This window comes from Hibiscus syriacus, unplaced genomic scaffold, assembly GCF_006381635.1.
Source record: "Hibiscus syriacus cultivar Baekdansim isolate YM2019G1 unplaced genomic scaffold, ASM638163v2 tig00110450_pilon, whole genome shotgun sequence".
NCBI lineage: Eukaryota > Viridiplantae > Streptophyta > Magnoliopsida > Malvales > Malvaceae > Hibiscus > Hibiscus syriacus.
Genome location: NW_024062743.1, coordinates 10,541,299 through 10,613,387, shown reverse-complemented (window position 1 = coordinate 10,613,387; position 72,089 = coordinate 10,541,299). Strand labels below are relative to the sequence as shown.

General features: G+C 33.2%; 2 protein-coding genes and 2 pseudogenes across 2 annotated transcripts; 2 read left to right on the top strand and 2 right to left on the bottom strand.

The window, feature by feature from the left end:
• Window positions 1–11,057: 11,057 nt before the first annotated feature.
• On the bottom strand, window positions 11,058–13,058 carry LOC120126078 (probable L-type lectin-domain containing receptor kinase S.5). Its single transcript, XM_039144379.1, has one exon. The coding sequence runs from the start codon at window positions 13,041–13,043 to the stop codon at window positions 11,103–11,105; it is 1,941 nt and encodes a 646-aa protein (XP_039000310.1). The 5' UTR covers window positions 13,044–13,058; the 3' UTR covers window positions 11,058–11,102.
• Window positions 13,059–20,338: 7,280 nt separating this feature from the next.
• LOC120126224 lies at window positions 20,339–21,659 on the top strand (annotated as a pseudogene).
• Window positions 21,660–34,466: 12,807 nt separating this feature from the next.
• On the top strand, window positions 34,467–35,601 carry LOC120125951 (homeobox-leucine zipper protein HOX11-like). Its single transcript, XM_039144266.1, has 3 exons — window positions 34,467–34,750; window positions 34,861–34,940; window positions 35,074–35,601. Exons 1-3 carry the CDS (start codon window positions 34,499–34,501, stop codon window positions 35,387–35,389), a joined length of 648 nt encoding a protein of 215 aa, XP_039000197.1. The 5' UTR covers window positions 34,467–34,498; the 3' UTR covers window positions 35,390–35,601.
• A 7,710-nt stretch (window positions 35,602–43,311) lies between these two features.
• Window positions 43,312–47,207, bottom strand: LOC120126095 (annotated as a pseudogene).
• Window positions 47,208–72,089: the final 24,882 nt, after the last annotated feature.

The window sequence follows — 72,089 nt, the reverse complement described above, 5'->3', positions numbered from 1 at the left end:
TCATTATGCTTCTTCAATCTTTACGGGAAGGGTGGTGGAGTTCTAGGTTCCTTAACTGCAGTAGTAGGAATTTATTTTGCCTTGGCATCAAAATTTGGTGCCTTAGCAGAATCAGTAGTAGAACCCTCCTCCTTGTCCTTCTCAGAAATGATATCATGATGTAATTTAGCTTCGCCATTGTCAGTAGTGGGAGCAGAGTCATCATGTTGTGCCCTACTAGCCTTGACTTATTGATTGATTTGTGTTCCACTCCTAAGAGTTAACACATTGCAATGCTCTTTTCCATGCCCTTTAGTGACTTCAATATCACTTGGCAAACGTTCTTGCTGACGATCTTGCAATGCCGTAGCCATCTGACTAACTTGACTTTCTTTGAAGTAAGGCGCCTTGACTATGAAGTAAAGCTCATTGATTCTTAATTGAAGTAGAATGGTCTTGCAGCATTGTCTTCGTAGTAGATATGAACTCTTGAATTGTAGCTTCCAAGGAACTCATGCTTGCTGAAGATGAAGCACCTTTGTTGGCATTATGCCATGGCATAGCATTCTGGTAACCTTGAGGCTCATTGTGATTCTGTTTCCTAATGGGTTGATTCGAATTGTAGGCTCATTGATTTCCCCATGAGAAATTCGAATGTTGACGCTATCCAGTATTATAATTGTTAGAGCAATGATTGTTGTTGCCTCGATTGAAATTACCTAAAAAGTTGATGGACTCATGGTTGGTCGGACATTCGCTCTCGTGATGATTGCCTTGGCATAACAGACATGCCAAGCTAGTTACTTTCACTTCTTTCACCTCAGTGGAACATTGTAAATTTTTCAGCATATTGGTGATAGTTGAGAGTTGAGAGGACACTGAATCCTTGGTATCTAACTCAAATGCTCCAGGTGCTGTCCTCTCACTCCCAAGCCTTGAGGAAGGAAACTGATAATCATTATTAGCAATTCTGTCCAAGATAGCAAACGAGGTGATTTATCCAGCAATGTCCCATTTGCCGAGGCATCCAGTAACATCCTCGTGGGTGCATTGACTCCATTATAGAACATAACTACTTGAGTCCAATCGTGAAAACCATGATTTGAACACTTTCAAAGCAAACTCTTGTAACGATCCCAATACTTATACATGCATTCGTCGTCGCCCTGGCGAAAAGATGTTATATCATTCCTTAAATGTGTATTCATGTTCGGTGGGATGTACCTCAATAAGAAACTCTTGCAAAGATCAACCCATGATTCCATCGAACCAGATGGTACACCACTCAACCAAGCCCTTGCTCGGTCACGCAATGAATATGGAAACAACTTTAATTTCAGAAAATCCTCATGCACTCCTTCTTGGCGGAAAGAATCACAAACTTCCAGAAAATTTCGAATATGCTACCTGGCATCTTCATTTGGCATACCCCCAAACTGCCCTATAGAATTCAACATGTTGAACATGACTGGTTTCAGCTCGAAATGTGTAGCTTGAATTTTGGGTGCCATAATTCTAGGATTCAAATCATCCAGCATCGAATTTAAGTGATCACAAATAACACGTGGCCTACCAGCAGGATCAACATTGTCTAATGCTGCGGCATTCTGATTTCCGTCATCTTGACCAATGCCTTGATTTCCAATCTAATACATATTTCCTCGACCACGTTGAGCATGTCTCCTTTGTCTAAAGAGTCTTTCAATCTCAGGTTTAATAGGTTTCAATGGCTCTTCAGAATGTCTTCTAGCCATACACTAAATAAACCTAAAAAATTAATAAAACAAAAATAAAAAGTAAACTATACACAAATAAAAATGCCAAAATAAAATGCTCTGCAAAACTAAATAACTTCAGGCTGCCAATCCCCAACAACGGCGCCAAAAACTTGTTGCGTGTTGTGAGTACTATAAAATTATACGCAAATAATGTGCAAGTATACACAATCACTCAAGTAATAAAGTGATGAGTGAGTATCGTCTCCACAGGGATTTGGTGAAATTACAAAAGTCTAACCAAAGCAATGCACTATTCTATCTAAGTATAGTTAGTCTTGATATATACAAATGTCACGGCAAATGAAAAGTGTATGAAGGTGGATGTATATGAATGGTCTAATGGTGTAGCAAATAGAAATACAGTGGCAAGAACATATGTTTAGTATAGAAAATGTTGAAATGTCAAGGCAATGAAAGATGGTAAAAACAGTAAATAAATAGCAAATAAAATGATAAGTAGATAATCCTCACACGACAAGCTTCCACTGGAATGAATGGTAGGGATTGATTTAAGGATGATAAACTTATCTCTCAGGTAGATTTAAGCTATCTAATCTTTACTTGCTCGACAGGGTTTCCTAAAGTGTTCCCGCTATCTCTAGTCAAATGAACCTAACAGAATAGGATGTCAAGGTATCTGCTCTCACTCAATGATGTTGACAGCCCACACTATTGATAAAAACACCCTTGTTAGTCATTGAAATCCTATCCTAGTCTCTCTCGAGTACTAAAGGATTAGGATATAGTATTCCTAGGTCAGTTCAAAGCCTCTAGAAAACACTATAGCCCATTGCTTATGAGGATTTTGTCTTGTGTTTCTCTCGAATACTACAAGTATTTTTAGCTTAGGTTTCTCTCGAACACCTAACTTCATCTAAGAAATAGACACTCGCATGTCTCTTACAAGCTTAGATGGTGAAGTATTCATAAGAAAACAAGCAAATAACCAAGATAAACATAAATATACCATTAAAATAAAGTTTAAACAACCATTAAAACAACCACCACCAAATAAGTTAGTTCATGGTGGGGTTAAAAATATCCATAGAACAAGCCATAAAATATTCGTTCCAACAACCCAAAAATAAATAGAAAAATAGCAGTAAAGGGAAAGTGAGAAGAAGCCTTTGACGCGTACCACCGGAGGTCTCCTCGGCCACCACGAACCACCTTAGCTCGCTAGCTCCTCTCGGATGCCTAGCTCGCCACTCCTTGAAGCTTTATCAATGGAAGAAAACCCAAGGAAGAATAAGGGAAAAGGAAAATAAAAATGGGATTTTTCTGCTCGACGTATGCCTCTCCCTAGTGAGGTGTCATATATAATAAAAATATCTAGGGGTAATAATGAGGTTGTTGGGTGATATTGGGTGCAAAATACCACTCATGCCCCTAAAATCACACCATATGCGTGAACCTTATCCTCAAGGTGGCAATGGTACTCTAGCAGGCGGTTACAGCCATCATTTCACGTGCAGAGCCAGCTGTTCTCGTATAGCTATATATTTTTGTGATTTTCTGCTCCAGAAATGCCAAGGCATTTAAATCTACTTCAGCAATGTGTGATGCCACGACATTACTTCCCAAAGAATCCTTTTGCTTTCTATTCCCTGCACACCACAGACAACTGCACCTTTCTCTCATACAACACCTTTAATAGATAAAATAGCAATACCACCACAAATGCAACTATATGCAACTACATGATCCTAAAATGGCTAGAATGAGCTTTTAAACAAACAATAACTTAAGTGAAAAAGGCCTTCAAAGTAGCCTTTTTAGGAAGTTAACACCGTTCATCATTTCATACACAGAATTCCTTTTAGAAGAGGTATCCCAAGGGGGATAGATATTCAAGATTAATTTTATTTTCTTGAAAATAATGTAATCAATGCAAGATAGAATTATTTCAAATTAATTTTATCTTTTTCTGCTTCTTGCTCCTAGCATGTCTCAATTGTACTAGCTTAACTTCAGAAAATTGATGCGAGATGCCCCACGTTGTCTTCTTAGAAGAAGGTTCACGTTCAAGTGAATATCTTCTACTCAATGCCTTCAGGTTGTATTGGTAGAAAAATATTGATTTTGCGTCTAAGAAGACGATGGTGTGACTTTATTGGCTCAACGAAAGGTAAGGGTATGACCTTTTTGTGTCTCAAAAAAGATAAAGGCTATTTTCAAAGTCTCAAAGAAAGGTAATGTCAAAATTTGGTCTTTTGGTAGTGACCATGAATTATTTCGGGTAAAGAATCGAAAGATTTTATTTTGGATTTGGATGGTATAAGAAAGATTTAATCTTGCATATGTCAAAAAATCTATAATTCTTGATAACTAAAAGAATCTGTAATTCTTGATGAACTAAAAGAATCTGTAATTCATGTGATATTTGAATAACTACAATATTAAAACTTGTTCAATTATTCAACCTTAGAATGTAGCATAAGACCGATCATTAAAAGGTTAAAAATATATAAGCAAATATTAAAGATTGAACAAAAACGAGTTCAAACAAAACAATGCTCTCAAGGCAAGTGGTAGATGCAATGATTCATCCTTCAATTGCTCATACCCTTGAATCCATTAGGTTCTCAATCTTGCGCTTTAGTGCCTTACAATTCTCAGTGGAATGTCTGGAGCTTTCTATATGGTAAATGCACACGACTTCAACATCATAAACCTCAAGATATGGGGACTCTTTTTTTTTAGATCATCCTTGGAAGGCTCAGTCCTACAACCAGCAAAATAGCTCACATCGTACTGATTTCAACTTCTTCTTTTAATTTGTTCGAATCTTGCTTCTATTCTCAATGTCGTCACGTGAACATAATCATTATCATCAAATCCTGCACGAAATAATTCCATGTTTTCATGAATGATGCATGTGAAAATGTTTAAATAAATGCAATGCATAATGTAAATGCAAAAGATATCGATTTCCAAAAGTAACCATTCTTAGAAAGAGTTCCATTAATCCAAAAGAGTTTTCATCTTTACAAGAGAGATCAATCTATGAATACAGTTTGGCCCTTGTATTTAGCTCCATGATATCAGTCATGATCCCAATAACTTTCTCTTCTTTCTAGAAATGAATTTGAATTCAGACGGTGAGTAGTTGAGCGCAGCCTATTAATCGACTTCCCTCCAATCTACAATAATTATTTAAGGATTGGAAGGTCTCCGCCAAGATATCCGATGAATGATTTATATCTCTCTCCAATCTGTCAAAAAAATATGCAACAGCAGCCTCCACATGGAATAAAGTCCTTAGAAATATTACCAGACCATATATAGCCAGAGAAAATGTGTCTAATCCCTTATTTTCATATATGTGTTCGAGTATCACCTTATTGAGACAATGCCACGAAAAATATTCATTTTCTCCCTTTTGTTGGATGTGCTCTATTATCCAATTTTCACCTCTAATAGTAATTTTCACAAGTTTACTTTTGAAGGAATTGACTTTCGGAGATCTGGGATAAATTTTATCCACCTGGAGGCTCTCGAAGTTGAATAGAGTTATATACTCTTATATTTTTGGTGTCAAATCTTGTCAGTTGAAAGTGAAGCAGTTGTATGTAGGATTCCAAAATCAAACTAGAACTTTAAGCAAATGCTCTTCTATCTTTACATAAGGGAGGTAGGCTATGTCGCCCTGTTTCTTGTGAAACTTCTCCTTGGTAGCTACTTTTCAACTCTCCCAAATCTCTATCAACTCTTGTAGATCATTCTAATTGACATTAACATCTGTGGACATCTGTGATACGTAATTCTTAAGCAAACTATCTCCTTTTGCCCTTTGTGTTTCTTGAAACCAAGCCCGGACCGCTGGATTGGGTTCTTCCTTGTTATGAAAACTCTTTTCCATCTTAATGATCTCTCTCTTCTACTCTGATGATTACTTGGTTAATCAACACTTTTCTTTTATTTATAATGATCATGCAAATGCCAAATAATAAGCAATGAAACATAGAAAATGTGTCAGTATAAAAGAATTCAAATATCAAGTAAATATTATTAAAAGGTAATTGCAACACCTTATCACATGTTTTTCTACTCTTATTAGGTTAAATCCTACCCAAAGCATGTTTTCTACCCCCCATGTTTTGTTCGAAAGTAAAACCTAATCACATGTTTTTCTAGTTCACGTGCTTTATTCGGAAAATAAAATAATGCAAGTAAAGAAAAGAGGTTTAGTGTCTTTTCTCCTTTGTGTACACTTAATTGGGTACCTACCAACGGACAGAATTTCGGCATGAATTTTATTGAGGTAGGTTACTAGGGCTCACTATATGCGGTATCGGGTTCTAAGAAAAAGGTACTCGAATTGTCCATATTGGTGCCTCTTTAGGCTGTCAAACCCTCAATCCTGACCCATTACAGGCTCGTGCGGATCAAGTTAAATTCGAGATGATACATTCCCTTGTGTCCATATGGAGAAACAATTTATCTCACGTAAACATAAGGTATATAAACCCCAAATATTACTTACTAAAACCCATGCAGAGAAACAAATTATCTCACGTATGCTAAGCTTTCACCTCAACTTAAAAGGGACAAAGCTCGTAAGTGAGCTTATGATATGTAAATACACATGTTGTGTGTACGGAGAAACTCACAAACTTTTAAAAACACGACAAAAAAACAACACTTTCACAAGTTCCTAAAATTTGTTCAAATCTAAAAAACACTAAAATCAAAAATCAGTTGGTTAAAAATAGAATAATGCATGATATGTTAAAGCTTGAAATAAACAAAATGATCATAAATTAAATACAATTTAAGTTTGTAGTTCTCAAGAATAAAAACAACGTATAATCATTTATGGTCTAACTCTTAAAGTCCCAACGGAGTCGCCAAGCTATCATAACGTCTCCCTCGGAGATTCATTAGACTTAAAAAAATAATTCGGGAAAAGGCGATTAAATTTAGGTTTGAAACAATTTGATTTTGGAGTCGCCACTAACCTTTAAGTTAAGTAGGTTGGAAACCTTAAACGTCATTTTAATGAGTTCATAAAAATCATTAAATGACGACGAAATGGTCTGCTTTTTACTAAAAATTTATTTCTAAGAGTCGAGAGTCGATTACATGTGGGGAAGGATAAGCACTCCCACAACTCCCAAGTTTGGTACCTAAATGATTATATGATGTTTAAAAGTTGGGAAATTACAAACTCGAAAACATATTTAAATTATGATCCTTCTATTTATTCGAATTTATCTAAAAATATATAAATTTTCTTAAACTACAACAACATTGTTTTTCCGAATAAGAATATGATGACAAATAATAAATGCAATAGGTACAAAAATTAAAGAGCACAAATATATTTTTATGAAATAAAACCGTTTATTTACCCAAAAATTTAAATTATTTTTATAAAAAAAATCACATCATTTTTGTACGAACAATCCTTGAAAATGCACTTCTTTTATAGTTAGGAGACTTTGTCTGGGGTTCCCTTCACAAAATGGTGTTTCTTAAATTTTATGGATGATATAGTTTAAAAGTGTATAATATTATATTATTTTTTTAGAAATGCTCGGATTAAAGAATGATTTTCTTTTTTTTTTTTGCGAACAATCCTTGGAAATGCACTTCCTTTATAATTAGGAGACTTTTCTATAGATTCCCCTCACAAAAATACATTGCCTTTCATTTTAAAATATCGAGATAAAATAAGGATAGAACAAGATAAAAAATAAAATAAGATAAAAAATAATAAAGGATTAAAAACAAGATAATAAAAGGAAAAGAAACATCATAAAGAAAAAAATTGAATATAAAAATGTTTTTTGTGCGCAAAATCCTCAAACACATACTTTCCTTATAGTTAGGAGATGTCTTCATAGATTTTCCTCATGAATGGTTATCTCCTTGATAAATTACATATATTTAATATATTTACATGATACTTAAAAATAATAATAATAAAAATGCGTTAGATAAATAATAAGGTACACATGCATACGATATATATCTGTTTATAGTACAAAACGTGCTTAACATATATAACAGATTGCAAAATTGAAGAAAATGTATACTATACATTCGCAGGTAATATATATAATATATGAATGGATGTTTGTAAGGGATATGTACTATGTACATATGTCTAAATATAAAAGTTATGCAATGCTTTCATTGTATACATTTAATGAACTATAACGTGGCCATATAAATGGGGGTGGTTTAAAAAAAAAGGCACATCACATCAAATAAGTTATAATAGAAAGTAAGATGGATCATGACATGAATTAAGGAAACAAATATTTAACAGGAGGGCAAAAACCATGCATAACTTTAAACAAATATGTACCGTGAAGAAATGGCATAAATTAAAGGACTGAAATTAAGTGCTGCAAAGTTAAAGGGCAGAAAAAATAAAATGCTGAAATTTAAAGTGTTTAAAAAAACAAAAATAAATTACATAAATTTAAAAGTTAGGAGGTTGCTTTTAAGCGTTTAACTCGGACCATAAATAATGCGGATCGTCCATCCGGGCAAGTCACCACAAGGATGTTGAATATTTGAATGTTAAAAGTTAGTGGTTTAGTTTGTGCAATAAAATAAAATGTTAAGAACAATAAAAATAAAAAGTCAATATGTTAGTATGAACAATAAAATAAAAGTTGGAATGTTAGTAAGTTAGAAAATTAGCCGGTTAACAGGATCCGAACTATAACAATGTGGGTCTTACCCTGGATCCGGTCATCACAAGATCGAATAGAATAATGCAAACAAATATATAAAAATAAATAAAAAAATAAAAAAATTAGTGGTTAACAGAGTCAGAACCATAATAATGTAGGTCTTACCCCGGATCGGGTCACTACAAGGTTGAATCGAATAAGAGAAACAATACATAAATAAATAAACAATGGTTAGAATATAATAAAATAAAAGTCAGTGATTAATGTGCGATAAAATAAAAGTTAGCAGTTAATTTAAAATAATAAAAATGCATAGGTCAGTGACCAAAAAAGATAACATACCAAGACTGAGGACTTGATGCGTGATTTTCCCCTGATAGTGATAAAAGCGTGAAACACGCTGAAACTGAAAGGATTTATGCGCGATTAACCCATAAAATAGGTAGCAAATGTCAGTGATTAATGTGCGATAAAATAAAAGTTAGCAGTTAATTTAAAATAATAAAAATGCATAGGTCAGTGACCAAAAAAGATAACATACCAAGACTGGGGACTTGATACGTGATTTTCCCCTGATAGTGATAAAAGCGTGAAACACGCTGAAACTGAAAGGATTTATGCGCGATTAACCCATAAAATAGGTAGCAAAAGTAAGAGACATGATGAAACTAGGGGCCTGTCATGCGATTAAACTAAAACTATTTTAAAACAAACCCCCTCACTTCCAGAACACGTGAAGCCCCTCTTGCCAGCCCACTCTCGAAGACCAACACTAACGCCGGCCACCACTCACCACTCACCACCGTTTGACCACCGTATTTCGGTGTAACTCGCCTCTCCGACCGCCATATAAGGAGTTAAACCAACCTCGAGTTCTTAACCTTCTCTTATCTCAACATAACCTCAATCGAGAGTCACCCCGAATACCCACCAACGCCGTAGATCGACGAGAACCAACCCCCGACCACCATCATTAATGGTCGGACCTTAGACCTAAGCAAACACGAAAAGAAAAGAAGCCCAAAACAGTCCCCAACACAAACCGACCCCCTAAACCGACGAACAAAACCTCAATCTCACCGTTTGAATCACCCTAAACCGACAACCAACTACCGACCAAGCTAACATCCTCCATATTTCACATATAAATGCTAAAGAAAAGAAAGAAAGAAAATAAGCATAAAAAGGGGAAAAAGAAAAAACGCGCAGGAGAAAGCTCCCCATGTATCTATTTGCTCTTTCAAAGCTCCCTGTTATACTGCTTTGTTTTGGCTTTTAAAGTCCCCTCAAAATTAACAAGGTAAAATTACACGGTTGGTCCCTATATTTTGTTCTTTATTTTATTTTAGGATAAAATTAGGTTATTACAGTAGTAATTAAACTTTTCATTCTTATATCATATCGATCAAAATTTTTAGCCTTATATCATATCGATCAAATTTTTTAGCCTTATATCATAGTGATTAAACGTAAAATTTTCAGCCTTATATCATATGAATTAATTTTTTTTATCAAAGTCGATTACTTCATGGTTTTAGATACAAGTTTCCTTAGTTTAATAGTTCCTTTGATATAGAGTTACGGTAATATTCCCAGATTAATGTTCTGCTTTGGTGCATTGGGGCTGTGAACTCATCGTATGCAATAGCAAGTTGTTGTGGGTGTTGCGAAGCATGTGATTTTATGGCAAATTCGAGTGGGACAAATTGCATAAGAGCTTGCCCCAGACCTTTTCCCCTTTTCAATGTGTTCCATGAGTTTAAAACCACAAAAAAGGAACGACATTCATACAGTATTGTGAAAAGAAAACCCAATTGCTCTACCTGCATTTAATATTGGATGAGTTGGACACGGGCAAAAACTTTTCTGCAAAATTTTAATGAAAGGAGAGGGAGTTAAGAGGTTGAAGAAGATATGGAGATTTAATGTTAATATGGAAATATATAATTAATTAAAAATTAAGTCTAAATTTAATTATGAATAAGAAAAGAAGGCTGACATGTTTTAATTTTTTAATTTTAGTGGTTGAGTTCATATCCCACATGGTGAGAAGGGTTCATAAAATCATTTAAAATATTATATTTAGACATCTGAAAAAAATCAATAAATAAAAAATACAACTTACATAAATACCAATTTAAAATGAGTATTAATCCTTAAAATAATATTTGTTAGGGTGATAATTCAATTAAAAAAAAGCGTACATTGAACTTTCATAAGCGACCAAGTGGGGAGCAAGTAGTGTTTTTCCTTCTCAAGGTAAAGCCGTCAAGGTCAACTATTTTAAAGTTAAATTTGATGCCCATAGTACCATTGTGCCCAACACCTAAAGATCAGATTTGTGACCTTAAATGCCAAAACTCCTATTGGCAATCATGTGGGAATTAAGTTGTTTTGGATAAGCAAGGAAGTTGGCCTTAAAAGAGGGACCCTGAATTATTTGCCTTCGCTATAAACCTATATCAATTGCTTGAAAAAAGTATATCAAGGGCGGATGGCCTCCAAACGAAGGAACATCGTCCTCTTTCTTGAGAAATCTATGTTACAACCTAATTTCTTTGGAGTACATGTATATATGCATTAATGATCAAAGCAAATTCTTCAGTAAATATTTCCAAAGAGATAACTAGACAATAAATCTTAATACAAATGTTAAACTAGCCTGTGAAAACCTGCTCGCCATTGACTTTAGACTCTACCGACCGGTGAGGTCCGTAAATGGAGTGAGTTGGCTGCCTCTAAGAGAATAATCCATTTGACTGAAAGATGGGGGCATGGCTGGCCACACAAATGAAGGCCTCTCTTGGGGCACGTCAGGTGGATCAGCTTCCCCTGAAAGAACTTGCAAAACGCTACTCATACAAGGCCTGTAATGCGGGTTAGGATGGCAGCATGCCAATCCCAGAATTAGCACACGCTCGGCTTCGTTCTTGACAAAGTTCGCATCCATCCTGGAATCAACAGCGGCAGTGATCTTCCCGTTCTTATAGAATTCCCACAGCCAGTTGACAATGCTATTGTTGTAATTATTCTGCTCACTTTGGTTACCAGGCTTTCTCCCGCAAACAACTTCGAGGACGAGAACGCCGAACGAATAAACATCGGTTTCCACGGTGGCTCGGCTTATAAGAAAGGTCTCAGGAGCCATATAACCAGGTGTACCTGCTATCTCTATGGTGGAATGATGTGTCTTCTCTTTTCCTTCAACAGTTCGAGCCAATCCGAAATCCCCTAGCTTGGCAATGTACTCCGAATCCAACATTATGTTGCTGGCTTTTATGTCGCGGTGAAGCACCCTCTTTTGACAACCGTTGTGAAGATACTCGAGTGCTTGAGCCACTCCTCGTATGATGGTTAGCCTTTGCTCCCAGTTGAGTGTCCAACATTCCTCGGTACTTGCCTTGTGATTGCAGAATATGAACTTGTCAAGGCTTCCGTTCGGCATGTATTCATACACAAGGAGGAGCTCGCTTCTCTCGTAACACCATCCGATTAACTTGACGAGATTTTTGTGATTGAGGTTGCCGATTGTTGTTACTTCCGCTATGAATTCTTGCTTGCCTTGATTCGATTTCTTGGATACTTTTTTTATAGCGACATCCTTGTTCATCCATGATCCTTTATAGACAGTTCCAAATCCACCTTTCCCCAGCTTGTTCTTGCGGCTGAAGTTTGCAGTTGCTTGTTTCAATTCTTTCAATCGGAACTTCTTAGGACCAAAACCGGATCGATTGATCTCATCTTCTATATTTCCACGTGCTGCCCCTTCCATATCGTCTTCGATGCGGCCTCTTCTCCAATACAAGTAAATAACAAAAACGATGATCAACATCGTCAAGACCACCGTCGGAATCAAGATCCAAACCCACGAAAAGTTATCGTCTCCGTCAATATCGGTTCCCGAAAACGACCACGATTTGACACAGTTTAACTGCGTCTCATTGCTTGTTGATGCAGAGAATCCGACGAACACCTTGTTTGGAAGTGAGATCGAGAGATCAACAAGTTGGGAAAGCACAAGAACATCGTTTACCCTCACAGTCAAGTTTTCTCCATCATATTGAAGATGAACCAACAAATCCAAACCTCCTGAAATATTAAAACCAAAGCCAGTTAAAGAAACTGGAGAGATGGAGTTTATGCTATTTATGTTCAAGCCAACATGGTTGCCGTCCAAGTCTCCGTCGTCGCTCTTCCTCGTGTCGAACTCCACCGCCACTACGCCGGCTTCACGACTACCATTCGTACGGGAGTCTACAATCCCAAGCCATCTCCCTTCGCTGTTATCGGGAACACTGGAATCCCCAGTTATTATAAACGCCAAGCCTTCACCTCCAGCAGATGTTTGGTTTAGGATATTGAGGACGAAAGTTGTATCAAAAGAAGCAATGGCGCCATTGCTTTTCCAGAGACTAAAACGTTTATTGTACAAGGCTCGTCCCGCTCTGTTTTGCATGGAAGCTCCATTAACGTCGAGGGTAACTTGGATGGCATCCAAGGCTATGGAAGAATTTTTGCTCAAGATAAGCTGGTTTGCAGCATCGCCCTGGAAGTTCGGAAAATTGAAGTGAAAGCAGCTTACTTGAACCAGGAGCACTGCTAGGATTAAAAAGTAGGGCAATGGTGAAGGACACATTTTGGTAGAGAGAGAGTGAAATAGCTTCATTTGTTATCTTCAAGGTTTTATGATGAATGATATCGAAATGAAATTGGAAGGGATAATGATTTTATAAGCAAAATGAAATTAGATGAAATGTATAATCCTGCAACTTCCAAGTATTTTCTCCTTCTTTCCCCTCCGTACACTTCTTTATATCTTTCAACTCTTATGAGCAAAATTCAATTTTTATCATTCAACCCTTTGGATTAATGAACTTTCCCCAAAACTTCCATAATTTTAATAACCACTGACTTTTTAATTAAAAAAAAGTTTTGACTTTTACATGAGGGTAAACTACACTTATGATCATTTAATATTGGTGAATTTTATTTTGATCATCAATCTTTTAATTGTATCTGTCAAACCATTTATCACTAATATTTAATGTAGGAGTTGATGTGACAGTTAAAACATTAGTATAACTACACATTTTATTCTCATTAAATGTGTAAGTAATTAAGTAATGATTAAATGTTATACCAATTGATTAAATTAAGTAATTAATCAATGAATAAATTAAGTAATGATTAAATGCGACAATTAACATTTTGTCACTAAATTAATTAAAATGGTAATGAAAATTAAATATGTAATTATACCAATTTTCAAATGTCACGTCAAATGTTAACGGCATGTGACTTGATTGATAAATTTTAAATAGTTGAATGATCTAATTGAAAAAAATTAAAAAAATATTGATGATTAAAATGAAATTCACCCATAATTAGTGATCATGATTGTAATTTATCCCGTAAATAAATAGTGTACTTTGTTTGGTGTGTTACCGGTGTCCCCTATTTAACAAATCTCTAATAATCAGAGGTAGAATCAAAAAACAAATCTGGTGTTATATGTTTTTGAGTATAAATAATGGTTTTATAATTTGTTTGGTTAAAGGATTATTGTTATTGTTATAGGTTTTGAGTTTAAGTATTTGTAACAATAAGGTATTTAGGGATAGGCATGAGATTCGAACTCGATGGATTTCGATCCGACCTGACCTGATCCGATTAGGTCAGGTTTAAAAAAATAGTCGGGTTTGGGTTGGGTTTTTTAGAGGTTGTGTTCGGATCGAGTCCGATTCGGGTTTAGGGTGAAAAATACCCGACCCGACCTGATTCGACTCGAAAAAAATATAATTTTACCTTATATATTTAGGGATAATTATAATAATACCCCTCTATATAATATTTTTAATTAAATCCCTATTTTTCTTGAATTAAAAGAATATTTTTAATAAATATATTATTTCGGGTCGGGTTCGGATTTTATCTCAAAAACTCAGGTCGGGTGGAGGATGTAAAATTTTCGGATCGAGTCGGATAAAGATATTTGAGTGTTCATTGTTAAATGATTGAGAGCTTTTAAAACATATATTATCACTCGTAATTACTATAGATTAAAAAATTATGAAAGATTTATATTTTACAGAAAATTGGGTGTCAATTGTCACCCATGTTGCCCGAACGACTCCGCTCATGATTATATTAAATCGAATAAAACTATTAAAATTACAAAACTCCCTTAAGTTAATTTTTAAGATTTCAGAAAGAATATATAAGTATTAATTTAAAACTTTTTAACCGAAAATCTTATAGAAAAAGTATTAATTGAAAACCTTTTTAGGGTAACTCAAATAATTTTCTAGAGTTTCTATCGTCCTTATAAACTATAATTATCTTTATTATCTTTAGATTGACATTTCTTTGACGATGTCATATAATAATATTTGAGTTTAAGCAAGTAACATATTACTCTGTATTTACCTCAAATTAATCAAAAAAGAAAAATTTAAGTAAGTATATTTAATCGGTTAGCAAAGTTATTCATTTTTATTCACTTATAATCTCTTAGGTTATGAGTTCTAAATTTATTAGGAGCATTCCCCTCTCTTTTTCCTAGAGTTTCCTCTCCCTCTTCTAAATAGGATGAAAATTGGATTTAAAATTTAAAGTTGGAGAACGTAATAATATTTAGGTCTTACATGATACATAGTAAAATGTTATTATTACGATAGAGCGGACGATTGTTTTTCTAAAATTATCAAATTTTATATATTTTAGATATTTTTTAATATTTTTATTGAAATTATATTTGTATTTTTGAAAATTTTATAAATTCTTCTCTCTTAAAATTTTATAAATATATCCTTATAACATAAAACTTCTACGTCTGCTATTATCCTCCAGCTCCAGCTCTGGCTCTTATGGCTTGTGGATTTTATTGAGTCTATTTAATTGAATTTAGGTTGGGTATTTAATGTGGCACGATATAAACTCATTTTTCTTACTATGCTAGTATATTTATAGGCTGAAAATTGTATAATAATACTTCAATGATCAGCATATATATTATATGTATATATAAATATTGTTGCGTGCTAATTTTGTTTCTTATTAGTGGATGAGACAATGCTTAGTATATAGAAACAATGGTTGATTTGTATTGCATAAATAAATTTTCTTTTCTTTTATTTATATTTTAATTTTAATTTTAATTTTTAATGATTTGATAATTATCAACTAATTTAAACAATGTCGAGTAGAATTAGACTAACATAAATATCAATAAAAAAATTCTATGTTGATTGGTACTGAATAAATTAATAATAATGAAGAGGTAGAATAAAAGAAACTCGGTAAAGATAAGCATGCTTGGACTTATTCAATTCGTTGAATTTTGGAATATTTTAAATTTTATATTTTATTATGATAGAAAAATATTCCATCCCTATGGGGACGGTGATAGAGGCATAGAGCCATTCATAGAGCTCAAGTGAAAAATATTTTAAATTGGTAAAAATATATTAGAGGTTTTTGTATTTTTTAAAAAAATTAATATGATCATCATATTATTTTTTTCTCAATGTTGCCCTCTAACTCATGAAATAAATTTAATGTGATCTTTTGACTAACGTTTTTCATCTGTAACTGTTACGTCCTGACATGGTAGTTTAATGTACTAACGTGGCAGTCAAGGACGGACGTAGAATTTTAAGTTGAGGGGTGAACTTGAATTTTATAAAATTTTAGGGGACAAACTTGAAATTATAAAATTTTAGGGGCGAAAATATATTTTCAATAGAAAATACATAGAAAAAATATAAAATATATGGTAATTTTAGAATTTTTAAGGGGCGACCACCCCTACTTGCTCCCCTAGGTCCATCTCTGGGGCAGTCCACAGTGCTAACATGACAGTCCACAATGGTCGATGACATGCAAGATGAGTTAAATTGGTTTTTTTAGTTTTGTTCGAGGATTAAATTGGTTTTTTAAAAGTTCAAGGGATTATTTAATTTTAAAAAAAAAGTTATTTTAAATTTTTAAATATAAAATTATTTAAAAATTTAAAAATTAAATATTAAAAATATTAAAAATGAAAATTAAATTACTAAAAATTGAATATACGTATTAAAGATTCTAAAGATATTATAATTTTTTTTAAAAATTGAATATATATATATATATATAATAGGGTTTAAAATAATTACTTATAAATTATTTAAAAATTAAAAAATATTTCTAAAATGATATATTATACGTAACATATATATATAACATATAGGAGTATCATCAATACTTATACAAAGTATTCTTACTGGATTAATCAAGAATTATAAACTTTAAATTAGTCGAGACTTATAATTATTGGATTAGTCGAAACTTATTACATTTTTTAATTATCTTTTTGCAAGTCTCGACTAATTTAAAAGATAATTATATAATAAGTTTCGACATAAAAGATAATTAGGAAACATAATAATTTTCGACTTAAAATATAATTAGGAAACATAATAAGTTACGACTAATTCAAAATTTGTAAGTATCGACAAATTTAAATTTTTAAGTCTCGATTAATCCATTAACAATACTTTATATAAGTACTGATGATAAACCTATATATTACATGTATATATTATTTTTAAAATATTTTTATTTTTTAATAAGTTATCTTTTTTATAACCTACGATATATATTCAATTTTTTTTAAAAAAAATATAATAGTTTTAGTATTTTTAATATGTATATTTAACATTTTAGTAATTTCCTTTTTATTTTATTTTTTATATTTTATTTTTTGAATATTTGCATAATTTTATATTTAAAATTTAAAATATTTTTTTAAAAAAAATTAATTAGTTCTTAAACTTTTAAAAACAACTAAATTGACCATCGAAAAAAACCAAAAAATCAATTTAGTTCATCTGTCATGTCATCCGTCACCATAGACTGGCACGTCAGTACTGTAACGGTCAACGAAGGAAAACATTGGTCAAAGAGACATATTGAGTTTGTTTTCTGAGTTGGACGGCCACATTAAGAGAAAAAATAATACGAAAACTATATTAATTTTTTTAAAATATAATGCTTTAATGTCTTTTTGTCTTTACATTTTATATTTTACTATAAAAGATTTTATAAAACGATATACCTAATGCACTTGTCACGCCTATTTGATTATTTTTATTTCATTAACTTAATTTGGGGACTAAATTGCTAAACTTTAGGAGTTTGGGGATTTCGTTAATTTTTTCCATTAGTTCATAGATAACCTTGAACTTACCCATCCTTTCTAGCCATAAAAAATGAGCAAAAAAAAGGTTCATAAGATTTAAACCCTCGACCTTTGGAGTAAGGTTGTCCATGCATCTACCATTTAAGTTAGGACACTGTTAAGTTTTAAAATATTAAAACTAACTTTTATATCGGATCAGCTCTAACACTCCAAAATCAGTTTCTTCCATGAAAACCAGTACTTAGAAAATCCCCTGCTGCCCCCTCGTCGTTGTAGCTTCGATCGCCCTTTCCCGTCGTTCGTGGTGTGCACCACTACCACCAATATGTTCACTGTCGACCCGCAACCAAAACCTAATTTCCCCATATCCAAGACACCTCGTCGTTCGTCGTAGAAACCCCAGCAAAGTGGCATCAAAAACCCAAGTTTTACTTCATTGTTTTTTTGTAAATTTCAGTCTTCTTCGCTTTCCGTGCTTCACATTGCCCTAATCATCAGAAGTGTTACCCCGTTCCGATCTTAGCCTTGTCCTCCACTCAGCAAGACACCCTGCCAATCGATCTGAGTTAACTCAAGCCGGTCTAACCTATTGACTTTGATCGAACCATTGACTTTGATCGAAAAGTTAATTTTGACTTGACTTGTTGAATTTGACCAAAGCTGACTTTGACCAAAATTTGACTTTTTTTAAAAAGTCATATTTTGGGTTTTTGACGTTACGAGTTTGATTTTGTGGTCTATTTTAACAAATTTTAGATAGAAAGCCCCCAAATTTGACCTTGAACCCCGAACATGCATATGTATTTAAATATTTTATTTAAGCGCATTTAAATTAAACAAAAATCGATTTGTGATGTTCTTTATTAAAGTACTCGTGATTCTCCTGACCAATCGTCAGCTCGACTCAGTTTTTTCGATCTGTTCAACCACACGAGCTCGTGATTGCTCGTATGATTTTGTAAACCATTTGAATACTTATATTTAGATTTAACTTCAGTAGTAACCTTGTTTCATTATGGCTTAAGTTTGAGCATTGATGTAGAGTGTGGCAAGGTTGGTGCTTAGTAGACATTCCAGACTGATCCATTTTAAGAGGCGTGTTCCTTGTGTGCTATATAAATGTTTTAAATACTTGTTTGGATTATCATGTGCAGATAACTATTCATTCTATTTTGTAATATGATTGTTTTTTTATTTAACTTGTGAATGATTTATCTGATTGAAATCCTGATTCTGATTTAATATTTATAAACTATGTTTGTTTGGTATATGTTATCTTATTATCGATTTTACTGAAAAATAAATGTCTGATTTATATTTTCTTGATTCTTCTAGTCATATCTTAAATTGTTTTATTGGGGCACTCTCTGGGATATACAACCTCTACAAGTTCAACACCAATCAAACTGGTAATTCTTTATGGACTTAAGGTGACCCTTGAGCAGGCTCTTAGGTCCAATAGGCCTAGGATAAAACCTTATGGATCTAAGGCACCCCCTTAGGATGGCTCCTATGCCTAATGGACATAGGGTAAGTCATTTTGGACTTAAGGCACCACCTCAAGTGTGCTCCTACACTTCGACTATGGTAAATCCTTATGGCCCAAGATACTCTCTTAGGTTAGCTCATATACCGAATGAGTATAGGGCAAGTACTTATGGATATAGTTCTGAGGAACTTTATATCAGTATATGATTTGAGGGTAGCTAAGTGATTTTACTGAAAATCTCATTGCCTTTTCTACTATGTTACTGAATAAATTTTTAAACTTGCTCGTATGTTTTATATTGCACTTACTGGAACACACTGAGCTCCCTAGCTCACTCCCCCAACTTTCTCATTTTTAATATACTTTTGGTTATGCATCCCAGACTTGGTACTTGGAGCATCGACACATTTCACACTATACATTTTGTTGTAATGTTTTCATCCTCCAAACTGCCTTTATTTTGGTGGCATGTGTTTATATTTTGATATACTTATTTTATGATGTATTTTATTACTGATGTATAAGTTATTACGATACTGATATTATTTTATAAAATGTTTTACTTGCGACCTTTCATGTGTTTACTATTTTTTTTTGTCATAATATGATTTTAAAGTATTGAAGAATGTTTTGGAGTATTTTATATAATCCGTTAGATCTAATCGTAACGTATAGTCTGAGTCTATAGGATTACAACGCTAACTCAATTTTTCTCGTTAAATCCCTTACTTATGACGTAATTAAAGGTTTTGCAAGGAAAATATTACGAGAATTTAAAAATTTTAAGTTTAAATTTTATTTTTTATTAATTTAAGTTAAATTATTCAAAGTATACAATAATTAACTGGATAAATTACACCAATGGTCACTAAAGTTTGAGTAAGTTTTCATTTGGCATAATACAAAGAAATACCCCTAACGTTTGATAGTATATGCAAATTTGCCCCTATTATTTTTTTTGTAACGTTTCACCCCACAACGTTTTATTTTGATTCAAAAGTCACCCTGTTGGATGGAAACTGTTAGTCAACTATCTGTCAACGCCTCCAGCTGACTAAGCAAGCACATGTGGACACAAATGATGACTTGGTGTGTCCACGTCATTAATGTATGCTGACATGGAATTGACACGTCAGATTTTTTTGTTAAAAAATTAATATTTTTTTGAGAATTTTGTACCAATGAGAGAGCGACATGTATCACTGTCCCTCTTTAACTTTAATGTCGTACATGAAAATGGTCTCTTCTTCTTCCTCCTCTTTGCATGATACTCGACAAGCTTCGATTCTGGGCAACGTTCAACAATGGGGTCGATGACAACGCTACAAAGAGTAGAGCTATTGGGTCGAACATGATAGCCTGCCACCACTCATATGGCTAACCGGATCTTCTGGTTTACTGTTGCCCACTGGGATTCGAGAAATCGGTACCCTTTGTCAATTTCAAGTTCCCCGATCCTCGATCGCTGGTTAGAGTTCACCGTCCGACACATCTTTTGAACGAAAGCTACATTGCCAAATACAATAAAGCGTTATCGATAATGAAGTCGTTGCCCTACAATGACCCTCAAAGCTTTGCCCGTCAAGCTGAGTTACACTTCTAGTTCTACACCAGTGCGTACGAGCAACTAAACCACTTCAACTCCTCGGTGAACATCCACCGTATGTGGATGTTCTTCCCCTGGCACCGCATGATAATATACTTCCACGAACGAATCCTCAGTAGCCTCATCGATGATGACTCATTCACGTTGCCATTTTGGGCTTGGGATATCCCCGAATGAATGTCAATATCGGATTATTATGTCAACAATAAGTTAGCTTTTTTCATATGGAGCACGATTTCCCTCATTTTCCACCACTGGTTGTCGATTTATCTTACAGCACTGATCAAAACCATCCCCATGTGAGCAACGATGAACAAACTGATGTGAACTTGAAGTTTATATATATACTCAAATGGTCTCCGACGCGAGAAAAATGGGTTTGTTCAGGGGATGTGCATATAAAGCACACGACGGCTACTGTAATTCACCCGACACCACTGAGAGTACATGGGTCGGAAGTAGCTTAAACCCTAGAAGAGAATACATGGGCAAGTTTTACTCGGCGGCGAAAGACCCGATTTTCTATGCTCATCATTCGAACATCGATCGGCTCTGGGAAGTTTGGAGAGAAATTAATGATCAACTATTAGATATCACCGATCCCGATTGGCTCGACTCTTTCTTTTTCTTCTACGAAGAAAATTTAAAGTTAGTAAAGATTAAAGTTTGTGATGTTCTCGATATCACAAAACTTGGTTATTCATACGAGGAAGTCGACCATCCATGGCTGAGTCATCGTCCCCCATCGTTGGTTCCGCCGAAACAAGCTCATCCAATGTTAAAACTTAAAGAAAACAAAAACCCAGTTTTAGAATCCGATTTCAGGCCCAATGGGCGAGTGTTGGACGGTATCATCAGAGTGAAAGTTCCTAGGTCGATGAAGAGGGAGAGCAAAGAGGAGGAGGAAGAAGAAGATACCATTTTCGTGTACGACATTAAAGTTAAAGATGGAGAGCGACACGTGTTGCTCTCTCATTGATACAAAATTTTGAGAAAAATATTAATTTTTTAACAAAAAAAAAATCTGACGTGTCAATTCCACGTCATCATTTGTGTCCACATGTGCTTGCTTAGTTAGCTGGAGGCATTGACCGTCAGTTGATTAACGATTTTCATCCAACTGGGGTGACTTTTGAATCAAAATAAAACGTTGTGGGGTCAAATGTTCCATAAAAGCAATATGGACAAATTTGCATATACTGTCAAACATTAGGGGTATTTATATGAATTATGTCTTTTCATTTTCTCTATTGAACTTTCAAAAGTTACAAATTGGTCACTAATGTAACACCCCAACCCGTACCCGACCCGGATACGAGTCCAAGGTATCACATCGACCAGTCAAAGCATATACCTTTATAAAAACCATAAAAAATTTAAAACTTCTATTCTATAAAGTAGTTCATTTACATAAATATATTTAAAACCTAAACTGACTCTATCAGAGCGTACATATTTAATGACTTAGTTACATGCCAACTTACTTAATTATATGACAAGACATACTTTACAAAATATTTATGATCTGAACTTTGCGCGGAGATATGCTGCTTTACGGATCCGAAGCTTGATCTTCTGGCTTAACCACACTAACGTGTAAGACACTTACACGTTAAGTCATTGACTTAGTGAGACATGTAAATACATAAAGTAAACTAACAAATGCATGAACACCTTATGTAATACATATTATACTTATATACCTATTGAACCCATCACTTATATGTTTATCCTTACTTATTTCCTTGTCATTAATTCAATTTCATCATATGAGGATATTTTGAACATAAACATATAATATAACTTCAAAACACAACAAGACATGAATAATTACTATTATCATATCATACATAACCATATAATATCTCATATCACTATTACACATATGCACTTGTTACCCTTATTATCATGTGATCCTAACTTATCACTTATACATATCATGTATCACATGTACCATTTCACGAGAAACACACGTATCATTATATCAAATTATGTTTTCTTTTCAAAGCCCATGCAGACTATTGATAACTTAAGGTATGTGAGTACATAGAGGTTGTGCACAATGCTGTCACCACAGCTCGTATAAATCCCACTAGGGGTGCGTAGAATTTGTTCCGTAGGACCACTATGTCCCGAAGGACCACTACGTCTCGAAGGACCACTGATAATCCCTCGACTCTTGGCATGCTAACTATACCTATAGCTCTAATAACACATGACATGGGCATTACATTTTATATTTTTTCACATATTCACGTAGGCACATAGTTCACTTTCACATAGAATATTTCCATGTAATTCACATTCACTTATCACATAGCTTTTCACCTTTGTATTCTTTTTTACATAGCTCATAGTCATGATTCTTATCTCATAACACATGTTCGTATATACATATTCTCATACAATCCCTTCATTCAGTTATAACATTTAACCTAGCTTATTACACTAACATGTATTCACATCACTTATTTAGCATACATAGCATATCATGTATCATTCTAGTATAACACATATAAGTTATATCACTTTCACGTAAATTTCATCTTATGGAATCACATAACATATTCTCACACATACATACATTTGCATAGTTCACATATAATTATGCGTTTAATCAATTAAACATATGCATTTACTCATATACAATACATTTAGTACCATATTGCTACATGTTTATGCTTCAGTACCCCTAATCACATAATAGCAGAATTAGACTCGTCGCAAGTCTTAATTCCCTATACATAACATACATTTAATATCATGTACTCACCTGGTTTCCAATAACACTACCAAGCTCTTGCTCTTCTTTGCTATTCTTACTCTGACCACCTATCCGAACTTTACTTCCGATCGATGTCTACACAATCATATATTTATACTATCAGTATCCAATTGATATACTATAATCTATCACTTCTTAGACTGAAAGAAAGATTTATTCCATTTCCCATTGAAGTGCATCGGTACATTCTATAGTGTATCAATGCATCCCTTAACATGTGCATTGATGCACTATCCATGCATCGATACACAAATCACCTTGGATGTATTAATCTTAAGGGGGTGCATCGATGCACTCCTTATGCATCGATGCACTAATTACATTCGATGTTTATTTATTTGAGAGTGCATCGATAGACATTGAAGATGCATCGATGCACACAACCCAGAAATTACATTTTGAGCCCGAAAATTCTTACTTTGTCCTCAAATTCTACTTATTAACCCCTCCTTATGCCTTAAAACTTATCTATACATATGTAAACCTTCTTATAACACTATAACACTTCACCATCTCTCATAAATCACCATAATTCTTGAATCAAAGAATTTCATCAAATTTTTCATGTGTTCTTAATTCAATTCTATCACCTCTAACTTCTTAATTAACCCTTTGACTAGTCAAATCTATCCTTAGAACTTCAAAAACCTTTCTATAACAAAAGTTCATTTCTAAACTCTTAATAGAAATTCCTTTCTAATTCTCTCCTCTTGGTGTTTTAAGCTTATATAAGCTTTACTTCAGTTTATATAACACCCAAATAATCAAAACCTACTTAATATTCAAGAAATCAACAACTAAAATCAAACTTACCCTTAACAATGAAAGCCAACGTGAAGAAGGAAGAAGAAGAAATAAGCTTTCCAAAAAACTCTCCCCATCCCCACGTGTTATCTTCCTAAATAAGGGAGATAAAAATATCCTCCAAGCCAAATTACCATAATAACCTTATAATCCTTTCATATTTACCCTTTATCCAATATTGAAATATTCTTATTAAAATCCTTAAACCTTTTAATTTTTTCTAAATTGATCCCTAAATTTCAAAAATTCTTATTTTAATCACTGACCCGGATTTCAGGATGTTACAAATCTCCCCATCTTTTAAAGAAAATTCATCCTCGAATTTTCACTTTACCCCAAATAAAGCAATCCTTTATAATACTCAACAATTCTTATTTTACCCTTACTATTAACCTTATACTCATATACAGTTCTCCTTCGATACTCAATATATATATATATATATATATATATATATATATCTTTCTTACTCATTCCATAAACAACCTTCATATAACTTATTTACTTGGAAACCATATACTATTAATTCTTAACAATTCATTATTTCTTGCTTCTAATCAAATCTTCCAATTATCTTTCTAATTACCACTTACTGAATACTATGATGATTCTCAAATCTATTAAAACCAAACTATTTTACCACGATATCGAAATTTACCTGCCAAAATCTCTGGGTCATCACAATCTTCATCAGTCCTTAAATTATAAACTTGGGCAGGTGGTTGTATATCATGTTGAGTGAATGACTCTGATCGATTTCTTCTACGACCTCTACCTCTATTTCGTTGAGATACCACAGTAGATCTTTCTCTCTGTATCGTCTCTTCAGTCATAAATGGACAATCTCGAATAAAATTTCCAACATCCCCACATCTAAAACAAGCTCCTGAGATCACTCTACAAACTCTTGTATGATTCTTTCCTCGATATGAACATTGTCTGAATTGACTGAAATTTGATATTCTATCAGGAAAAACATATGATTCTAACATCTCCGGAGTTGGAGAATCTCCTTCTATATTTTTCTTTGATAGAGAGGAACTTGACGAAGCACCCATTCTTTTGGACTTCTGAACTTTCTGTTCTTTAAATCTTTCATTCTGAGCTCTCTCTAGAGCTTTAGCTCGATTAACCACTTCTTGAAATGATGAAAAATTCAAGGTTATCAACAACTCTCTTAGCCTAGGACGCAAACCCTCCACAAACCAGTCACACACATTTTTCTCAGTCAGAATAAATTCAACAGCAAAATGACTTAACTTATTAAACTCACATTCGTATTCATACACTGTATAATTCCCTTGCTTCAAATTCAGAAATTCTTGCTTCATCTGTATAATATATTGGTCACCAATATACTTACGATTGAATTCTTCCAAGAAGAATAACCAAGTCACTTGATCACTTCTTAATCTCATGGTTACATTTGTCCACCATATTCTAGCTTGTCCCCTTAACAAAGATACTATTCCATCTAATTTCTCCACGTCAGAACAGTAAAGTCCATCCAACATAATCTTGACATCGTTCAACCAAAGATCCGCAGCAACCGAATATTCCTCAGCTTCACCCTTAAACTTAGGTGTTCCTAAACATTTTAATTCTTTAGCTATATTCATTCAAGGAGCTGAGGGCGCAGAGGGTTAAAAACGTGACAAAACAACATTTAACGTCCAGAAAAGTATCCATTGATCTCTCTCTGGTACTACTGGAGGGGTTCGCTCTTCACCATGCCTGGCCAGGGTTGGTGAATGGCTACTACCCTCAGATCTATTACTTCTCTTTTCACTACAAGAACTCTCACTATCAGACATCTATTACATAACCATATAACTTTATTAGAAGACATCATACTTATGTCTCTATCAGATCAGAAACTTTCACTTTATATTGGTATGTATACCTTTTCAAAATACTTTGACTTCAATTTAAGCCTAGAATCGGCTAAACCTTAGCTATGATACCATTAAATATAACACCCCCAACTCGTACCCGACCCGGATACGAGTCCGAGGTATCACATTAACCAGTCAAAGCATATACCTTTATAAAAAACCATAGAAAATTTAAAAACTTCTATTCTATAAAGTAGTTCATTTACATAAATATATTTAAAACCTTAACAGACTCCATCAGAGTGTACATATTTAATGACTTAGTTACATGCCAACATACTTAATTATATGACAAGACATACTTTACAAAATATTTCTAATCTGAACTTTGTGCGGAGATATGCTGCTTTACGGATCCAAAGCTTGATCTTCTGGCTTAACCACACCTATGTGTAAGACACTTACATGCTAAGTCATAGACTTAGTGAGACATGTAAATACATAAAGTAAACTAACAAATGCATGAACATCTTATGTAATACACATTATACTTATATACCTATTGAACCCATCACTTATATGTTTATCCTTAATTATTTCCTTGTCATTAATTCAATTTCATCATATGAGTATATATTGAACATAAACATATAATATAACTTTAAAACACAACAATAAATGAATAATTACTATGAGCATATCATATATAACCGTATAACATCTTATATCACCATTACACATATGCACTTGTTACCCTTATTATCATGTGATCCTAACTTATCACTTATACATATCATGTATCACATGTACCATTTCACAAGAAACACGCGTATCATTATATCAAATTATGTTTTCTTTTCAAAGCCCATGCACACTATTGAGAACTTAAGGTATGTGAGTGCATAGAGGTTGTGCACAATGTTGTCACCACAGCTCGTATAAATCTCACTAGAAGCGCGTAAAATTTGTCCCGTATGACCACTATGTCCCGAAGGACCACTGTGTCCCAAAGGACCACTATGTCCCGAAGGACCACTGATAATCCCTCGACTCTTGGCATGCCAACTATACCTATAGCTCTCATAACACATGACATAGGCATTACCTTTTATATCTTTTCACATATTCACGTAGGCACATAGTTCACTTTCATATAGAATATTTCCATGTAATTCACATTCACTTATCACATAGCTTTTCACCTTTACTTGTATTATTTTTCACATAGCTCATAGTCATGATTCTTATCTCATAACACATGTTCGCATATAAATATTCTCATACAATCCCTTCATTCAGTTATAACATTTAACCTAGCTTATTACACTAACATGTATTCACATCACTTATTTAGCATACATAGCATATCATGTAACATTCTAGTATAACACATATAAGTCATATCACTCACGTATATTTCATCTTATGGAATCACATAACATATTCTCACACATACATACATTTACATAGTTCACATATAAAGATGCGTTTAATCAATTAAACATATGCATTTACTCATATACAATACATTTAGTACCATATCGCTACATGTTTATGCTTCAGTACCCCTAATCATATAATAGCGGAATTAGACTCGTCGCAAGTCTTAATTCCCTATACATAACGTATATTTAATATCTTGTATTCACCTGGTTTCCAATAACACTACCAAGCTCTTTCTCTTCTTTGCGTATCTTACTCTGACCACCTATCCAAACTTTACTTCCGATCGATGTCTACACAATCATATATTTATACTATCAGTATCCAATTGATATATTATAATCTATCACTTCTTATACTGAAAGAAAGATTTATTCCATTTCCCATTGAAGTGCATCGGTACATTCTATAGTGTATCGATGCATCCCTTAACATATGCATCGATGCACTATTCATGCATCGATACACATATCACCTTCGATGTTTTAATCTTAAGGGGGTGCATCGATGCACTCCTTATGCATCGATGCACTAATTACATTCGATGTTTATTTATTTGAGAGTGCATCAATACACATTGAAGATGCATCGATGCACACAACCCAGAAATTACATTTTGAGCTCGAAAATTCTTACTTTGTCCTCAAATTCTACTTATTAACCCCTCCTTATGCCTTAAATTTTATCTATACATATGTAAACCTTATTATAACACTATAACACTTCACCATCTCTCATAATTCACCATAATTCTTGAATCAAAGAATTTCATCAAATTTTCCATGTATTCTTAATTCAATTCTATCACCTCTAACTTCTTAATTAACCCTTTGACAAGTCAAATCCATCCTTAGAACTTCAAAAACCTTTCTATAACAAAAGTTCATTTCTAAACTCTTAATAGAAATTCCTTTCTAATTCTCTCCTCTTGGTGTTTTAAGCTTATATAAGCTTTACTTAAGCTTATATAACACCCAAATAATCAAAACCTACTTAATATTCAAGAAATCAACAACTAAAATCAAACTTACCCTTAACAATGGAACCCAACGTGAAGAAGGAAGAAGAAGAAATAACCTTTCTAGAATATTCTCTCCATCCCCACGTGATATCTTCCTAAATAAGGGAGATAAAAATATCCTCCAAGCCAAATTATCATAGTAACCTTATAATCCTTTCATATTTACCCTTTATCCAATATTGAAATATTCTTATTAAAATCCTTAAACCTTTCAATTTTCCCTAATTTGATCCCCAAATTTCAAAAATTCTCATTTTAGTCACTGACCCGGATTTCGGGATGTTACAACTAATGTTATTGATTTGTGACAAAATGATCACTAACATTATTGATTTGTAACAAAATATTCACTACATCGTCATCTCCGTTAAATTGATAACATAACAACGTTAACAAAAAGGTTAATATTTAGTTTACCCCTAAATTATTGCTAAAACATCATATGGATCCTTAAACAATGATTTAATATCTAATTTACCCCCAAAAAAAATTCTAATTTCCAGATTTTTTTTTCAAATACCCACCACCACCACCATATTCCTCCCCTCCCCGCCTCTCCCACCTCATCAGCTCCCAAACCCAAACGTCGATATGTCCATTTAGTTAACTTACAACTGCTACACCTAGAAATGCATTAACGGGAATAAATACTTCTGCAGACAGATTGAATCTGTAATGCAGATCGGCGAAGCATAATGAAACTACTTCAAGCTAAATAAGAACGAATTTTCCTCAGGATAATGCTGACCAGCCCTGAGAAAAGCCTTCGTCTTACCAATCTGCCAAAAATAAAATGGCGTCAGTATAATCTCACCCAAGATTCAATCATACAGATGCAAAAAACATGCGAGTAAACAATCATGAAACAAGTGGTTGCATATACAATTTGATCAAAAGCAACAAAATGGACTCCCATCTGGAGGATGCCTGTACTGTTTATGTATGTATGATACATGATGCTCACATCCTCAAGCATTCAAATGCTAATAAACTTAATTGGACAATATTGAGCACTTATAATACCAAGTTTGTGGTTTGAAATCCAACAAGATAGATCTGCACATGACAAGTTTTTGCTCTTTGCTAACATTTGCTAGCTTCCAAGAAATTTTTCGAATATGTATTCTTAGGATAAAGGAGTGTGGAACATTCATTCTGTTAGTTATCCCGACATCAAAAGTAGGAGTAGCAATAATGAAATAATTGAATGTAGGCAGCACCCAATAATTAAAGAAATGATAATTAAAGCCTGCATGACTTCAATTATTGCAATGATCCCTAAAGCATGACACGGCTGACCTGCTCTCGTCCTCTACTTGTGTTTCTCTTAATTACCCCCTTTCTTCATAACCCACCTCACGCGCGTGGGACCTCTCCTCTTTCCTTTTTTAATTAGGATAATATTTAAAATAATTCATATGCTATTTTATTTAGTTTTAAATTTACTCTTATAAAATAAAAATTTATAACTTAATCTAAAATTTTAAAAATACTATATGAGTAATATATTTAATAATTCTAAAAATAGTTAACAAATCAATCCATAATTATCTTTAGATTTTTTTTGGCATTCATTGGACACCCGATTTGTGGATTTATTTTATTTTCTCTTAAAAGACACAAAAGAAAAGAACATTATTATTATTATTGGTATGCAAATATAATAAGTACTGCTTTCTTTGGAATAGTGAAGACGGTCTCTCTTTGTTTGGTCGGATTGAGCGTAATATAATATATGTCGAAATCCCATGCTACTGTAACGTGACTAAGAAGTTGATTACTGTTTATCTTCATTACCCGCTGTCTTTTAAGGGTATAAATCAATTTAGTTTGAATAAGTAAAATTATATTTGTGTTTATTCGTTTATTTTTTAAGGTATTGATGTTCGTTTAAATTTTTGGTATCTTGTTCTTTTATTTATTTTTGAAAACATTCACGAACATGTTCATTTAGTAGTCTACAACCGACACTCACTTTCTATCATTTTATTTGCAAGCCAAAAAGTGGTAAGATTACACCAATAGTCCTTAAGCTCCTTAGGTTTTAAAGTTTAAATTCTAAAGTTCACTTTATATTCAGTTTAATCTCTATCTTCATCAATATTTAAAAAAATAATTGAGTAAACGAGTTTCTTCGTAAATAGAAATGAACCGATCACACATCTGTTTATTTTTATTTATTTATTAAATGAGCATACAAATTTTGTTTATACTCATTTATTTAGTTTAATAAAATAATGTTATACAGACACTTCACAAACTTTTCTTAAATACAATGTTCATTTATTGTCTTTTTAATAAATTTTTACATGATTATAATAAACTATAATTTATAATAAAATTATATATATTTATGGAAATAAATATATATTATTATCAAGTTTTTTAATGACGTAAATAAAACTAAAAACGTTTTATAATTCGATACATATGCCACGTTTTTAATTATACTGATGAAACAAAACAACTTAATTGATAAATAGACACAATAATCGATTAAATAGTATATAATTAAAAATGTTTCTCAAACACGTGAAGCTTAGGTGAAAAGCAAGGGTTGTGTGATGATTGTATTCAAACCAACAGGCCAATGGCACCTTGGATTGGGGAAATGATGTTATTATGGATGGTCAGTCATCGGTTCAAGGGTTCCGGTTCAGCCACATTTATTGGAATCACGTCATAATTGACTACTCGGAAACTGGAAATGTTTAGATTAAATTAATTGGCTATCATTTGAAAACAAACAAACAGTGCCATTCCGCTATAATTGTGTTGGCTGAACAGCGCTTCTTAATCATTATATTTCTCTCATCACCTCTATAATAATAACATATATCAGCTCCATTTTTTATTCATTTTATTAGTCAAAAGTTTCTTCTTCTTTTTTTCTTTTGTATACGTGAAATCTAAAACACAATCAATTAATATAAAATAAAAAAATTATAATTGATCATAATTGTAAAAAAAATATTAAATGTATAAAATTTTAAGGTAATATGAATAACATTTTAGGTTAAAACTCAAAATATTACGTTTTTCATAAGAAATCATTTAAATTATATAATTATTCTAGCTACAGTTTAAAAAGTTACTATCAATAAATTCATGTAGCATTGTCATTATAATATAAAATTCTCTCATTGAAAAAAACCTAGTTTTCTCTCATTGGTGTTTCGTTCATCTTTTTTTTGTTTTTGTTGATCGGAGACAACACCAACTTTAATGTTGGTTGCAACCGTCGATATTCTTTATTATCCTTTGCTTTTCTATATCTATTGAGTCAATCAAGAGGAAAAAATAGCCAAGAGGGGAGGTGAATTGGCAATTAAAAACTTTGGTGAAAACTTGAAAGAAAAATAGGAAATCGAAGAATGTTGACTTTGATTTTTGGCTCTGTGATTACTTTGGCTTTTTTTTTTATTTTGATTTCTCATCTTCACATATGGCTTGAAATTTTGTTTTTATACCTGCTCGTTCAATTCTAGTCGTTTGGGCTATTGTGAGAGTTAATAGAGCTGTTGAGATGAAGCTTCCTGCAATAAATGTTACCAATACACCTTGAGTATCGATATTCGGGCTTGGAGTATCGATACTGCATGCATTAATTACAAAAAATTTGACCTTTGGAAGATGGAAGTATCAGTACTCTAGTAAAAGTATCGATACTCTGAGAGTATCAGTACGAAAATGGTATACTGGAATCGTTTTTTGTCAAAACCACAAAGGGAGTATCGGTACTCCCATCCAGAGTATTGGTACTGCTTGAACAATATTGATATTGTTCTTGCAGTATCGGTACTGCATGGTTTAAAAAATTTTTTTGACTCGATTAAGGTTCGAAACCCTTTGTAAAATTATTTGAAAATTATTTCTAGTATATGAATTTAATTTTCAAAACGAGTAAGGAGTAAAAATTTATTTTTTGACCTTGAGAAGGATTTCAATATTCGAACGATTTAATCGAATATAAACTTAAAAATCGAATAAAAATAATCTTAATTTTTTTAAATATTCATTTTTTTGGTATATCAAAATACAAAGCATGGTTCAACAATATTGTATCTGTATTTTCTTTTATTTTTTGATTTTCAATAAGTCTGCTTGTATGAAACGTTTTCATCTACCTTTATGTCACATTTTCTTATACTTATTGGCATGTTTTTTTGGTTGTTTGGTCATTTTTTTCATTTATCTTTTTTCAAATGGTCGATTTGACATCGCCATGACTGATCAAGATGACGCTTATATGATTTCTTGTTGATCTTTCATGTTTTGAACTCTCGAATTCGATTTGGATCCCCGATTTACGTTCGTACATAGCTTTTCACTTCACTCGAGTATGATTTGTGGTTTGTTGGTGGTCTTTTAATAACTTGATTCCATTTTGTGGTTTGTTTGCTGATGTAATCAGATCTATTTGTATCTATCTTTGTTCGAGTTTCTTGGTTAGATTTTTAATCTTTCCTTGAATGATCATTATGTGATCTCAAGTTGCTAGTTTTATTTTAATGATTGTAAGAAAATTTCCTAATTATGTTCTTAATTTAAAATTGCGATTGTAAATCTTTATTGTAATTTGCATATTTCCTATTTTAAATAAAATTAGTTGCTTCTATAAAAAAAACTCATTATAATATAACATATAAACTACACATTTAGTATCTAAATTATAAGTTTTTGGTCCGTTTTATTCTCTAAACTTTCAATTTTTCAAAATCATACTTAAATTTTAGTTTTTATTTCATTTTAGTACACACGTTCAAAATTTAACGTTAAGTTTTGAAAAAAATTAAAAGTTTATGTACTAAAATGGAGCAAAACTTATAGTGATATGTACTAAATGCATTAAGTTTTTAATGATGAGTATTAAAACAAAACAAAAACCAAACATGATGTATAATTTTAAAAAAAAATTAAATTGATATTAAATTTATAATTTACCTTAATATAATATTATCGATCATAATTAAAATTATTATCAATTGTATATATATTTTTAAATAAATATGATAAGGTATGTAATAAATTATTAACAAAATCTTGCCCATGGATTAGATTAGGCATTCTTAATTGTAAAATGAAAAAGAAGCTTGTCGCTGTTGGACTTGAATTGTATCGATAAACAAAATATGGACGAAAAGCCGTGTGTTTTCTCATCAGTCTCCTGCTCCAACTTTCTTTTCATTTCTCTAAAATGGTCAAAACATTTCAAACTCGATTCGTTTTTAATACCATTAACAAAGATTTTCCTGTACTGTTTACAAAACAGGAAAATCTCTTCTCTTTCTTGTGCATATATTTATATAGATTCACGTGCGTTTGTCAACCTGGATTTGTCGGTCAGTCTCTCCCACAGTGCCAAAAGCTTAATAAAAAGGAGTGTTGTAGGGCGAGAGGAGCAAGTTTGAATAGGGTTTTCTTTTTCAGTTCATCTCTCTCTATCTTCATCAAATCAAACAAGACATTTCAAAGCCGTCTTTGAAAGTGAAAAAAGGTTAATGGAGTTAGCTTTGAGCTTGGGTGATTCTTCAAAGCCATTTCCTTTTCTAGAAAAAACCCCAAAGTTATCAACCAGCGATCTAGGGTTTTGCAAGGAAGCTAATAGAGATGGAGACGACAACAAAAGGGTTTCTTCAGATCCACCTCTTCAGCTTCATCTTCTTCCATTCTCTCCTCTTCCTCGCACGCCACCTCCTTCTCAGCTTCGTCTTCCTTGGCTCAATGATAATCGTCAGTATATTTTGTTTTTCCCATTAGTTTTTTTCAAGCTTCTTATCTTCTTTTTTAGTTCTTTCTGGGTATCGGATTCTGTTTTTTATCTTTTCCGTTATCTACTGGGAGAAAATATTAACATTGTACTGTAACTACTGCACGAAACGGGTTCACCAGAAGGACCGATAAGAGCGTTAGACGTGAACCGGTTACCGATGGTGGCGTTGGGGGATGAAGCGGAGGAAGGAGCGGCGCAGTCATCTCCGAACAGCGCGGTGTCATCCTTCCCGATGGATTTCGGGATTACTAACGGAGGCAGGAGAAACATGGAAACTGAAACCGAAAGGGGTAGCTCCAGAGCAAGCGATGACGATGAGAACGGTTCAACCCGGAAGAAACTCCGGCTCACTAAAGAACAATCGGCTTTTCTCGAGGAAAGTTTCAAAGAACACAACACCCTGAATCCCGTGAGTCAAAACAAAAAACCGAACAACTTCTTTTTATTTATTTCCCTTGTTTCAGGGTTCATGTTTTGAATATTTTGATTTATTTTTCTTTTAAAAAAACGTTGGTTCAGAAACAAAAGCTTGCTTTGGCCAAACAATTAAATCTTCGTCCTCGACAAGTGGAAGTTTGGTTTCAGAATAGAAGAGCAAGGTATACATATTAATTACTTAATTTTTTTTTATTTTAATGGTTGTTGGGTTCAATAATTGCCAAAATATGTGATTTTTTCTGGGTTATTTTATAATATTGATTTCGAATAAAATGGTACAAAAAAAAAAAACAGGACAAAATTGAAGCAGACGGAGGTAGATTGTGAGCATTTAAAGAGATGGTGCGAAACACTGACAGAAGAAAATAGAAGGTTACAAAAAGAACTGCAAGAGTTAAGAGCTTTAAAAACTTCCCAACCATTTTACATGCACGTACCTGCCACCACCCTCACTATGTGTCCGTCATGTGAGCGTGTCGCCACCAATTCCACCGCCGCCGCCGCCGTCTCTGGCAGAAATACGGATGCCAAAACTGTAGGAATCCCGTTTTCGCCACTGGGAACTCATGTGACCCAGAGCCAGTCCCAAGCCGACCAGGCTGCTTCGTGAAATCATTGGACGAGACCAGTCAAAATATGCTGTCACCTTTTTTTTTTCTTTAGCCCATTTTGTACATATTTTTGGGTTGAAGGATTTTTTTTTTTGATTTCCTTATTTGAACTTTTATTTTAATATTTGTCTATGTTCTCTTGCAGTTTTATTAGGGATAAAGATGTTTAAAGAAAACGATATTTGAGTTTATCGATAGATTTTGTTTAGAGTGGAGGGAGATATCGAAGAAATTTCGTAAGAAGAGCCGCTTGTTTGTTTGACATGGAAAAAATTAATTCTTCATACTTATTGTCTTATTGTAATGAAATCCTTCTGCGGTTTCAGATTTGTTAGTGATAATATTTTAGATCTATTTAATTGTATATTATTTTGATTAATTTAATCATTTAATTTATTATCATCATCATCTCTGTGTTTACTTTTTTGATGGATGATCTACTTCCTTTTGATTATTATTGTATTAATAAAAATAAATTATGATAATTTGAGATAGGGAGAGATTTTGTTAAAATTTGGAGTTTAGTGAGATTTGTACTTTTGACCTTTGGAAACAAAGGATATACAAATATATTCTTAAAAATAATAATTTTTTAAAAAATAAAGCCTTAAAATTTTCAAAATTCCCAAATTACTCCAAAACCCTAAATACTAAATTCCTAATTTCACCCATTATCGCCATCAAATCAATGACCATCACCCACCACTTTCATCGACAAATCCTTACCACTAATTACCCCACTCTTCTGTCGTCGAAAATCAAAGAACAATGTGCTAATCGATCGTCAAAACACTGAATATAAAATATTCTAATCGAACCATGAACGGTGCCCAATCGACAGGCGAATGGTGAATAATGTGCACGACGAGATGAGACTTTTGAGTATAGCACCAGCGTGCTATCGATAGGGATGATTGGTGAAGTTAGGGATTATGATTTAAGATTTTTATTTATTGGGGATTTTTTAGAATTTAGGGTTTTAATTGGGAATTTTGGGTTTTTAAAGAAATTTTAGAATTTTTTAAAAAAATTAATATTAGTTATGTCAATAAAATGACGTCATTTTAGACTTTTTTTAAGCATCCACGTTAGCAAAGTCACGGCACGGAGTTGCCATGTCACCGTGCCATTAAACCATTAACGATGAAGTGGTATAATTACACTTCAAAATAAATGTTACTGATGAAATTGATAAAATTAAAACATTGATGCTATAAACGAATCAACACTTAAAGGTTGGTAGTATTTGAAGTAGTTTACCCTAAAAAAAATGAGATGCCTATAGTAGACTACATTGTGTAACACCCTTAACCCGTATACGTACCAGAATACTAGTCAAAGATGTCACACAACTTATACAGACGTTTTACAATTGAAAACCATTACAAATTTGAACCTTTTAAAATTTTCCAATTTGATCATTTCTATAAATAATATTATCGCATAAATTCTTAAAATAACATTTAAATCAATATCAATTTCAGATAACTTAGTAGTTTAATGTTCCTTCCTATTATAAAGTAATCTGTCTAAAAAATGCCTAATTTAAAATCCATTTCAATAGCAGATAAAATATAATTAATAAACTATTATTAATTCATTATAATGATTTATGCACTACTATTTATACTAAGTCCATATTATTTATTATTATACAAACCGATTTAAACTATAATAATTAATTAGAAAAACCAAAACACATAATATACATGCCACTAATAAGTCAAAAGTAAACATCAGAGGATGTCCATATTGATACTGATAGTAGGTATGATTATGTTTAGGGGATCTCGTGGTACTCTTACTCTACTTGTTTATCATTTTCTTTACCAACGCATGAAAATCATCACACGCTAAGTATAACTTAGTGAAATATTATAAACAAATCGATGTGAGATAAAATATAAAAATAACAATAATTCCAAATAATATAATTTATTCAAATAAACATTTGAATTTCAAAACCGACTTAAATAAGCCATTTTCCACATCAGTAAACCTGTAAAATCAATATCTTATGATTTTATGAAATCATGACAACCAATGTCAACTAACAATAATCAATAAAAAATAATTTTCATTCAATCACATATTCAGTACATTCATATTTCAAATCCATAGCCCAATGTAATCTAAGAGAATGTAAAGTACATGAGTCGCTCGAATGTGTGCAATATGCACTCGTAAGGGCCCATATATCAATAACAATAATCTGCACTCGAAAGTGCCCATATCAATCGCACCATAAGTGCCATACTTGAAGTACATAAATGTACTATATCAATAACACTAAACAGTGATCACTTTACCTCATGACATGTCAATTGTATATACGACTCTCCATTCAACATACAATGGGCTTTACGATAAAAATCATAACACTAGTATATCCAATCAATGTCATATCCAAATATTATTTATCAAAAATCAGTATATTGGGCAATTTATACCCTAAAATAATTCATAAAACATTTCAGTAAACATTATGGAAATATTCCATAATTTGATTAAACTATTCTTTAAAAATCATAAGCAAGTCGTCCTCAATCAGTATACTTAAATAAATAAAATGCACTTACCTTATTTGTCTGTAACCCCTAAACCCGACTTAAAAAAATTTAAGAATAACATAGAGAATCATGTTGAAACTTACCCCTCACGAAAACATAATTATTATAAGTTCAAAATAATATATAATAAAGTGAAATTTCTCAAGTTCAATAATTATTTAAAATAAAATATATGAAGAAAAATTCAATATAAATACTAGTTATTACAAATCATGCAAAAACCTGTTTGAAATATTGTAATGCCTAATGTCCCAAAATTTACAAATAAAATAATCCCAAAAAATTAAATAAATAACAATTTCGAATAAAAGATCCGAGTAAAAATCTCACACTATAAATAATAAAAAGTTGAATGCGTACTAAACATCCAAGTATCAATTCACCTAATCTTGAATATCTGAAAATAAAGACTAAAGGGTGTAAATTATTAAGCTTAGTGTGTCTCTAAAGTGTAATTAAACACAAGTCACAATACAATCCAAAACAAATAGTAATAATCATATTTCGAATCAATCAACGATAATCAAATATTTAAATGTATGCAACTGCTTATGCACCCACCCGTACTCCAAACACTCCATCAGTGAGTGAATCCCATAGAACCACTCAAACTACAATCACTACATATTCGAGAGTGGGGTTCGCCACAAAGGCAGAAGTTACGGAATCCGAAAGTGACATTCACCCCGTGGAGTGAATGCACTTAACTTCCCCTATCAAAATTCGTCCCATTATAACATACAAATGGCACACATATTTGTTATCCGATCCGATCCGAATAACACATACTTAAATATCATATATCCAAATTATGACCTAATCCGAATGTAATAATTACATAAACAAATAATCTAAGTTCGATACATAACATATATCACATATCATACTTTTCTAAATTTCAACTGATACATCAAAATCACATAACCATTATGCTCGAAATCAACTTTCAATAAACATGCTACCCGAAATATAATTAATTCAATATTACTGCAAAATAATCGTGCTTTCACTCAGACAACTAAACAATTATCACAGACAAAATTTAGCACCGGATAGAGACAAAAATAGCTAATGATTGTAGCACCTATCAAGATCAACACGAGCAGTGGTTCGACCCAAATCATTTCCTACCAAATAATTTAAAATTACTAAATTATTCTAAAATTAACGATAAAAATAAACGTGCTAAACTTCATAAATCTACGCTCACAGTCACCACGAGCAACCCGAGTCGGTTCGAGGTTCGTGGGTAACGACGAGGAGGCGGTAACTCGATTCCCGGTTCGATTCCACCTGCAACATTTTCGACGCTCGAATCAAATCTTAATCAAGAAATTTTCAGATACGAAATAGATTATTAACGTCGACTTCAAATAAATTTTGACTCGATCAGAAAATCGATAGCGGTTCGATTCAAATATAACGGGCTATCAGTAACTAAAACAGAACTGTCGACTACAAGGGTGCACTGGCAGTAGTTCCTAGAGGACCAGTGAACTCACGGTCAGACCAGTCGTGACCTCTAACGGCCAGCAACGGCCACCATTCGACAATGGGTATCGAAACAAAACAGAACCGAAAAGGGGGTTCCACGGCCGAATAGCGGTGTTCAACTGCAACTCGGGTCACCTGGGTCTTCTCCGAAGAGAACCCAACCCCTTGGTGGCCACGTAAGGACAGAACACGGCGACAGCGGACGATTTCCCCGAGTCGAACACACGGGTTTCGCAACCCAACGTCGCTCAAAAACGACGGGAACGATCGGGGTTCGACGGGAGACACTCGGTCGTTGGTCGGCGACCGTACCTTATCTATCGGACGGCGAGAACGGCGACAGTGCAAAGAGGGCACGAGGTTGCTGCTAAAGTTCTTAAGAAAACAAAGAAGCGTGCAGCACAGTGTTATAATCGGGGAGAATGATTTTGATTTTAAAAAATGGTTTAATTTCAAAGTAGGCCATTATACTATAATATTTTGCAAAAATGGATCCAAACTTTCTACTTCGCAATTTGACCACTATTCTCAATTTAGGATTTTTGTCAAAATTTCTCAAATTCTAGAGTTTTAGATTTGGGGAAAAATGGGTTTTACATTGCCTCACTATCAAACCTTTAATGACGATATCCTTTTTAATCACGTGTTTGATCCTTCGCTTTTGATTCAATTCGATCATAATATTTATCGTAATCTAGATAAATTCATGCACAAAACACAACATTCAAAGTATATGTTAATATTATACTAACATAATCAATCTCTAATAATAAAAATCCATAAATTATATTTGATACTTTTTCGATATAAAAATCACTTCGCTATTCCATAACAACTTCAACATTTCCAAAATGACACTTCAATTCCATAAATATTCATATTCATCATCAACCACTAAACTTTCATAAAATTTGCATTTTAGTCACCATTTATGAATTCTTTTAGAATTCATACCAACTTTTCTAATTAATTCAAAATTGTCCTTCACAATTTTATTCAATTCAAATCTAATACTAAAATTTCCAACATTGCCGTAATATATTCAATCTAGTACATTTACATTTGTAAACTTGTAATTCAATCCCCAAATTTCTAACATTTTTAAAATAATCACAAACTTTACCAACTTTTGCATTTTGATCCAAAACAATATTCTAACTTCAAATTCAGCATTTAAACATTAATTTCTAGCATTGAACATTCATAATTGAAATCAATATCCTATAATTCCCAAAACTTGCAAAATGATCCCTTTACATTCACAAGGCTCCAAATTGATCCAAATCAACTTCTAAAACTTGTATAATCATTCAATATCAAATATAGATCATAGGAAATTTTTGAATAGTTTTCCTATTTTTCTTCCCTTGGCCGAACCTACCTTGTTCTTTAGGACTTGATTTTCATTCAAATTCAAACATGAATTCAAGCTCCTATGATCAAATTCATGCAATTTCAAACATTTCCACATCAAATTCAATCCAAATTCAATAGTTTCTCATAAACCCTAATCATGATCAATTGAATAAATCAATTTCTAGTTGATTTTGTTCATCAAATAAGCTTGGAAATCATTCTACAACACTAACAACATATAAATCATCCTTTATGCTGAAAATTCTTGATTTTTCTTCAATTAATCACATTACACGTGGCTTAACTTAATATAATTGAATTTAAAATCCAATTAATGTGAAATTATCATTTTACCCTTAATGAAACATTATAATTTGTTGGTATTTTCGAAGCTCAATTGACAACCGAAAATGTGCGGTGAATTGGATTTTTGAGTGATTAGGGAGTAAGTAGTAAAAAAATAGAAAAATTTGCACAATGATTTATAGTGGTTTGACTTCTCAACTAAGTCTACATCCACTACCTTAGCTCCTCACTAAGGATTTTCCAACAAATCCACTAATTCGTTCTTTTTTTTCAAGGATAAAGAGATAACCTTTACAAACTCCCTAGCTTTTCAAAGGCTTAGCTAGAACCAAAACCTCTTTACAAGAAAAAATGTAAACAAAGAAAACCTCTAAAAAAGAAGGTGTTTACAAATTAAAGCTCACTAAACACTATTTACAAGAGAAATAAAATAAAGAGTGAAAAAGCTTTTCGCTTGTGTCTGATTGCTTGGATAGGTGTTCTAACCCTTTTTCAAGTGTCTTGAACTTGTATTTATAAGTTGGAATGAGGTTATGGTCGTTTCTAGCCGTTGGGGGTGATTTCTAGTCGTTTGGGGATGTTTTCTCAGCAAAATAAAGATGCCCAAAACAGAGGGTATCAGACTCCTACAAGGAGTATCAGTACCACCTTTGTAATATTTAAATAAAACTAGTCGTTACTAGTCATTGGGCCTGATGGTATCGATACTGTGACCATGGTATCGGTACTGTGACCATGGTATCGATACCTATTTTGTATTCTGGAATTTGAGAAAGCTGGTAGTATCGGTACTACCTTGAGCGTATCGATACTTTTCTTACCTAGGGTATCGGTACCACATGAACAATATCGGTACTGTTCATATCGTATCAATATTGTAAGAACAATATCGATACTTTGTATGTGAAAAACTGTTTTTGCTCAAATTCTAAGTTAATGGACTTTGAATTATTTTTGAGAACTTTTGAACAAATTCAATTCAAGTACAAAAAACATTTTGCTATAATTTGTTATTTCAAAATATTATAAAACTTGGTTCAACATAATTTCAACTTGTCATTGCAATATCTTCCATTTAAATATTCTAAAGTCAAAGATAAACTAACAAAAATTAGCTTTCAACCTTTATCCTTGGAAATTTTAAAAAATTACAATTTAGTGACCTAATTTCACAATTTTGACTTAACATGGAAAATCGACCTTAATTCTACTGATCTCTGTTAAGTTTCACTGTTTTAAATTATGAAAATAATATTTCTAACATTTTTCCATCATCCTTCAAATTTTCGTGAAATTTCGATTCGATCTGATTATCTGAATTCGTATCGAACTTTACTACTTTATAGTTTTTAATACAAATCCCGAATCAATATTCTAATTCCCAAAAAAAGTCAATTTTCGAATAAATATTCGTTTATGGGCATATTACTTATAAAAATTATATTTATGGTCCCTAAACCTTTACAAAATTTATGCTTTGACCACTAAACTTTCAAAACTTAAATTTTGATCTCTATCCAAAATTTGGGGTATTATACATTGAGACCAAGAACATAATCTACTTTGTTTTTATTAATTTGGGTTAAGTAAAAGACAGTATCTGTTAAAAAATTATTTTTTGACATTGAACGCTCACACCCTGACATCTATGGTCCTCGAACTTAGACCCTCAAAGAATAACAATGATTCATTTACCACAGAGGCTACTTGATTCATGCAAAAGTATAGTATACTAAATGACAAGAAAATGAAATATTTTAATTCGGAAGTGACTTAATAACTTGATATTTTAGTTCCAAAATTAAATTTATATTTGATATGTTTTCTTAAAAATTAAATATAAAATAATAACTATTTGTATGTATTTTAAAAATATTTCTATACACCGACAGAGTTTATTTAATATATAACGTTATTTTCCATCATAGAATTGAAAACAGAAACCATCCACTATTTTTATTTTTAAAAAATAAATAAGAACAATCTACAACGGAAAATTAATTACAATCCTTAAAGAAAGTTTGAGGACTTATAAAAGTGTTTATAAGACATATTTTCCATCTCAAAATCTTCAATTTTACAATTATACTATAAACAAGAAAGAAGCTCAATGTAATCTACTATCTTTGTTTGTAAAATTTCAAAGTGAAAGGAAATAAATAAATAAAATAATCCAAGTTGGTGTGATATAATTTTTACCTAGCCCCCCTTCGATGTTGTCGCATCTTGTTTTCTTTTACAAGGAGCTCCGCATAGAGAAGCTCGTTCCAAGAATTCGGTACACCCGGAAGGCACCAATGGCTGCAGTCCTGGTATTTTAAAGGCACTTTTCTTTCGTCCTCCGTCAATTGTTGCTTCGGGTGCTTCCGGTAAACCGATGGGTGCCCGTCCTTTCTGAAATCAGTCAACCGAGTAATGTTAAGGTAGGTGACATGCGTTTTCATGTCCTTCAGCACCGACTCTAGCACCATCATCTTCGACAGATATGTCTCGTTCTTGATCGGCTCAGTTTCACAATAGCACGCTCCTCCTGAATTCCACTGCCCCCCACTGGAGAACGATTCAAGCAAACCATAAAACATTTAGAAAATGCCTACAAAAATCATTTCCCTTTGCCTGAAATGAGAAGCGGAATAACCCCGGAAGAACACCATAGTCTTCATCGGGTTTACATTGGCATCAATCCATCTAGCCCATGTTGTTAATGCTTTCCGAAAGGCCTCAAGAACATTCAGTTCGTTGTAAACATGGCTACCTTCTTGATAATAGTCTTTCCTGTAGTTTTCCATCGTCGAAGATGGGAATTATTCGTTAAAACAAATTGATTACAATAGAAGCAACGAATTGTGAAAAAGTTACAAGGATCAACCAACCCTTGGGAAGTTTTCTCATGAGTCCACCAATGCCCTGTATTGAAGATGAGGATATCGGCCGATTTATGTTGATCAGATGATTTTCCAACAAGATCAAGCCGCAATGTCTCCTTCTTCGCTCCGTTTTTGTCCGGCATTTCCCATTCCCGGACCAAGAATGGAGGTACAAAGAACTCTAAAGTGCAGTTAAAATCTTATTCATCATCAAAAACAGTCGGTAGAAGGTATATAAGTAATGTTTCATCAAGCTTCTAGGATAGAACTGAGCAATACCAGCCATCAATAGGAAGTATGTAAAACCTACTTTGAATACGAAACTTCCCCTCGAAAATAGCTTCTTCCATTAGCTTCATAAACATTTTTAGGTTTTTCGCGGCATATCTCAGGATGCAAGCCAGAGATTCCCACATATTCCTGTTCAGGGAGTCACCGACGAAAACAAGACGCTTCCCCCTCAATAACTCCAACATGCGACCGCCATCCAATCTTCAAATTTAATCATCTCATGTGTTAGCTTAACAAAAAAGTAAACAAATTCATGTTCCGTGCATAATACTAAATTGACGTTTTTAGGTTGAGGATGCATTTGCGGTGACTTGTTCGAGTTTTTAATACAGGATCGATTGCATGTAAATTCCGTTTAAGCTAAATCAATGATCAAGACCTACCCAAAATGGTTAAATTACTCTGATCAATCACTGAAGTGAAGAAAACTTCCAAAATGAGTTAAAAAAGGGAGTTACCTTGGCAAAGTGCAGCCTCTAGTCAGTGACGGATCCAGGAATTAAAAAATGGGATCCAAAAATAAATATTATAATATTCATTGGTTTAGGTTCAAATAAAAAACCGGAGTTAAGTAGCAGTTAAGTTGGGGCCAGTGTGGATTTGAACTAGAACACAAAACAAAAACTTTAGTAATAGGTGAAATGAATGGTTAAAAATGATATATATTATTTTAATCAATAATTATTTAATTTAAAAATATGAAATAGAAAGATGACACTTAATATTAATGTTTTTAAAATCGGACCGGACATTGAACCGGTGAAGGTACTGATTCACTAGTTCAACCGCGGTTAAACCGGATTTTATATAAAATAATATATTTTTTTTAATTTTACATAATATTCAAAGCAATATTAATATATATATAACACATTTTTAAGTTTACAATATTAAAATGTATAAAAATATCACAAGTCATAACATGTATAAATGAAAAACTATAAAATCAAGTGAAATAAAACGATTCAAATCAACTACAACATAATATTTAAGGTAAAACATATTAAATAATAAATATAATTATATAACTATAATTAGAAAAATAAAATTAGGGCTTAAAAAATCATAACAAATGATGTCATTTGGTTTAATTGTTTTAAAAAAAACAATCCCACATGGCTAAGAAACATAGAAGAGTATCCCAAAAGTTTAAAGAGAAAATATGAGAACAAAACAATCCCACATGGCTAAGAAACATAAAAGAGCATCCCAACTTACTTCTATAAATAATAGAGGTAATTTGACATTTAAAATCATGGAGCCTTTTGGCGAGCACAAAGCGAACTATTCTTTCGCTTCAATTGAGCTCAAATTTTAGGCTTCAATCGAACTTCTAATTTTTTTTTTAGTTCGAGCCTTTTCGATTTCAAGTTTTAATATTATATTTCGAGTTGATAATTTTTAGCTCGTGAGTTTTTGAGTCGAGTTGAGCTTACTTTTAAAGTTTTCGAGTTCGAGTCGAGCTCAGTAATACTTGAATTTGACTCGGCTCGTTGAACAAACGACGTCGTTTGGTTTAATTTTTTTTAAAGAAAAAAAGTGAATCGGCGTTTCAAATCGATTTTTTCGGTTTTCAGCCGATTCACTTCGGTTTTTTCGGTTTTCAACCGGTTCTTTCGGTTCTTTATCGGTTCTGTGTTAATCTGATTTTTTCGGTTTTCAACCGGTTCTTTCGTTTCTTTACTGATTCTGTGCTAATCCAGTTTTAGAAATTAACCGGACCGAACAAACTATTGGTTCACGGTTTAACCGGCCGATCCGATCCGATTTTAATAACATTGTTTAATATTAATTTTCTATTCACGTCATTTAAACCCAAATTTTAAAAAAAATAGTGTGCAGAAAAGTCAAAAAAAAAAAAAAGTGTACATTTTAAGTCTTAATATAATATATTAAGTGTTGACAATTTTTTAAGAATAATGAGTATGCAACTGTTACCTCCTGGCCTCTAGGCTTCCATTTCAGTTTCTGATTATCTTTGTCGGGCCTCCCATTAATAATACAGTAAACTGTTCATCAATAAATGAACAAGACCCTGCTTTGTAAAGCGGGTATGAATTGTCCTTCACCCATCCTCCATCAAACACATCGCAATTCACCAATTATTCAGTCAAACTCTCAATCCCCTCTTCGTCTTTGAAGCAACGTAGGTTGACGCCACTCCTTTGTCGGAAGAATCAGATTTGGCCGGGGAAACGTCGCTCACGTTAGCTACCGCCGGAGCTTTTTCAGTCAGAGTTGAAGTCTGATTAACTTTGTTGAAAGAACCAGATTTCTCCGGGGAATTTCTACTCCGGTTAGCTACCACTGGAGTTGCTTCAGTGACAGTTGTAGTCTGATTAACCTGCGAAAATTGAGCTTTATCGGAATTGTCTTCCTTCTCAGTCTGGTTGATTGTGATAGGAAGATTTCCAATAACACTGGGAGAAGAAGCTTCGGTCCGGTTTGCATGCAAAACTGAACTTTGGGTTTTGTTTGTACATGTGTCAGTGGGCAAAACAGATGTGCTTCTCGAACTAGGGAGTCGATCGTTGTCGTTGAAAGATCTGGTATGATTATTAGAAATAGAAGTGAAGTTAATGCTTTGTTGTTGAAGTGAAGAAGTGTTGTGAAAAGAGAAATTAAATAGCAAAGGAAAGTGAGATCTATGAGTATCGGCGGTTGCAGAAGGGGCGGAAGTAGCTGAGAAGATGTTGGAGACCCAAGGAGAAGAAGAGTTCGAAGAAGGGCAAAAGGCCAAGAAAACAGTGAAACCGACGAAGGTAAAAATGAAGAAACCCACTGTTGTTCTGGTTTTGACGATCGAAAACAGGTTCTTAAACTCTGTAGCGACGGTTGTTCCGCCATTGACAGACGTGTACTTCGCTACATCCGCCATGAAATTGAAGGCAATGCCTTGTGGCAAGTAAGAAGCAGATAGAAAATTGTGGAAAGGGGAGAGAAAAATCAAAAATAGTGTTTGGGGAGAGAGAAAATGTGGGGAAGTCGGGATGGGGTTTCAAAAGTGAAAGTGAGTGTACAAGAAGATGAAGTGTGCATGTCGAGATTGAATATAATTTACTGGAAAATTGAAGAATAATGGTTAAAAGAAAAACAAAAGCGGAAGTTTAAGATACGATGGCCTAATTTAAAAATGTTATAAAAAATATAATATTTTTGATGATTATAATTTTATAGTTTAATTTTTTAACATGTTTTGACTGTATATTTTATTTATAATATTTTTGGTTAATCTTATCGATGATATTTTCAGTTTAATAAAAAATATTAAAAGTTAACATATTTTTGGTTATACCTATTCCATGCTGTTTCTTAATATTAAATTATATTTACGTATAACAAAATTTCCCGTTTCAATATAATTAACAGATCAGCCATTAGCTATCAGAAAAGAAAAGAAAAAAACAAGCAGTTGTTCCATTAAGTTATTTGTGCCTATGGCCCTCTCTATCTAAGGAGTTTGAGAATTATTGAGTTTGGTTCTATTTAAAAATTTAAAATTGAATTAAAAGTTTGGGAGTTTAAAATTATTAAATTCGATTTGAATATAAAATAGAAAATGAAAGTTTGACCCAAGTTCGAAAAAGGTTGAACTTAAAATATTCTTAAACTTAATTTGATTGAATCTGAAACTCAAATTATAAATACATAAAAATCTTATACTATTTTTTAAAACAACCACATATAAATGTTATATTATTAATAATTTAATATAAAAAGTTAAAATTTTAATATATTATTTTTTGAGTTGTTCAAGAGGTTTTCGAGTTCGAGCTCAAATCCATTTAACGAATGTTGAGTGAGTTTTGATCGAATCGAACTTGAGTAACTTACTATCTATCTAGTCTAATTTACAAACCTAACTTCATTGATTTATGATTTTTAATAAAATTTCAGGTGGTAATGATAAATCTAATATAATCCAATTAAATATATGTTTCTCAATTGTTAGAGTGAGAAAACTAAGTGAGGACTCCTTATCATATAGAGAAGGCTTAAAGTTTTTAATAGTGTATAATTTGAAGTAATTCGTACAAATTTAATTAGTTGAGTGTGGTGACTTTCGTGTCCTTGTATTATTTCCTTGAGATCATTGTTATGTAGGAAAAAATGTGCATTGTATGTCAACTCAATTTAAGCAATCACATGTCAACTCATAGTGAAAAGTAAGTTTTTACAATTTATCAATTATAGCGTGTTGATGATTTTCGGGAATTCTAACGAACCACATAATAATATAAGGTTAAAAAACGATGTAACAGGAAATATCTAACGAAACTTGACGAACCTCAAGAAATAGGTTAAGCGTTACGGGAAATATTAAAGTAAGCGTAATATATTAAGTTTCATGTTGTTTAGGAAAAAAATGGCTTAACGGGGCAACTTATGTTCCCGGTAAGTATCGATACTTACTTAGAAGCATATTGATATTTTCGATTTTATAACAGTTCAGAGCGAAACCAATTTTTAATATTGTGACCAACTTATAATATTAATGTGTGAATGAAGAGGGCAAAAGAAGCTTAATTTATGGTAACATTTGAAGTCGCAACCTAAAATATTACTGAAATATGTAATATGTATTGTATTGTAATAATTGAATGAAAATGAAGAAGAAGTAGATGACATCAGTCGATGAAATGAATGAAATGAGAGGTTTTGACATGGTAATTGTGCCTCGAGAAGAACATGTTTGGGAGGACCATGAGACGACTTAGATAAAGAGAAGGGCGAAGAAACCAATATGCCCATATATGCACTTTTAGTAAGTCACCATGTATTTTTCTGTAACTTGTTTGAAAGATGGTTATTGATTAAAAGTATAGTGGATGATTATATTGATGAGAAATTTGAAATGTTTACAGTGTGATGGAATATAGACTTTTGAAGGGAGTTTCAAAATATGATAAGAAGGTTGGTTCTGTTTGCATGTGAATTGTACTGATAAGGTTATAGAGATGGAGTGTTATAAACATTATTGATAAAGCAATGTTGATCGTAAGTGAGAAAGGAAATGACGGCGAAATGTAAGTTGATGAGCGAAGAGAGGAAAGAACCTTATATAAAAATGACGGAGTGTAACACTCCAAATTACAGGTTAGTAGTTTTGGGTTTACCCGAAAGGTAAGTGGACCTTGTGAAATTTATAAATTAAGTTGTTGGGCTTAATTGGGTTGGATTTGGGGCCCAAATAGTCACAAAAAGGGGTATTTTTAATTAAGGGACAAAATATGAAGGACATAAAGTATAATTAGACCATTATTGAGGGTTTTAAAGGGGTTTCAGCCGTGGGTTTCCTTCCCACCTCTCTTCTCTTTATTATTCTTCTTCATTTTTTCTTCCTTCATCTTCTTCAAGTGACTATATCTTCAAGGTAAGATCTTGAACCTTTTTCTTGCTTCATCTCGTCCTAATAAACCCCTAGCAACCTTATTTTTTTATAAGATTCAAGTTTTGGGTTTTGTTTGTTTGAAAAAGAGGGGTTTTCTCCATCTAATCCTTGAGGAGGTTGATTTCTAGCTAGAGGAGGTTGATTTCTAGCTAAAGAAGGTTCATTTCGGGATTCAAACATCAAGGTAGTGTATTTCTAATCCTTTGGAGTATTAAAGGTTTCATAAATCCATGGTTTTTGCTAAGATTTGATGATTTGAACATTTTAGGGTTCATCTTTGATTTTTTAATTAAATCAAGTTTTAGGTGTTAATAACATGTTTTAATGATGCCTAATGACCCTAAATAACTTACTAAAACTTTATAATAAAGTTTAGAAACTAACCCATGTCGTTTGGAGTGATTCTCGAGCTTAAGCAAGTTATTCCTAGAAAAAAGGATCGATCCATTGACCAAAGGGATCGATCCCAAAGTTTTTATCCAATAAAAGATCGATCCCTTTTCAAAAGGATCGATCCCTCGAGAGAAAGGATAAATCCCTCGAAAGAAAAGATCGATCGCTTCTTTGTTTTGCTCGATGAAAAAGGATGAATTTACATTCATTAAAGGTCCTAACTGTTGTTGAATGTTCCTTTGACCCATTTAAGGTCCGTAAGATCGAAGGACGATCTGTAATAGTAAGAGTTAGTCCGTGACGAACATAAATGACCCAACATACCTAAAAATACTCGTAGGAGTAGGTTACACCAGGTGTAACCATATTAAGCATAATACACTAGAGTATATTCAATCGATGACGTATACAGATGGTTGGGATTGAGGATCAGTACATGAGATACCCGATAAGTTGTATGATAAACATGTCAGATTCAATATCGACGAAGAGCATGACGCTTTAAGAACGTCAGTGAATCGGAAATGGATAAGCCATTCCACCATTTTAAGGGGTATCGGGAGAAGTATGATAAGAGCGTTAGGAGTGTTGTTACCCAGTAACGAGCTCAAGTCATGTATCGGGCTAACCAGTGATTCAGCTAGTGTACTGCAAACATCATAATCACCGGGAAATTATGAAATGCTTAGAGACCTCTCAGAAGGTAGAAATGAGTAAAAAACCCTATAAGTAATAACACCCCTTCCATAAAGTCCTAGGTGAGAGGACGAGCGGGATAGTCTCGGTAAAGGGGATATGACCTCATTTGACTTCGATAAGTTTAGCAGCAAGTGATCAAACTACTTCGCCTGCTGCAGTGTGACATTAGTTGACATGTGTTAAGGCGTAGCTCTAGATAAGAGCCTTATAATAAGAATGAGATAGTAACATTAATTGTGTAATAACCAAAAAGCCTTATGAGGTAAGATTTCATGAGACTTATGCCCTTGTTTGTTGCCCAAGAAATAATGACTACACCCGAGTAACTTTAGTAGTAGGACGATCATCTTGAGTGCATAGGATATTTGGATATATCCAATCAGTGCAAGATGCACTTTAGTCGCTAGTTAAACATGGTACTGATGCTATGTAACCCAGACACGTTTCGAGTACTTAATAGGAGTAGACTAACCAGGAAATGTGCCGATGTTGTGTTACCTAGACCTAGCCTAAGGTAGTAGGAGGTGTCAATGCTATGTGACCTAGACCTTGCCTGAGATACTTAAGAAGTGCTGATACTATATGACCCGAACCTCGCATGAGATACTTGGGAGATGCTTATGTTGTATGACCTAGGTCTACCCAAGGTACCTCTATTAAGCAAGTAGAGGTGTGAGTTTCGTGATGCTATGTGACCCCGAGCTACACCACGATGCTTACTTATTGTTGAGTGATAGTGTTGAAAACATTTTTGATATTTCGATATAACAAATTAAGTTAAATGAATTTTAAGATTTTACAAATGATTTTACAAATTTATATTCGATTCAATTAACCGAATATCAAATTATTACTCCAAGTTTTTCAGACCAAGTTTAATCCTTACTAAATGTGTAAAATTGTGATTTGTACTTAAACTATTTTTGAACACTTTCACAAAGTATTTTGAACAATAAGCCTTAAATCAATTATTCAAAGGCATGCACCGATGCATCAGTCCATGCATCGATGCATCGATAAATTAATTGAACATCGAATGCATTCCATGCACCGATGCACTCTCTATGCATCGATGCACTCTGAATATTTTCAAACATCGAATGCATTTGATGCATCGATGCACAAGCCATGCATCGATGCACCAGGCTATTTTTCAACATCGAATGCATTCATGCATCGATGCACACTTGGTGAACCGATGCATCAGTGTTCCAACGGTCAAAATATTTGAATTTTACACTGATGCACCGATGCATCCTCCATCATGCATCGATGCATGAGACGCTCCACCTAGAAAATTAATTGATTTCACACTTAAACAGCTATATGATCTTCACTAATCATCCCAACGTCAGAAGTGATTCAATGTGTATTTAAACAAGTTCTGAAGCCCTTGATCAACAAGAATCATAGAGAATCAAAGAGAAAGCATCAAACCTCAAGTTTGAGCATTTCAAGCCTATTTTCATCCAATATTCATTTGCTTCAAGAAACACTTTTGTACTCAATTGTATTTATCTTTGAGTGTTCTTTCTTTGTTCTAGAATTGTGCAAAACATCTTACCTTTGAGGTTTTCTTGTAAGTTTGCAAATTTGTAATCTTCTCTTTGGGAAAAAAAAGTGTTTCAAGAGTTGGGGTATACTCTTGAGGGATTTTGTAAGGTTATCTCTTTGGCCTCAAAAGAAAGAACAAATTAGTGAATTTGTTGGAAAATCCTTAGTGTAGATAGCTAAGGTAGTGGACGTAGACTTTGTTTGAGAAAGTCGAACCACTGTAAATCACCGTGCAATTACTTTCAATTTTCTGCAAAAAGCTTCCACGAAATTTTTAATTGCCAATTCACCCCCTCTTGGCCGATTCCGCCTCCACTTCAAATTACGACTCCGGTCTCGATTCGATGCCAATCAACAAGCCTCCTTTCTTCAATGGGGCTAATTATGCCTATTGGAAGAATAGAATGATGTAATTCATTCAAGCAAGTGACATGGGAGCATGGAATGCCATAGAGGAAGGATACATCAAGCCTCTCACTCATCCAAGGTTGTGGAGTGAAGGAGATACAAGATGTTCCAGCTCAATTCCAAAGCCATCCATTATTTTTTTGCTCTTAGACCAGAGAATACGGAAGAGTTTCATCATGTATAACCGCCAAAGAAATATGGGACAAGCTTCAAGTCACACATGAAGGTACCGATGAGGTAAAGAAATCAAAAATTAGTATTCTAACGCATAGCTATGAAAATTCCAGGATGAAACCAAATGAAGACATCAAAGCTATGACGGATAGATTTTCAACGATTATCAATGGTCTCAAATCATATGGAGAGATCATCTCAAATGAAAAGCTTGTGAGGAAGTTAGTCTACTCCCTCCCAAAATCATGGCAATTAAAGAAGACGACAATCATTGAGTCTAAGGACCTATCATCCTAACTCTTGAAGAACTTATCGGTTCACTCCTCACTCATGAGATGCTGCTTGAAGATGAGGTGGACCTTGATAAAGTTGAAGAGACACCAAAGGAGAAGGAGAAGAAGAAAAATATTGGAGTTGCTCTCAAATCCACAAAAGATGAGAGTGATTCTAATAATGATGATGATGACGAGGAAATGGCATTGTTTGCCAAACGGTTCAGAAAAATGATGAGACCTTACCGAGGAAGAAAATTCAAACGAAACGAAGGCCTCAAAAATGAACCAAAAGAGAGGACCCAATCATTTGCTATGAATGCAAAAAGCCGGGGCATGTCAAATATGATTGCCCACAATTAAAGAAAGGGTCAATCAAAGAATAAGCACAAGGCTCATGTGGCTACATGGAGCGATGAAGAAGTTCTGATGAAGAGGAACAAGAAGTAGCAAACTTGTGCTTGATGGCATTCGGGGAGGATTCTAAGGTAACCTCTAACTCATCCGATTTTGATGATTTATCTTATGATGAGTTATTAGAGGAATATAATGGGTTGGCTTTGGATTATGAGAAATTATTTTTAAAATATAAAAATGATGTTTCAAAATTGAAAAATGAAAACAAACTCATATCCAAAACCAACAACGATCTTGAAAGTAAAATCAAAGACTTGCAAATCAAACTAGAAGAGTTTGAAAAGAAAAATTTAGATTTGCAAAATTTACTTTCAAAGATCAATGATGATCATCAAAAGAAAATTGATGATCTTAAAACTTCTTTTGATAAAGTTGGAACAAAACATTTTGAAAAAGGTGAAAATTCAAAATCCAACTTTGTTAGAAAAAGTTTTAGAAACTACAATCATAGAGGTCCCCAAAGAACCTCTAATGGAAAAATCGTTAGAAGTATGTGGGTTCCTAAAGAACTCATTACTACTAAAGATAAAAATATCCTACACAAATGGATACCTAAGGGGACTAGGATTTTGGAAACTAATGAATATGGACCCAAAAGAATTTGGGTACCAAAAATCAAAAGTTAATCTATGTTTGTAGGGAAATGAGCATTGCTACAAGGCACGGGAAACAAATTCAAATTCATGGTACCTTGATAGTGGATGCTCAAGACATATGACCGGAGATAAAAGCCTGTTCATTGAGCTTAACGCCAAAAATGGAGGAGAAGTGACTTTTGGAGACAATTCAAAAGGTCACATTGAAGGTATTGGTACAATAGGTAATACCTCTTCCATAGAAATTAAGAATGTTTTATATGTGAATGGATTAAAGCATAATCTATTGAGTATTAGTCAATTATGCGATAAAGGATTCAATGTCTTATTTGAAATTAATGGTTGTAAAGTCATTGACATTGCATCTAATCAGATTATGCTTGTTGGTCATAGAATAGGGAACATTTACATGGTGCATTTAGATTCTTTTGATATGACTAATTTATGCCTAGTTGCTAAAGATGAACATGATAGTTGGTTATGGCATAGGAGACTAGGACATGCTAGTATGAGTGTTTTGCAACGGCTAATTCAAGGTGATTTAGTTCGAGGGTTGCCTAAGCTTAAATTTTATTATGATAAAATATGTGATGCTTGTGCTAAAGGAAAACAAAAGTGTGTTTCTTTTAAATCCATTAATGACGTATCAACTAGTAGAGTATTACAATTGATCCATGTAGATCTTTTTGGGCCAACTAGGACTACTAGCTTGGGTGGAAAACAATATGCATTTGTCTTGGTAGATGAATATTCTAGATATACTTGGGTTCTATTTTTAAGTACTAAAGATGAAGCATTAGAACAGTTCATCACATTTTCAAAAATAATCCAAAATGAAAAGGGTTACTCTATAACTAGTGTTAAGAGTGATCATGACACTGAATTTGAAAATCTTGGATTTATGAATTTTGTAATTCTAATGGTATTAGTCATAATTTTTCAGCACCTAGAACCCCTCAACAAAATGGAGTTGTTGAGAGGAAAAATCGAACTTTAGAAGAAATGGCTAGAACCATGCTTTTGTGAAAATAATTTGCCAAAATAGTTTTGGCGGAAGCCACAAATACCACTTGTTATGTTGTAATCGAGTAATGATTAGGCCAATTTTAAAGAAAACTCCATATGAAATTTTCAAAATAAAAGCCTAACATAGTTATTTTCATCCTTTTGGATGTAAATGTTTTGTTTTAAAAAACGGTAAAGAAAACCTTTGCAAATTTGATGCTAAAAGTGATGAAGGAATTTTTCTGGGTTATTCCTTAAATTCTAAAGCCTATCGTGTATTTAATAAAAGAACTTTAGTTGTAGAAGAGTCTATACTTGTTGTTTTCGATGATAGTCCCCTTCCAAGGAAGGATTCTTGTGTGAATGATGATGTAGGTGTTATAAATACAAATGACGTTAGACATGAAGTTGGAGAACCATCATCAAAGGAAGAAATGAAAAATGAGGAAACTCATGATCCTCTTGAGAATCCAACCATTGAAGAAAGGGAAGTATCTTATCCAAGAGAGTACAACTATGTCAAGGATGGTGAAATTATAGGTGATCCATCAAAAGGGGTAACAACTCGATCTTCTCTTATAAATATTTGTAATTATGTTGCATTTATCTCATGCATAGAGCCTAAGAATATTAAAGAAGCATTAAATGATGAACATTGGATTATGGCTATGCAAGAAGAGTTAAATCAATTTGAGAGAAGTAAAGTATGGACATTAGTTGAAAGGCCTAGTACTAAACCTACTGTAGGTACTAGATGGGAATTTAGGAATAAGCTTGATGAGAGTGGTAATATAGTGAGAAACAAGGCTAGACTTGTTGCTCAAGGGTATACTCAAGAAGAGGGCATAGACTATGATGAAACATACGCTCCTGTAGCTAGGATGGAAGCAATTAGAATACTATTAGTATTTGCATGTTTTCATGAATTTAAATTATATCAAATGGATGTTAAAAGTGCAATTTTAAATGGTTTTATAAAAGAAGAAGTGTATGTGGAACAACCTCCAGGTTTTGAAGATTCAAAATTTCCAAATCATGTTCTTAAATTGACAAAAGCTCTTTATGGTTTAAAACAAGCTCCTAGAGCTTGGTGTGAAAGATTGTCAAATTTTTTAATTGAAAAAGGTTTTTGAAAAGGAAAGGTTGACACTACATTGTTTTTAAAGCATAAATGTAAAGATTTATTAGTAGTTCAAATTTATGTTGATGATATAATATTTGTTCTACTAATGATGTTCTTTGCCAAGAATTTTCTAAGCTAATGCAAAGTGAGTTTGAGATGAGCATGATGGGCGAGCTCTCATTTTTCTTGGGACTCCAAATCAAGCAAAGAAAAGATGGCATCTTCATTAATCAAGCTAAGTACGTCAAAGATATGCTCAAGAAGTTTGGACTGGAAAATGGGAAACCTCATGACACTCCAATGAGCTCTTCTACAAAGCTTGACTTAGACGAAGGAGGTAAATGTGTGGATGTTAAATTATATAGATCCATGATTGGCTCATTGCTTTATCTAACCGCAAGTAGACCGGATATTATGTTTAGTGTTTGCTTGTGTGCTAGGTTTCAATCATGTCCTAAGGAATCACATTTACTAGCTGTTAAGAGAATCTTTAGATACCTTAAGGACACTCCTAGTTTAGGACTTTGGTATCCTAGAGACTCTAGCTTTAGCTTGCATGCCTTTTCTGATGCGGATTATGGAGGATGCAAATTAGATAGGAAAAGCACCTCCGGTACTTGCCAATTACTTGGAAATATGCTGATTTCTTGGTTTTCAAAGAAACAAAATTGTGTTGCATTATCTACCACTGAAGCGGAATACATTTCAGCCGGTAGTTATTGTGCACAAGTTTTCTGGATGAAACAACAACTTTTTGATTATGGAATTATAGTAGGTACCATTCCTATCAAGTGTGACAATACTAGTGCTATTTTTCTCACTAAAAATCCCATCCAACACTCTAGAACTAAGCACATTGAAATAAGACATCACTTCATTAGAGACCATGTCACTAAGGAAGATGTAGTTCTAGAATATGTTGATACTTTGCATCAATTAGTGGATATCTTTACAAAACCCTTAGACAAGGAAAGATTTTGGACACTTAGAAGAGAATTAGGTTTAACTAACCTATCTTCACTTAGTGTTTAAAATAATTTAGCACTTTTAATAAATACTGAAAAATGCTTATAATAATAATTTTTGATTACATTCTTGCTATTAGTTAGGGGGGAGTTTATGATTCTTAGTGAAAATTAATTTTATGTTCAAATAATGTTTAAAGATTAATTTAATTGATTGAACATAATTAATTTTTGATATATGAGTTGCCAACACCACTAGAGCCTATTTATTTAGCATTTTAAGTGTTTAAAACGGATTTTTTACATTTTTGTGCTTCATGCACCGATGCATTTAACAATGCATCGATGCATCCCTTTGAATATGCATCGATGCATAAGACCATGCACCGATGCATCCGTCAGGTTTTAGGTTTAAAATCCTCATATTCTTTATTTTTCTCAAACCCTAAACACTAAAACATACGGCCATTCGACCCCTCTCTCTCCAAAATCTCTATTTTTGCTCATAATCTTCGGAAAACATCGGATTCTTCAAGATTTTCATCCTACAAACCTGCTACACTCATTAAATCGCGCAAAACATCTCCTCATTCCCCTCAATCTGAAATTTTCAAGGTATTTTTCACAAAAACTCTATTTCATTAAATTTTTGAACTTAGGACTAGTTTAGATTAGTTCTAGTTTGAAATAATTATCGGGAATTGGCTATATGATGATTCTAAACTAGTTTCTACAATGAATTTCATCAAAAATGCATAATCTTTCAAAATTGTTTTTGAAATTTCGAATTTAAAAAAAAAATTTGAAAATTACTGATTCAATTGTGTTGTTTTCATGAAAACTATGCGTATTATGACATTAATTTTAAATAGTTTTCAAAACTTTGCCCATTAGGACTTTGTTAGAGAACCTTGAATTATGAGGACTCATTTGAGTTTTTGGGATTAATTGTTGGCATACATGTGTTTTAAATTAGGTGATTTTCTTTTCGATTTCCCTAACCATGTCTAATCCCAAACGCCTTAGGTCATCCTCGAGTCGGTCTCACCAAAACCGTCCTCCCGCTCCTAGACCTCAAAATCCATCCAATATTCCTCATCCCTCATTAGTACTTGTTTAACATGCCTGAAAACCGTAGGGATGAATTGTACTCTAGGTACATGAACTCCTTCCAATCCTATCGTATTAGGGAAGAGCGTATTCTTCTCTACAAGCTAAGATAAAACTTGAATTTGAATACCTCTCAATTCTTCGCCGATGAAGTTTGATAACGCTTTCTCTTCAACCCATCGTCTTTCACCAACTTGTCCGCATCTTTTATTCCAATGCGGTTTGTATTCAGAACACAACTCAGTGCGGTACTATAGCGATTAGATCCTATCTTTTAGGACAATATATCACTATTACTTCTGAATCTATCGCATCTCTTTGGTTTAGATGATGGGTTTATTTAATGAGAAGGAGATGTGGAATATCCATATCTCCCTAATGCTAGTGTCAGCACCTTTAGGTCTCACCACGATCGATTTCTTCACTTAATGATCTCTGGTGGTTTAGACCATCCACAGGTCGGTACTCCACACTACGTACTACAGACTTATGGTGGATGCACTGTATAAAGAACAAAAAGAAATCAATTTTCCACATATTGTCTTTAGCGCGCTTGTCGATATCATAAACATCATTCCTCAAAGCATGTAGAAACCCTACCTTATGGTTGTCTACTAAGCAATTTGTTTATCAAACTCGGCCTAGATGTCTCCCTTGACAATCCTATCCCCTCCAAAACCCAATCAATATCACATCCTTAAAGAAATCGAATTGGAAATTGGATGAGAACACTGGACTATGGTTTTTTCGACCCGGTAAGCAAACCCCGGGAGCTAGTTCTTCACGAGCTGCTCCTAGTTCTTCTCGTGCTCCTCCTCCTCCTCCAGCTCCTGACGCTGATGATGATCCAGAGCTTCAAAGGCTTATGAGAGATATTGACGAGGAAGTACCAGCTCGGCAAGATGATCAAACGCCACCTTATTTCTGATCTTTTCTAGAGTCGTTTGATCTACGTTTTGCCTCCATTGAGTATACGATTTCTGAGTTTCAGAGGGAGATGCGTGATCGTATGGATGCTCTGACTCTTGAAGTTCGAGCTCATTATCCTCCTCCTCCCGATCCTCCGATGTAGTAGACTTACTTGCCATGCTTTCTTGTTCTTAAAACTTGGATTTTCTTAGTTGTTGGATTTGTTTGAGGATGCTTGAACTTATATTTGGTTTGACATTTAACGCTTTCTGTTTATTAATTTGCATCATTAGAAATTTATGACCAAATTATGCCATTTCACATTTTATTTATGAATATTGTTTATGAAAACTAATGGCTAATCTCTCATTGATTGTGATCTTAGCAGCCTCTTATTAATAAATCAATTGGCTAATGTTTTCAAAATTCTTGTTTAAAACGTTTTTATAGAGTCTTTTTTGATTTAACAAAAGGGGGAGAAAATTTAAGATGTGCTAGTAAGGGGAGTATGTTTTTCAAAATCAATTTCAAAAATAATTTCTTAAACAAATCTTAAAATTACTCAAATGTTTTGTTATATCAAAAAGGGGGAGATTGTTGAAAACATTTTTGACATTTCGAAATAACAAATTAAATTAAATGAATTTTAAGATTTTACAAATTTATATTCGATTCAATTAACCGAATATCAAATTATTACTCTAAGTTTTTCAAGACCAATTTTAATCCTTACTAAATGTATAAAATTGTGATTTGTACTTAAACTATTTTTGAAACAATTTTCACAAAGTATTTTGAACCAAAAACAAGCCTTAAATCAATTATTCAAAGGCATGCACCGATGCATCAATACATGCATCGATGCATCGATGAATTAATTGAACATCGAATGCATTCCATGCACCGATGCACTCTCTATGCATCGATGCACTCTAAATGTTTTCAAAACATCGAATGCATTTGATGCATCGATGCACAAGCCATGCATCGATGCACCAGGCTATTTTTCAAACATCGAATGCATTTCATGCATCGATGCACACTTGGTGCACCGATGCATCAAGTGTTCCAACGGTCAAAATATTTGAATTTTAAACTGATGCACCGATGCATCCTCCATCATGCATCGATGCATGAGACGCTCCACCTAGAAAAATTAATTGCTTTCACACTTAAACGGCTATATGATCTTCACTAATCATCCCCAACGTTCAGAAGTGATTCAAGGTGTATTTAAACAAGTTCTGAAGCCCTTGATCAACAAGAAATCATAGAGAATCAAAGAGAAAGCATCAAACCTCAAGTTTGAGCATTTCAAGCCTATTTTTCATCCAATATTCATTTGCTTTCAAGAACACTTTTGTACTCAATTGTATTTATCTTTGAGTGTTCTTTTCTTTGTTCTAGAATTGTGCAAACATCTTACCTTGTGAGATTTTCTTGTAAGTTTGCAAATTTGTAATCTTCTCTTTGGGAAAAAGAGTGTTCTCAAGAGTTGGGGTATACTCTTGAGGGATTTTGTAAGGTTATCTCTTTGGCCTCAAAAGAAAGAACAAATTAGTGAATTTGTTGGAAAATCCTTAGTGTGGATAGCTAAGGTAGTGGACGTAGACTTTGTTTGAGAAAGTCGAACCACTGTAAATCACTGTGCAATTTCTTTCAATTTTCTGCAAAAGCTTCCATGAAATTTTTAATTGCCAATTCACCCCCTCTTGGCCGATTCCGTCGATCGATTAACTCAACAATTGGTATCAGAGCCTCACTCATTTGAAGGTTTAATCGCCTCTTGAGTCGATTCGGGAAGAGTTACATCGATTACAAAGTCATCAATGGCCTCCACTTCAAATTACGACTCCGGTCTCGATTCGATGCCCGTCAACAAGCCTCCTTTCTTCAATGGGGCTAATTATGCCTATTGGAAGAATAGAAGATTTACTTCATTCAAGCAAGTGACATGGGAGCATGGAATGCCGTAGAAGAGACATCAAGCCTCTCACTCATCCAAGATTGTGGAGTGAAGAGATACAAGAATGTTCCAGCTCAATTCCAAAGCCATCCATATTATTTGTGCTCTTGGACCAGATGAATACGAAAGAGTTCATCATCAGTACAACCGCCAAAGAAATATAGACAAGCTTCAGTCACACATGAAGGTACCGATTGAGGTAAGAAATCAAAATTATTATTCTAACGCATAGCTATGAAAATTTCAGGATGAAACCAAATGAAGACATCAAAGCTATGAAGGATAGATTTTCAACGATTATCAATGGTCTCAAATCATATGGAGAGATCATCTCAAATGAAAAGCTTGTGAGGAAGTTAGTCTCCCTCCCAAAATCATGGCAATCAAGAAGACGAATCATTGAGTCTAAGGACCTATATCCTTAACTCTTGAAGAACTTATCGGTTCACTCCTCACTCATGATGATGCTTGAAGATGAGGTGGACCTTGATAAAGTTGAAGAGACAACAAAGGAGAAGGAGAAGAAAACATTGGAGTTGCTCTCAAATCCACAAAAGATGAGAGTGATTCTAATAATGATGATGATGAGGAAATGGAATTGTTTGCCAAACGGTTCAGAAAAATGATGGACCTTACCGAGGAAGAAATTCAAACGAAACGAAGGCCTCAAAATGAACCAAAAGAGAAGGACCCAATCATTTGCTATGAATGCAAAAAGCCGGGGCATGTCAATATGATTGCCCCACAATTAAAGAAAAAGGGTCAATCAAAGAATAAGCACAAGGCTCATGTGGCTACATGAACGATGAAGAAAGTTCCGATGAGAGGACAAGAAGTAGCAACTTGCTTGATGGCATTCGGGAAGATTCTAAGGTAACCTCTAACTCATCCGATTTTGATGATTTATCTTATGAGAGTTATTGAGGAATATAATGGGTTGGCTTCGGATTATGAGAAATTATTTTTAAAATATAAAAATGATGTTTCAAAATTGAAAAGTGAAAACAAACTCATATCCAAAACCAACAAATCTTGAAAGTAAAATCAAAGACTTGCAAATCAAACTAGAAGAGTTTGAAAGAAAAATTTAGATTTACAAATTTACTTTCAAATCATGATGATCATCAAAAGAAAATTGATGATCTTAAAACTTCTTTTGATAAAGTTGGAACAAAACATTTTGAAAAAGGTGGAAATTCAAATCCAACTTTGTTAGAAAAAGTTTTAGAAACTACAATCATAGAGGTCCCCAAAGAACCTCTAATGAAAAAATCGTTAGAAGTATGTGGGTTCCTAAAGAACTCATTACTACTAAAGATAAAATATCCTACACAAATGGATACCTAAGGGACTAGGATTTTGAAAACTAATGAATACGGACCCAAAGAATTTGGGTACCAAAAATCAAAGTTAATCTATGTTTGTAGGGAAAGGATCATTGCTACAAGGCACGGGAAACAAATTCAAATTCATTGTACCTTGATAGTGGATGCTCAAGACATATGACCGGAGAAAAGCCGGTTCATTGAGCTTAACGCCAAAAATGGAGGAGAAGTGACTTTTGGAGACAATTCAAAAGGTCACATTGAAGGTATTGGTATATAGGTATACCTCTTCCATACAAATTAAGAATGTTTTTAATGTGAATGGATTAAAGCATAATCTATTGAGTATTAGTCATTATGCGATAAAGATTCAATGTCTTATTTGAAATTAATGGTTGTAAAGTCATTGACATTGCATCTAATCAGATTATGCTTGTTGGTCATAGAATAGGGAACATTTACATGGTGCATTTAGATTCTTTTGATATGACTAATTTATGCCTAGTTGCTAAAGATGACATGATAGTTGGTTATGGCATAGGAACTAGGACATGCTAGTATGAGTGTTTTGCCAACGGCTAATTCAATGTGATTTAGTTCGGGTTGCCTAAGCTTAAATTTGATTATGATAAAATCTATGATGCTTGTGCTAAAGGAAAACAAAAGCGTGTTTCTTTTAAATCCATTAATGACGTATCAACTAGTAGAGTATTACAATTGATCCATGTAGATCTTTTTGGGCCAACTAGGACTACTAGCTTGGTGGAAAACAATATGCATTTGTCTTGGTAGATGACTATTCTAGATATACTTGGGTTCTATTTTTAAGTACTAAAGATGAAGCATTAGAACAGTTCATCACATTTTCAAAAATATCCAAAATGAAAAGGTTACTCTATAACTAGTGATAGGAGTGATCATGGCACTGAATTTGAAAATCTTGGATTTATTGAATTTTGTAATTCTAATGGTATTAGTCATAATTTTTCAGCACCTAGAACCCCTCAACAAAATGGATTTGTTGAGAGGAAAAATCGAACTTTAGAAGAAATGGCTAGAACCATGCTTTGTGAAAATAATTTGCCAAAATATTTTTGGGCGGAAGCCACAAATACCGCTTGTTATGTTGTAATCGAGTAATGATTAGGCCAATTTTAAGAAAACTCCATATGAAATTTTCAAAAATAAAAAGCCTAACATTTATTTTCATCCTTTTGGATGTAAATGTTTTTGTTTTAACAACGGTAAAGAAAACCTTGGCAATTTGATGCTAAAAGTGATGAAGGATTTTTCTGGTTATTCCTTAATTCTAAAGCCTACCGTGTATTTTAAAAAGAACTTTAGTTGTAGAAGAGTTAATACATGTTGTTTTCGATGATAATCCCCTTCCAAGGAAGGATTCTTGTGTGAATGATGATGTAGGTGTTATAAATACAAATGACGTTAGACATGAAGTTGGAGAACCATAATCAAAGGAAGAAACGAAAAATGAGGAAACTCATGATCCTCTTGAGAATCCAACCATTGAAGAAAGGGAAGTATCATATCCAAGAGAGTACAACTATGTCAAGGATGGTGAAATTATAGGTGATCCATCAAAAGGGGTAACAAATCGATCTTCTCTTAGAAATATTTGTAATTATGTTGCATTTATCTCATGCATAGAGCCTAAGAATATTAAAGAAGCATTAAATGATGAACATTGGATTATGGCTATGCAAGAAGTGTTAAATCAATTTGAGAGAAGTAAAGTATGGACATTAGTTGAAAGGCCTAGTAATAAATCTACTGTAGGTACTAGATGGGTATTTAGGAATAAGCTTGATGAGAGTGGTAATATAGTGAGAAACAAGGCTAGACTTGTTGCTCAAGGGTATACTCAAGAAGAGGGCATAGACTATGATGAAACATATGCTCCCGTAGCTAGGATGGAAGCAATTAGAATACTATTAGCATTTGCATGTTTTCATGAATTTAAATTATATCAAATGGATGTTAAAAGTGCATTTTTAAATGGTTTTATAAAAGAAGAAGTGTATGTGGAACAACCTCCAGGTTTTGAAGATTCAAAATTTCCAGATCATGTTCTTAAATTGACAAAAGCTCTTTATGGTTTAAAACAAGCTCCTAGAGCTTGGTATGAAAGATTGTCAAATTTTTTAATTGAAAAAGGTTTTTCAAAAGCAAAGGTTGACACTACATTGTTTTTAAAGCATAAAGGTAAAGATTTATTAGTAGTTCAAATTTATGTTGATGATATAATATTTGGTTCTACTAATGATGTTCTTTGCCAAGAATTTTCTAAGCTAATGCAAAGTGAGTTTGAGATGAGCATGATGGGGGAGCTCTCATTTTTCTTGGGACTCCAAATCAAGCAAAGAAAAGATGGCATCTTCATTAATCAAGCTAAGTACGTCAAAGATATGCTCAAGAAGTTTAGACTGGAAAATGGGAAACCTCATGACACTCCAATGAGCTCTTCTACAAAGCTTGACTTAGACGAATGAGGTAATTGTGTGGATGTTAAATTATATAGATCCATGATTGGCTAATTGCTTTATCTAACCGCAAGTAGACCGGATATTATGTTTAGTGTTTGCTTGTGTGCTAGGTTTCAATCATGTCCTAAGGAATCACATTTACTAGCTGTTAAGAGAATCTTTAGATACCTTAAGGACACTCCTAGTTTAGGACTTTGGTATCCTAGAGACTCTAGCTTTAGCTTGCATGCCTTTTCTGATGCGGATTATTGAGGATGCAAATTAGATAGGAAAAGCACCTCCGGTACTTGCCAATTCCTTGGAAATATGCTGATTTCTTGGTTTTCAAAGAAACAAAATTGTGTTGCATTATCTACCACTGAAGCGGAATACATTTCAGCCGGTAGTTGTTGTGCACAAGTTTTCTGGATGAAACAACAACTTTTTGATTATGGAATTGAAGTAGGTACCATTCCTATCAAGTGTGACAATACTAGTGCTATTTGTCTCACTAAAAATCCCATCCAACACTCTAGAACTAAGCACATTGAAATAAGACATCACTTCATTAGAGACCATGTCACTAAGGAAGATGTAGTTCTAGAATATGTTGATACTTTGCATCAATTAGCGGATATCTTTACAAAACCCTTAGACAAGGAAAGGTTTTGGACACTTAGAAGAGAATTAGGTTTAACTAACCTATCTTCACTTAGTGTTTAAAATAATTTAGCACTTTTGATAAATACTGAAAAATGCTTATAATAATAATTTTTGATTGCATTCTTGCTATTAGTTAGGGGGAGTTTATGATTCTTAGTGAAAATTAATTTTATGTTCAAATAATGTTTAAAGATTAATTTAATTGATTGAACATAATTAATTTTTGATATATGAGTTGCCAACACCACTAGAGCCTATTTATTTAGCATTTTAAGTGTTTAAAACGGATTTTTTTACATTTTTGTGCTTCATGCACCGATGCATTTAACAATGCATCGATGCATCCCTTTGAATATGCATCGATGCATAAGACCATGCACCGATGCATCCGTCGGGTTTTAGGTTTAAAATCCTCATCTTCTTCATTTTTCTCAAACCCTAAACACTAAAAACATACGGCCATTCGACCCCTCTCTCTCCAAAATCTCTACTTTTGCTCATAATCTTCGGGAAAACATCGGATTCTTCAAGATTTTCATCCTACAAACCTGCTACACTCATTAAATCGCGCAAAACATCTCCTCATTCCCCTCAATCTGAATTTTTCAACGTATTTTCACAAAAACTCTATTTCATTAAATTTTTGAACTTAGGACTAGTTTAGATTAGTTCTAGTTTGAAATAATTATCGGGCATTGGCTATATGATGATTCTAAACTAGTTTCTACAATGAATTTCATCAAAAACGCATAATCTTTCAAAATTGTTTTTCAAATTTCGAATTAAAAAAAATCGAAAATTACTGATTCAATTGTGTTGTTTTCATGAAAACTATGCGTATTATGACATTAATTTTAAATAGTTTTCAAAACTTTGCCCATTAGGACTTTGTTAGAGAACCTTGAATTATTGAGGACTCATTTGAGTTTTGGGATTAATTGTTGTGCATACATGTGTTTTAAAATTGCAGGTGATATTTCTTTTTCCGATTTCCCTAACCATGTCTAATCCCAAACGCCCTAGGTCATCCTCGAGTCAGTCTCACCAAAATCGTCTTCCCGCTCCTAGACTTCAAAATCCATCCAATATTCCTTCATCCCTCATTAGTACTTGTTTTAACATGCCTGAAAACCGTAGGGATGAATTGTACTCTAGGTACATGAACTCCTTCCAATCCTATCGTATTAGGGAAGAGCGTATTCCTTCTCTACAAGCTATGATAAAACTTGAATTTGAATACCTCTCAATTCTTCGCCGATGGTAGTTTGATAAACTCTTTTCTCTTCAACCCATCGTCTTTCACCAACTTGTCCGCATCTTTTATTCCAATGCGGTTTGTATTCAGAACACAACTCAGTGCGGTACTATAGCGATTAGATCCTATCTTTTAGGACAATATATCACTATTACTTCTGAATCTATCGCATCTCATTTTGGTTTAGATGACGAGGGTTTATTTAATGAGAAGGAAGATGTGGAATATCCATATCTCCCTAATGCTAGTGTCAGTACCTTTAGGTCTCACCACGATCGATTTCTTCACTTAATGATCTCTTGGTGGTTTAGACCATCCGCAGGTCGGTACTCCACACTACGTACTATAGACTTATGGTGGATGCACTGTATAAAGAACAAAAAGAAAATCAATTTTCCACATATTGTCTTTAGCGCGCTTGTCGATATCATAAACATCATTCCCTCAAAGCATGTAGAAACCCTACCTTATGGTTGTCTACTAAGCAATTTTTTTATCAAACTCGGCCTAGATGTCTCCCTTGACAATCCTATCCCGCTCCAAAACCCAATCAATATCACATCCTTAAAGAAATCGGATTGGAAATTGGATGAGAACACCGGACTATGGTCTTTTCGACCCGGTAAGCAAACCCCGGGAGCTAGTTCTTCATGAGCTGCTCCTAGTTCTTCTCGTGCTCCTCCTCCTCCTCCAGCTCCTGACGCTGATGATGATCCAGAGCTTCAAAGGCTTATGAGAGATATTGACGAGGAAGTACCAGCTCGGCAAGATGATCAAACGCCACCTTATTTCCTATCTTTTCTAGAGTCGTTTGATCTACGTTTTGCCTCCATTGAGTCTACGATTTCTGAGTTTCAGAGGGAGATGCGTGATCGTATGGATGCTCTGACTCTTGAAGTTCGAGCTCATTATCCTCCTCCTCCCGATCCTCCGATGGAGTAGACTTACTTGCCATGCTTTCTTGTTCTTAAAACTTGGATTTTCTTAGTTGTTGGATGTTTGTTTGAGGATGCTTGAACTTATATTTGGTTTGACATTTTAACGCTTTCTGTTTATTAATTTTGCATCATTAGAAATTTATGACCAAATTATGCCATTTCACATTTTATTATGAATATTGTTTATGAAAACTAATGGCTAATCTCTCTTTTGATTGTGATCTTAGCAGCCTCTTATTAATAAATCAATTGGCTAATGTTTTTTAAAATTCTTGTTTAAAACGTTTTTATAGAGTCTTTTTGATTTAACAAAAAGGGGGAGAAAATTAAAGATGTGCTATAGTAAGGGGGAGTAAGTTTTTCAAAATCAATTTCAAAAATAATTTCTTAAACAAATCTTAAAATTACTCAAATGTTTTGTTATATCAAAAAGAGGGAGATTGTTGAAAACATTTTTGATATTTCGATATAACAAATTAAGTTAAATGAATTTTAAGATTTTACAAATTTATATTCGATTCAATTAACCGAATATCAAATTATTACTCCAAGTTTTTCAAGACCAATTTTAATCCTTACTAAATGTGTAAAATTGTGATTTGTACTTAAACTATTTTTGAAACAATTTTTACAAAGTATTTTGAACCAAAAACAAGCCTTAAATCAATTATTCAAAGGCATGCACCGATGCATCAGTCCATGCATCGATGCATCGATGAATTAATTGAACATCGAATGCATTCTATGCACCGATGCACTCTCTATGCATCGATGCACTCTGAATATTTTCAAAACATCGAATGCATTTGATGCATCGATGCACAAGCCATGTATCGATGCACCAGGCTATTTTTCAAACATTGAATGCATTTCATGCATCGATGCACACTTGGTGCGCCGATGCATCAAGTGTTCCAACGGTAAAAATATTTGAATTTTACATTGATGCACCGATGCATCCTCCATCATGCATCGATGCATGAGACGCTCCACCTAGAAAAATTAATTGCTTTCACACTTAAACGGCTATATGATCTTCACTAATCATCCCCAACGTTCAGAAGTGATTCAAGGTGTATTTAAACAAGTTCTGAAGCCCTTGATCAACAAGAAATCATAGAGAATCAAAGAGAAAGCATCAAACCTCAAGTTTGAGCATTTCAAGCCTATTTTTCATCCAACATTCATTTGCTTTCAAGAACACTTTTGTACTCAATTGTATTTATCTTTGAGTGTTCTTTGCTTTGTTCTAGAATTGTGCAAACATCTTACCTTGTGAGGTTTTCTTGTAAGTTTGCAAATTTGTAATCTTCTCTTTGGGAAAAAGAGTGTTCTCAAGAGTTGGGGTATACTCTTGAGGGATTTTGTAAGGTTATCTCTTTGGCCTCAAAAGAAAGAACAAATTAGTGAATTTGTTGGAAAATCCTTAGTGTGGATAGCTAAGGTAGTGTACGTCGACTTTGTTTGAGAAAGTCGAACCACTGTAAACCACTGTGCAATTACTTTCAATTTTCTGTAAAAGCTTCCACGAAATTTTTAATTGCCAATTCACCCCCCTCTTGGCCGATTCCATCGATCGATTAACTCAACAGATAGTACCGACATCTCTGCGATAATGGGTACCGTAATTGTGTTTTTCATGGCGATTATACTCATGGAGAGACCCTTAGTGAAGACTAAGGGAAACATGAGGTGTAGATTCGAGAGATAGAATTGAAGGACCTTACGTAGGTAGCACTGATTGGAATCATGCTTGTACATATTGCTTAGTATTATGTCTTCAGCATGCTTGTGTTTATGAAATTCATATGCTGCTGTAGATTAACAATTATACTGCTAGGCTTTGTAAGCTCAGCCTTCGAATGTTTTCTGTTGGCTGGTTTGTAGCTTGAGCAGTTCGTGGAGCACCGTAGCCGCAAGACTTCCAGCATCTTTGACAGAGTATTGTACTGTAGCTTCAAACGACATGTGTATTCATAGAATCTTACTTATGTATTTGAGTTGTAAACTTCAAGATATGTTATTTTGATTTAAATCATCTGTCATGGAGCTCCGATTTTGTATAATATTTTTATAACAATTGTTTATAATTTATTATGATACCATTCAATACATTTGAAAAAAATGAATAGGTTTTGAGAAAACAAAGTAAAGCAAATTGAGGATAAAAGGATTTAAAATGTGTCCCTCAAGAAATCAAGCATGTATCCAACCATTGAGTCAAGACCAATGCTTGGTCTAAAATAGACAATATGATGTATATAGTTTGTATCTTGGTGTATAAATACTTAAATTTATAATATTTTATATATAATAACTTTAAGAAATATTGTATATATATTAACTTTGAGAAATATATTTTTTATATTAACTTATTAGATATATTTTATTATTAACTTCATTTAAAAACATTTTTTATTTTAATTTAAAAATGTATATTTTATTATTATCTAAACTTTTAAAAATATATTTTATTATCATTTTAATTTTTAAAGTGTATATTTTATCTTAATTTACTAAATATATTATATTATTATTTTTAATATTAAATATATTTTTATTTTTATCTTAACTTTAAAATATTTTAACATAGAATATATATTTTTAAATTAAAACAAAAAATATTTTTTAATTAAGTTAATAATAAAATATATTTAATATGTTAATGTAAAAATATTTTTTAAATTTAATATATATAAATATTATGAATTTAAGTTAAATATTTATACACTAAGATACAAAATATATACAACATTTTGTTTATTTTAAACCAAACATTGGTCTTGGTTAAATGGTTGGGTACATGCTTGGTTTCTCAAGGGACTCAAGTTTTGAATCCTTTTAGCCCCAATTTGCTTTACTTTGTTTTCTTTCAATTAGAGGGCGACACATGTCACCTTCTGATTGATAAAAATAAATATATAAATTAAAATAATGTTACTCCTCCAATTGAATGGTGAAACGTGGCACCAATGACTGGTGGCCATCAGTCAATTGGAGGATTATATTTATTTTAATTTATCAAAAGTACGACTAAATTGAAAGAATATATAAATAATTGGGACAAAATGTGTGATTATACCAAAATATTTAACTACGTACGTCACCTAATATGTTAATTACTAACGACAGTTATCCCGTGATGACCCTATCTTAATTAAATAAAAACAAAAGTGACTATATATTATGTTGTTTGAAATCAATGAGGAAAAGTGGACAAAACACAAACATAAGTGATCAATCATGTAGTCAGTATTATCTATATTGTCAATTGAGTCATAGTTTCGTTAACGCCTTCGAGATGTCATAATATTTTTATTAGTTTGTGGTGATTATAAGATAATATATGTCTAGAAGTTTTGTAGTCAATTGATAATGATCACACATACGTTACAGACATGTGCTCAAACCTGAGTCATCTAGGAAAAATAATACTTTTTTTATCACTAAGATATCTTGATGGATTCAATAAATCATAAATTTAAATACACTTGAATGCAATTATCTCCTATTTAAAAGTTTGAAATAATTATAAATAGTTTATGCATTATATCGAAATGTATTGTTCTATGTGTATGTTTACTTTGTCTTGTAATTATATTTGAAAGATTATATTTTAAAAAAACCATTCAAATATGTATCAAGTACAAATATAAATGAAAAGTTTTTTAATAAAATATTTAAAACTATCCAAACGTTTTTTAAATACGTTTGAACATATTACTTTTAGATGTTATACCAACTAAATAGGCCGGGGCTGAGACAGTATTAGACATAGAAAGAGGCCGAAATATTAAACTTTTTAAGAAAAATACAATGACTTATTAGGAATTTAAACTTACAATTCAGAAACAATGTCTAATTTGTCTAATAATTAAATTTATAATGACCTAAATTGTTATTAGACCAAAAAATTGAGAACATTGGATTATCATTCCTTTTTTTCTGTATAACCACTGATTTCCAATCTATTGGTCGATTAATTCGAACATGTACTCCAGAGGTGAGGGCAACCCTCCCAACTCAGTTTGCACCATTCGCAATCGCCAATATTTGAACTTCTGACCTTGCTTAAGGGATCTAGTGTCTCATCATGCTAGACTAACTGGTTGTTGGTATTGGATTATCATTCTTTAGTTCGCCCCTACTTGATTAAATATCTAATAAATTC

Excerpts from the sequence above, each read along its gene's own strand:
- LOC120126078 (XM_039144379.1), bottom strand. The coding sequence starts at position 13,043 with ATGTGTCCTTCACCATTGCCCTACTTTTTAATCCTAGCAGTGCTCCTG.
- LOC120125951 (XM_039144266.1), top strand. The coding sequence starts at position 34,499 with ATGGTGGCGTTGGGGGATGAAGCGGAGGAAGGAGCGGCGCAGTCATCT. Across the intron at positions 34,751-34,860 it reads AACACAACACCCTGAATCCC|AAACAAAAGCTTGCTTTGGC; the intron begins GTGAGTCAAAAC and ends ACGTTGGTTCAG. Across the intron at positions 34,941-35,073 it reads TTTCAGAATAGAAGAGCAAG|GACAAAATTGAAGCAGACGG; the intron begins GTATACATATTA and ends AAAAAAAAACAG.